The 72,089-nt window shown below is 44.9% G+C and overlaps 1 non-coding gene across 1 annotated transcript; it reads right to left on the minus strand.

The window, feature by feature from the left end:
* Positions 1-33,099: 33,099 nt before the first annotated feature.
* Positions 33,100-33,218, minus strand: LOC145400564 (5S ribosomal RNA). Its single transcript, XR_013897449.1, has one exon. It is a non-coding gene; the product is annotated as a 5S ribosomal RNA (ribosomal RNA).
* Between the last annotated feature and the right edge of the window lie 38,871 nt (positions 33,219-72,089).

The following is a 72,089-nucleotide window of genomic DNA, read 5'->3' on the forward strand; positions in this document are numbered from 1 at the left end:
CACCTTTCTCATAGCCCAGAGGTCAGCAACCCTTAAAGCTACAAGAGCCATTTAGTTTAAAGTTTCAAAAAATGTAGTACTCTTGGAGCCACAATACAAAAAATTCTCAAACTGAAATCTGCAGTATTCTAAACAAAACATTACAGTGATACTGTTTGATCTACTTATAGTATATTGTAGATCTTTTCAAAGTTTCATAAAAATGTAGTACTCTTGGAGCCGCAATACAGAAAATTCTCATAAACCGAAATCTGCAGTATTCTAAATCTAAACAAAACATTACGGTGATATTGTTTGATCTGCTTATAGTATAGATCTTATCAAAGCTGAATGAAAAATCTAATGTTGCCTTGCATGTGTAATATGATGCCTTTGTTCTGAAAGAATAAATGGTTATTTATGAAGCTCCTGGAGCCACAAAAGTGTCCTAAGAGCCTCATGCGGCTTCTGAGCCGCAGGTTGCCGACCTCTGCCATAGCCCTTCTTTAGCATAATTAACAAGTCATTTAGATACGTGTGTTAGAGCAGTTAACAGACTATACAGTAGACTATGCAAGAAAGATTAGGGAACAGTTGATACGTTATGACCTAAGTTTTATCCAGTGTGGGTGAAGGCATTGGTAAAGTATACAGTATATCTACATAGGTGCAGTCATAGAAATTTACTGTCCATTGCATTGGGCATGTGGAGAGAATGGAGGATGACAACTGGATGCACCAGGGGAGAGGTGTGAGTGTTGAGGGTAGAGTTAAGGGGTAAATTGAGATGGTTTGGGGAGGCAGGATGGGGCTGGAGTGTATTGGTGTGATGAGAATGGGGTAGACTGAGATGGTTTGGGAGGAAAGATGAGACTGGAGTGTAGTGGTGTTGTGATTAGGAGGGGTAGAGTGAGATTGTTTGGGCATGTGGAGAGGATGGGGGATGACATTTGGGTGCGGAGGGTGAGAGGTGTGAGCATGGAGGGTAAAGTTGAGAGGCAGACTGAAAGACCTGGGATGAAGTCAGTGTCCTCAGGGATAAAGGGCTGTATTTCCAGTCTATATAAATGATACGATAGCTGTATTTCCAGAGTCTATATAAACGATACGATAGCTGTGTTTCCAGAGTCTATATAAACGATACGATAGCTGTATTTCCAGAGTCTATATAAACGATACGATAGCTGTATTTCCAGAGTCTATATAAACGATACAATAGCTGTATTTCCAGATTCTATATAAACGATACGATAGCTGTATTTCCAGAGTCTATATAAACGATACGATAGCTCTTTCTGCCTGTGTCTTTCTCCTTCTGCCTGTGTCTTTCTCCTTCTGCTTGTGTCTTTCTCCTCCTGCCTGTGTTTTTCTCCTCCTGCCTGTGTCTTTCTCCTTCTGCCTGCATCTTTCTCTTTCTGCCTGTGTCTTTCTCCTCCTGCCTGCGTCTTTCTTCTCCTGCCTGCATCTTTCTCCTTCTGCCTGTTTCTTTCTCCTCCTGCCTGCGTCTTTCTCCTCTTGCCTGTGACTTTCTCCTTCTGCCTGTGACTTCTTTTCCTTTTACCAGTGACTGTATCTCCTTTCTCTCCCCTTCCTGTCCTCTCTCTACTGGTCCACCTTTTCTTGATAGTTCCATAATTCTTTTGGCCCTACATTTCCCCCCAACTATCAGGCTAGACATTAGGTATTATGCCATGGATAGTTTAAGGCCCTGCCATTAACACTGCCCCATCCTTCCTTCCTCCCTATCCTCCCCTTCCTCCCTATCCTCCCCTTCCTCCCTATCCTTCCTTCCTTCCTATCCTGCCTTCCTCCCTATCGTGCCTTCCTCCTTGTGCATTAACACCAAACTGTTTCATCACCAAGCGTCTTCATGGCCAAAGCTGCTCCCATGCCAGTCTTGGTGCCATGTAGCCAGTGTGACTTGGTGCTGGTTCCCTGGTGCTGGTTCATTGGTGCTTCCTACTGTGACATGCTCTTAAATGCAGTGGCCAGGCATCGTGCACTGAATTTTTCCCTTACTTTGTTCATTTCTTGTTTGGGAAGATTTTTTTGAACTGTAGTAGCTTCCTCATGTAATGCAGACTTTGAAATAGTCTCCAGAATTACTTCAGTAGATATGGATAAATAGATATAGATGGATAAAGCACTCAGGGAGTATGGTGAATTATCTTTAGGTGTATTAGCAGTGGTTACAGTTTCTGCCATTTTTCTAAATCTGGCCATCGTCTAAGTCGTTCAGTGGGTTAAGGTGGTGGTGTCTGATGCTTTGAATGTGTCAGGTGGTTGTGCTGCTGTGTTTACTGTAGGTGCCTGGTGGTGTAGTGGGTTAAGGTGGTCCAGCCAGATGTGCTTTGGAATATTAATAGGTCTGTTCACCTGTGGCAAAGCTAACAGGTCTAGAAGTGTTACTTTTTTTTTCTCTCTCCAAGGAAATTGTAAATATCTGCTCTTGGAGAGCTTTGAGTGATTGAGTGATGAAATACAAAGCTGCTCAGCCTGAACTTTTGTTGGTTTATCATGTCAGCCATTGCCTAAGCTGACTATTGGGTGCATTTCAGGTTGACTTTAAGGAAGCATTGTAGTGGCTTATGAAATACAAAGTTGCTCAGCTTGAAATTTTGATTTGATTTGATAGGTCAGCTGTTGCATCAGCTGATTATTAAACAGTTGTCAGTTTTGGCCATAAGGAGGCATTTTAATACAAGTTTCACATTCTGAGTTTGAAAGAGAAACTTAAATATTGACTGCAGTCTGTGCAGATAGGCTCTTGTTGTTTAGGTACAGAATTTAAACTTGTGATCTTGAGTTTAGGTAATCCAGTTGGCTGGTGTTTGAAGGTTAGGTGTGTGTGTGTGTGTTTGTGTGTGTGTGTGTGATTAGGTCAGTGGGTGTAGGTGTAGAGTAGGTTAGTGGGTGTTGTAGGTTAGGTCAGTGGGTGTGGGTGTAGATAAAAGCACAGCTAATGTGTTGTTGTATTTGCAGGAAACAGATGGCGTCCAACAAGATCTATGAAGATATCAAGATGGCAAGATGAAGACAGCTGGGTAGAGGAATATGCTGTATGTGTGAAGAAGATTGGTAATGTGTTAAAACTGCATCTCAATCATTTTGCTTTAATTTGGCCTTAAAATACCTTGCTAGTCACGAAGAAGTGCTGTGGAAAGGTTTCAACGACCTAAAATTACCATCTTTGAATCGTGTTTAGCTATACTGTATTAGATCAAAATTAGTGATCTTAGTCATGCAGTCCAGTGGAAAGATTGTAGAGCCAGTGATTGTGTCTTTGCTACTGAACTAAGTTATGTCAGCTGTCAAAGGATATGTCTTGGCCAAGTTTAAGTGAAAGAACTGTAGTTGTGTGTGCAGAAAGTCCTCGTTTATGCTAGTCATGAAAAAGTGCTGTTTTCATGTACATTAAATGCAAGTAATTGTCATTGTGTTCCCTGGCTGGTTTATATGGTAGTGCTGAAGTGATGTATTTTGTGGCCAGGCTTATCTGAACAGGAACATGTTGGTCTGCTGGCTTAATTGGCCCTTATCCTGTAGTCCACCATTTTCCTTTATGGGATGGTAGAGAGGTATTAGACTAGTAACCAAGGAGACTCGTGTACTCCACCATCCTTGGAGGATATGGGAGGGCATTGGGGCATGTTTTGTTTGATGGCATTGTGACTTGAAGTATGTTGTTGATCAACCCCAGTCTGCCTGGCCAAGCAGACCCATCAACCACAGGCAAGCAACAGCCTTGCCACCTCATTTAGTGAACCAGTGTTCCCCTGTGGCAGACAGAGCCCTGCAACGGCAAGGTGCGTTGAATAGTGTGGAGGTTTGGTTCCTGGACGGATGCTGCATTTGCATAATCCAGTTAACGTTAGCACCATAGCAGGCCCCACATCACCCCATTATTTGGTGATATGGTTACCACCCAACATTGTAAATGGTTTCCTGGGCTGCAGGAAACCATTAGGCCTGTCACCTGGTGTAAAACCACATGAAGTGGAAAGAAGAGAAAAAGTGACAGGAAGGAAAGGGAGAAGTAGGGAGTGAGGACAAACAGAATGATAAAGTTGAAGGAAGAATAGGTAGTACTACAGTGCAACCTCAAAAATTTGCAAACCTCTAAAGTTCAATTGCCATAATTTATGAAAAATGTCATTTTTATTTCCCAAACTTAGCTCAGAAATAACCAGAGACTAGTAAAAAAAAAACAAATTCCTAACTACACCCATCTGGTACTGATGACCTCAGCATAAAGTGTGTGGTCACCCATAATAATAATAATTTCCTTTCCTCCTCTTGGGTAAGCTCTTTGTTATTTGAGTCAGTTTTATCATATCCAAATTTGACCATAATTGTGGCTTCAAACAGGTGTCCTGGCTTTACCAATTAGTGCAGTGCTGGGAACAAAAATGATGCAGTATAAGAATGCAGCCACAAGTACTTAGTGTGTGTGTTGTGAAATGATTGGTGATGGAAACTACCATGTATGACAAATTTGACAGTTCTCAGTGCTGTACCAACTGAAACTAGAGTAAATAACTCATTGCAGGTGTTGTCAAAGATAGCGGTGGTGTTAAACCTGACAGTGTATGACATTACAAAGCAGTGTGATAAGGTTTTTAAGTTTTGGAGTGGAATTATGGTAAATATTCCTTTATCACACAACACCATGCAACACCACTTGTCAGACGTCAACTGATTTTATGCACTTTTGACTGAAGCATGATTATTGGTAGGCAGCAGTCTTAGTGTAATTCTAATAGATCATTTGCATCACAGTTAAACCACTGTGCAATCTATTTTTGAGTAGATATAAACCACCACCATCTTCCATTTTTTTTTCACACACACACGCAATGTACTTATGTATTTCATCACTGAGATTGCAGTATTTCTGCAAGATTATAGTAATGCAGACTGGCAGTAATTGTACATATCATAAAATGTCATAAAATAAACTGTGTAATCAGTGCACAATATGTGAAGTGTAGCATCACGTACGGGTTGGTTATATGGTTACCACCCAGCATTGTAAATGGTTTTCTGGCTTACAGGAAACCATTAGGCATGTTACTCAATGTAAAGCCACCTGAAAAGGAAGGAGTAATAAAAATTGACAGGAAAGATGTTAGAAATAGGGAGAGAGGAGGACAGAAACAAAAATAATGGAGATAGTGGGCAGTGCTACATCAAGGAGTGGATGGTGGTTGCTGAAAGATGTAAATATTCATGTTCAGTACTGTAGTTTTTACGTAAATAAATGAATGCATAATTACTGTCCCTTACAACTTACTGATTGATGTTAAATATGAATACAACTGCAAAGTGTTTTAGAACAAGGGGACATACACAAGATGAGGAAAGGAAATGTGAAAGAAACACTTCATGGTTTGTAGCGATTATTGTACTGATCCTTGAGTTAAGAGATGAGATAAATGGTAGTGTTAACAATGGAAAATAGGATGCCTGAAGCCAACTAGTTAGCCCAGACAACAAAGCTTGTGTCAAAAGCATGTCTAAACCATGAGAATTAAGACAGCCACAGAAATGCTTTATTAAAAGTTCAAATTTTTCAAAAGTATCAAAAGGACACAAGAACTTCGAATTTAAGAGGTTGCACTGTATATCAAGTGAATGGATGATCACAGTCACCTACCACCTGCAGGACTAGTAACCAAGGAGACACATGAAAGCAAGGCTCCTGTACCTGTAAGGTGTATTGCTATAGCACATTGATATGACTAGTAGCCATAACCAAGGAGACTGCCACCTCATGAAGGCAACGTTCTCCATTGTCTGTTAAATTTGTTATAGCATGTTATCAAACCTGACAGATCCCTGTTCCCTTTTGTCTCAGTTGATGGCAGTGTGTACTGTGATTGGAGGGTTGATACAACTAGTAACCAAGGGTGATGGTATCTAGGGCTGGTGGTGGTACTGTCAAAGCTGAGGGAGTGTGGCCATATGTGGATTACCACTAGGGTGTGGGAAGGAATTACAACTTGTTCAGTGTTGGTGAGAGGCTGTGTATGTGGTGTTAGAGGTAGACTGTGAAAAATGCTGACATGGTGTGTGGGGGGGAGCATATGGAGATTTCAGGCATGAAAGGATTAGTCTTGCTGTTGAGTGTGTAGAGGATTTTTTTTAATCTTTATTTTGAGGACATGCTATGTGCTGGAGGTGGAGCTGGTGTCGGCTGTGTGGCTAGGATAAGGAGTGGCTGGAGGAAGTTCAGGGAGCTGTTGCCTCCTGACATTGAGAGGGCTCTCCCTCAGTGCTAAGGGATCTTTGTATGTGGCACGTGAGACCTTGGCAGTGAAGGATGAGGATGTTCATAGGCTTAAATATACAGTAATGACAATGATTAGATTTGTTTGTAGTGCATCCTTGAATGACAGGCCTTGGGAAGGGTGTTAGGACTGCAGTTGAAGAGTTGAGAATAAGAATGGGACTTGAATGTATTGATGTAGTGATGAGGAGGGGTAGGTTGAGATGGTATGGACATATGGAGAGGATGGAGGGTGAGAGCTGTGATTATTTAGGGTCGAGTTGTGAGAGGCAGACTAAAAAAAAGACCTGGGATGAAGTCAGAGTGAGACCTCAGGGATACGGGACTGGACAGGGAGACTGCCAGAGATCAAGTAGTATGGAGAGATGCCATTAGGTGACCAAGGCTAACTTATGCAGGCATGTTGAAGCCTTTGTAAGCGATAGGAAAATAAACGAAGTAACCAAGGAGACTGTCATACCTCATAGTTAAGGACCATCAAACAATGCAACCCCTCTCCTGCCCCTCTCCATTTTTTTTTTTTTAAATCAGTGCAACCCCTCTATCTATCTATCTATTTTTTCAAACAGTGCAATCCCTATCCTTCCCCAGTGTCTTTTTTTTTTTTTTTTTTTGTAAAGCTTAGTCAGGGTGCAGTATTTTCCATTACTAGTTGTATGGTGGGAATACTGTTAGTTTAGGCCATACCTGTGGCTAAACGAGGACATCTGTATATGCACTGTACAGTATTTGTGGATGTGGGAGCATCTCTTGGGCAGTCAGTCAGACCATATGATTTCTCAGCAGAACTTCACTCGTGTAGATTTTAATATATTGCGGCCCTTCATGATCCCACATCCATTACTTATATATTTATATGTGCTGACCATATTTTCTTTATTCCAATAAATGCATCTTTAATGTAAATGCTTCTTTAATATAAATGTTTCAATATTTTGTCTAGTGGAGTAGAGTTTATCGCCTTTTAAGACTAATGAAAAACAGCTGGATTTTGACAAGACAGTCTTATAATTTCCAATATTTGAGAGGCAGTAAAATTAATTGTGCTTTTTAAATCTAACGTCAGTTGCTTTGCCAATGAGTGAAATATTGCTGCAATTTTTAATCCAAATACTAAACACATAACCAAAGAACTGCAGCTAAAAAATAAATCAATGCATGCTCCTGGTGCAGGCCAAAAATTATTTGAAACATCTCGACATATTGCATCAATGGCACATAGTGATGCAGCTTGCCAATTTTTATTCCATCTGACTACAACTGTTGCATGTTTATCTCATTTGTACTGCTGTGTCAATGGTCACTGCCCCTCCAAAACGTCTGCTTGATTCCCTCCACCACCCTGGCGGGTGCGTAGCACCTGTCTAGCAGCAAACTCTTATCCCTTTTCTGTCCAGCTATCAAATGCAGGAGTTAACGTTCATGTACGCAATAGGTCAACTCTGGAACTGCTTTTCATTCTTCCTACTGCCTATGACCCTCCAGTCTTTTTAATGCTGTGTCCAGGCATCTCAAGATGAACAATCTTGAATTTGGCCCTTAACTTAGTTTTTTGTTGGAGGGAACAGTCGTTCAGGTTTTCTAGCATTTGGTTCCTTCTTCCTTGCATAAAATATTGATTTAAATTGTTGTGGGAACAACATTGCCTAAAAATTACCTGCTGTAGTGTTCATCTGTCATGTTGGACTAAAAGACCTGTTGCCTGGGTATGAATGGCTTGGTAGGCCAGGAACAGCATTACTGATTTTATACATACAGTACTTTATTAGTTGCCTACTTGCACCAGACCATGAGCAATAGATTTAAACTTCAGCCAGTCTTGGTTAAGATGTGTCTGTTTATGACCAAGAAATTCACAAGGGTTATGTAAACTGTAGCAGCCAGTTCATAAGTAACCTTGTAATTTTTTAGAAGTGCTATTCCAAGGTTTTTTAAGGGAACGAAGTCTTAAAAGGCGAGAAATATTACTTCATTACTTTTAAAAATATCAGGTGGCCATATAGATCTGTTATTGGTAGGTAGGTTATGGCAACATTCCACAAGTTTAGTAAGAAATCATATGTCATTTGGTTGTCTACGCTTCATAAATTAGAATTGGGAGACTGAGGGATGGAGTGGAGTGGGAGAGAATTAACTAGGAGTGTATGTGAGTGAGGTAGGAGGGGTGAGCAAGGATGAGATGGAGGGCTGGAGTGAGAGACTAAGGGCCATTTCACACTATATGGTTCGTCTTCGTAGGGTTACGGTTCATTTGCTATGTCACTGTTCACACTATATGTCCATGATCTCGTCAGTCTGCATGCAGCTGTGGCTCCGACAAGAAGCCTCGGAAATTAGTGTAAAGCAGCTTGCTACAACATTCATTTTTGCACAGCTACTTAGGTGACAATGCCACTGATGTTACAACCATGAATGTCACGAACAATGCAAGCTCTTTAGTAGACATAACTAGACAGGGAGGAAATGCTCCACAAGGTGCATTCATTGTAAAAGAAATTTAAAAGATTCTTGAAGTCCCACTGGTTCTCTTCCATGGGCGTAAAGAGGGTTGAGAGAGAACCTACCAATGGTTATGAACAGGATGTTGGGAGAACCTGTGAATGGTAATGGATGGGGTGTTAAGAGATACCCTATGAATGGTAATGAATAGGATGAAGGATAAAATGCTATTTGTCACAGTTATAATAAAAGTGAAATATTTAAATATCTTACCCAATTTTTCCAATCCCTCTCCTATTAATTTCCATATTTTTTCTTTCACATGGTTATCGTTGTATTTTCTGTTGCCCATGTCATATAGTTCCTCGTAGCCTCTGACCATTTCTAATAACTTCTCGTCACTCATGACTGCTAATAGTACTGTTCACAGCCAAAAGCAGTGACAGGCTAAAGTTGTCCTCTGTCGTCTGTAAACACACCGTGACTGATACATATAGATGGTCACACTGATCAGTGGAGGTACGGAGCATTTCCATACGTATATGTTTTGTTCGTTAAGAGATTTCTTCCAAACGTAGGCAATCCGTACGAGTGAAAGCCACACGAAAGATGAACAATAAACGGAAAATATAGTGTGAACAGCCCCATTGATTTCGATAAAATAATTAACGTACGAAAGCCGTACGGAGACTAACCGTGTAGTGTGAATCGGCCCTAATGTGTGAGGTGGAGGGGGGGGGGGAGATGGAAACTGAGGGATTGAGTAGAGGATGTTGTAAATTGAAATGGGATGGAGAGGGAAACTAACTAGGAGTGTATGTGAGTAAGGTGGATGTGAAGTAAGAGGGAGGGGGAGACTGAGGATGAGATGGAGGGATGAGTGGAGGTATATAGGAGAGGAGGGTGTAAGTTGGGGGTGGAGTATGAGAGTGAGGTGGAAGGATTGAATAGAGGTATGAGAGGGAGGTGTAAGTGGGGGGAGGGATGGAGAGTGAGACTAAGTAGGGGTTTGTGTGAGTGAGGTGGAGGTGGAGAAAGTGGCAGAGGGAGACTGAGGATGAGATGGAGGGATGGAGTGGAGAGGTGCATGAGAGAGGAGGGTGTAAGTTGGGGGGGTGTAGGAAGTTTAATTCTGAGTGTATGTGAGTGAGGTGGAGACTGAGGATGAGATGGAGGGATGGAGTGGAGAGATATATGAGAGGGGGTGTAAGCTGGGGGAATGGAGAGTAGGAAACATAATCAGGAGAGTGTATGTGAGTGAGGTGGGGGGAGCTGAGGATGAGATAGAGATGGAGAGGTGTGTGAGAGGAGGGTGTAAGTTGGGGTGTGAAAGACTAACTAGGTGAGTGTATGTGAACAAAATGGAGGGATAGGGGAGGGGGTGTAAGTTGATGGAATGGAGAGTAGGAAACTTCATCAGGAAGGTGTATGTAAGTGAGGTGGGGGGAGAGGCAGGGGGTGTAATCTGGGGGGAGGGCAGGTAGATGGCAGTGGACAGGGAGGAGATATGTACCCTCACAGGATCAAGGTGTCTGGCTATAGGTAGATATAGCATGTCCACACTTTCACATTGTTATAGTAATATGGCCATTATATATTTTTACAGTTTATTTGTTTGCTTGAGATTATACTCTGAACTTTAGCTTGGCCTAAAATTTTAAATCTTTCCAGCCTGAATTATGAGTTGTAACTTTCTTAAAACAGGATAGTAGGCACAGTGTGAAAAGGATTATGAGTAATAGCATTGCCTTTCTGTGCCTCGAGTTACTCTTATGTGACACAGCTGGAAAAGACTGAAAAATTGGGCCAAGTTAGTGAAGAGTAAATATTGTTCAGTGGAATGTGATTTTGTTGATATTTAACATGCATCACAACCAGTCCATGTTGGTATTTTTGAACCTCTTCAGTACTGTTACATCTTTTCTCAGTGTATTGTTGCTGTGTCCCAGATGATTTTATTCTTGCTGCTGCCAGACGATTTTACTCAGCTTAGGAAGGGGCTCTCATACTGAAGGGAGGCTATGTCCCCTCCAGTATGAGATCGCACTCCAAGCTGAATAAAATCGTGTGGCATCAGCAGGAATAAAATGTCCTCATACTGAAGGGGTTAATTGCCTCATGTCTTTGGTATACTGTATGCCATGTTGACTAATGGTGCATTGCTTCCTGTTTAACATGCATTAGCAAACACAACGTTGCGTGGTGCACACCGTGTTTAGCAATGCATGTTAAGTAGCCCTTTTGATCACTCTGTTGTATGCCATGTGTTCTTGTATAGCTCTGCCTGGCATTAGCTGGGCAGAGCAATACAAGACATGGCATCTACACAGTGATTTGAAGGGCACGGTCTTGGAAGCATCTTGGGGTAGGGCGCAGAACCTATCTCGATAAATCGGCCACGAAAATACGGACTGGCAACCCTCCCTTGGGGTTCCCAGTCCTTATTTCTCTGGCCGATTTATCGAGATAGGTTTTTTTTCTTCACTTAAATGTATCTTAGTGGAAATAAAACCAATCTTCACTTAAATGTATCTTATTATATATACATATACCTTTTTTGTATATTACTTATATATGTATAGTACTTATATATGTATAGTACTTATTATATATGTATAGTACTTATTATATGTATAGTACTTTGAAAAATATCAGAAAGAGAATACCAATAGACATGAATAGTATGAAGGAGACATCACTTCGTACTAGTCATGTCTACTGGTATTCTTTTTCTGATATTTTTCAAAGTACTATACATATATAAGTAACTTATAACATATTCAAAATTTTGCACTTTGAAAAAATTAGGAACTTAAAAGGACAATATACAAAGACATTAAAAAATAAAAGAAACATATTAAAAACAAACAAAACAAGACACATGGAGCAGGACATAGGAAGGACAGCAGGACATAGCACAGAAGACAGGGAAGGACACAGCACAGATGACAGGGCAAGAACAGCAGGACATGACACAGATGATGGAAGGACATAGCACAGAATACTGGGCAGGGCAAAGCAGGACAGAGCATAGATGATGGAAAGACACAACAGGGCAGGACATAGCACAAATGACAAGGCAGGTCATAGCAAGGCAAGAGATGGAAGGGCAGGACACACACAGGAAAAAATAGCAGATATGGAAGGGCAGGGCACACCAAGAGTGCAGATGACAGTGCATGGGTGTAGGGCAGGACAGGGGTGGCAAGGCAAGGCAAGGCAGGGGAGGGAATAGCAAGGGTGTAGGGGAGGGCATGGCTGCATATTGCAAGGGTGTAGGGGAGGGCATGGCTGCATATTGCAAGGGTGTAGGGGAGGGCATGGCTGTACAGTGTATTGCATGGGTGTAGGGGAGGGAAGGAAAGTGCAAGGATGCAGGGCAGGTAAGTGATGGTTGATGGCAGGACAGGGGTGGAAGGACAGGACATGGTTGACAGAACAGGGATGGAAGGACAGGACAAGGATGACAGGAATAGGAAGGTACACCTGGTAGGGCATAGCAAGGGACACCTGGTAGGGCATAGCAAGGGTGGGGGTGGTGGGGTGGGTTGCAGGGTGGTAAGGTTAGGAAGAGGAAGAAAGAGGGGAGGAAGAGGAAAGAAGAAAAGGGAGAGAAGAACGAGGAGAAGAGGAGGCCTAATACAATAAGAGGGGGAAGAGGAGGAGAGGAAGCCTAATACAAAAAGGGGAGGAGGAGGAAGGAAGAAAAGAATGAGGAGGAGGAGGAGGAGGAGGAAGGAAGGAAGGAAGAAAAGAATGAGGAGGAGGAGGAAGGAAGAAAAGGAAGGAGAAGAATGAGGAGGGGAAGAGGCAGGAAGAAGAGGAAAAGAACAAGGAGGAGGAGAAGAGGAAGCCTAATACAATACGGGGAGGAAGAGGAAGGAAGGGAAGAACAACGAGAAGGAGAAGAGGAAGCCTAATACAATACTTAACTATATGAAGTACTAAAACACACAGAGAATAAACACTCAACTTTGTTTTCCTTTGTAATATTAATGCCAGCAAGGGGTATCATTAGTTTATGCTTCAAAAACTGCTTGTGGGTCAAATAATAATAATAATAATAATAAATATAATAATTTAATGGCAAACCCCTATCAGTAATTCCTCATTTAAGATACTTTCACTAAGCACAGTCTCTCTCTTAATGTCACTCAAAAATACACTTTTCACAAACTTCTTAATTAATCTCAAAGGTGTGCTGTGAAAGATCAATGTTAATTCATCTAAAAATATAATTTTTTTAAATTTAACACAAATAAATCTTGCTAGTTAGTTCTGTCTTGCATATGATCCTTAAATGCTGGAGAAAAAGTCCCTCTTGCTGGGACCCGACCCTAACTTCACGCAATCAGCAATTTACGGGAATATATATCAATTATTAAATGAGGAATTACTTACTGCTGGCATTATACACAAACAAAACTCACAATTTACACACAGTCTGTTTTTAACTGTGTGGAAGATGTGTCACTAGATCTCAGATGATGTGTTTATATATACAGTATTTCAAAGCTATGCATATGTATACTGAGGTGTACATGATGGGCCTGTAGAAACAGTTCAGTATTTTTATATCATTTGTATCGTACCATTCATGAAGGCTCCAACATGCATTCATTGGCCATAGTCACCTAATGGTGGCTGTCTATGCTGCTCAATCTCTGGCAGCCACCCTATGACCTTGTCTCGTATTTTTTTTTCCAGTCTGCCTCACAACCCTACCCCCGAAATTCACACTTCTCACCTTACGCACCCAATTGTTATAAAATTGCGGTGCAGGGCAGACACCTCCAGGTGGTGGCACTGATGTAACCAGGCCGTGTCCAGTGAAAAGGGCTAGATGCTCACTCACTGACCATTTAAGCCCCTGGAATCCTGACTACCTCACATATTTCTCCCTATATAAGTGCTTCAAAATTATCAACCCCAGGACTTTCCTATTCCAGACCAACACCACTACAATACCAGTTGGTGTTCTCAGTGCCAAAAATCCCTCGTGGCTAAACACACAGACACAGGACAACAAGGGGACTCTCAATGCAGAAAAACACGAACACATAAACCACCACCACAACCCAACAAGACCTCCACACAGAGTTATAAGGCTGCCTCCTCCCCCCAACCTCACTATGTACCTCTTCATAATAACTAATCCCATGAAACAGTGAAATTTTTAGTACTGAGACAGGAATGAGTCTCCTTGATTACTAGTTCAACTGACCCTCCAGTCTGGCCCCACTTTGTCAGAGGAACATAAAAGCATTACGGCCATTCAAACCACCAAGGAAGTTGTACTAGACCTATTACTTGACCCCTGACCCAAATTAGAAAGTTACCTAAATCCAAATAAAATGTGCAGCCATTTTTATTTTTCCTCCTTTTTTTTCTTATTTCCTTTTTTTTCTGTTAATAATTTATCCTGTACATACTGCCTACCTAGCCACTACAGCCATTCAAAGCCTATAACACTGCACGCCAGCACTAAATTTCACAAGATATAGTCAATATTTTTTTTCTCGCCCCTAAAACAGCCCCCATTCAGAAGGAACTGTGCTGTGAAAATACATGGAATTTCACAGTACAGGTCATCGGCTCCGACCACCTGCACTTGTCGCAGTCCACCAATGGCTGTGGCCGTCAACCTCTTATTTTTTTTTTTCCAGTACTTTATTATTTCAGAGTGTACACAGCTTTTTTTTATAAATAAATATATATATATACAGTACTTTATTTTTATTATTTCCCACTGTACCTAGCTACCTATACACACAAGGCCACTACAGACATCCACAAATCTGCAGCCAAACAGGACCCTTCAAAAACCATCACCAGACACCCACCCTTCACAAACAACCCTACCCAGGGAAACACGAATACAACTACTCTCTCTCACCCTCTCTTTACTCTAACTTGGTCTAAAAATGCCTTGTGCTCTCTCTCATGGATCTATCTATCGATCTATTGCCAGACGCCTTAATCCCGTGCAGGATGGCCACAAACGTATCGCCTCTCTCATGGATGCTGGGTTGTAAGCATAGTATATAAACACTAAAATACGATGCTGGTTATGAAGAAATTCTATGGAAGGCATGTAATAAAAACTTGCATTACAAAAAGTACTTTAAAAAAATCTATAAGCCAAGAAACTGTTTACAATGCTGGGTGATAACCATATAATCAAACCATATGTGCTCCCTAAGTGTCAACAAGTGGGTTGGTGAAGGGTTAGTGCCCCTCCCCATAAATAAAAGTCAAATGGCCCCCCCCTTACGGGATTATGGTAGCTGGCAGTAGGCAGACAGATAGATAGATATTCTCATCCTATACCCAACACTAAAATTCACAAGGATACACATTTTTTCCTACCCCCTTAAAACGGCCCCCATTCCAAAGGAACTGTGTTGTGAAAAGCATATGGAATTTCACAGTACAGGTCACTGGCTCCGACCATCTGCAATACCGGTGGCCTAAGTGCAGTCCAGTAGCCCAAGTGCAGACCGCCAAGTGGCTGTGGCCGTCATCCACTTTTTTTTCTTTCTTTCTTTTTAAACTTTATTTCTACTATTTCAGACGGTACATAGCTACTACCTAGATATACAACAGAAACCTTCAAAAACCATCACCAGACACCCACCCTTCAGACTCAACCATACCCAGAGAAACACAACTCTAACTTGGTCTAAAAATGGCTTATGCTCTCTCATGAATGCTGAGTTGTAAGAATACAGTCAACAGGCATTAAAATATGATGCCTGTCACAATGAAAAGCTATGGAGTGAATGCAGACCTAATGTTTGGTTTCTGCCAGTGGGACACGTTAAAAAAAAACTACAAAAACATAAAAATTTGTGCCAAGTTAGAGTGAAATGAGTATACCCAGACTTCAACACAATCATCATCTTTCTCTACTTCAATGCCAACACAATACACAACTCACACACAATGCACTATGCCCACAGTGTAATGCTTCCCGCCACACCACACCACACTCACATTTACCACAGTGTAAGGCCTCCCCCCCCTCACCACAACACACTACTACAAACACTCACCACATGTACCACAGTGTAGGCCTCCTGCCACACACCACACGACACTACCACAACGACAATCCTTCAACATATACCTTTGGGGCTGCCAGGGTTTCTGTAGTCAGTCAAGTGGGATTACAAGCCAAGATTTACTAATACAGAGCAAATATTCTTCAAAACAGCATAATTTGGATATAATAGGTTTATCATCCACTGACAAAGGAATTCAATTTATCATGAGAATTAATTTGCTGGAAGGGAAGGTTATGACAGCCAATACAGGTGATAGGAGGGTCAGAGGCATGTAATGATTTTAGCACTACAACAACAGGGTCTCTCTATCTCTCATGACAGAAATATTTGAGGTGAGAGCAAAGAACAAAGAATTGACAACCATTAAGGGCGCCAACTATCAGTACCATGCCTAGTGAAGTGGGCTAATCATCATCATCATCATCATCATCTTCGTAACCAATTATTTTTCAATCATCGTAACCATTTTCTTTTTCTTTTTCAAGCAGTCACTCCTAACCTGTTTATTTATTTTTTTTACACATGGATAAAATGCATAGGACCCATAAAGCAAAGAGGAAACCCAAGAGAGAGTGAAACTAACTGCAAGCCCAATGAAATGGCTCCTACACTCATTCACTTACCATTCAAATCCTAGTATCTTACACACACACACACACACACACACACACACACACACACACACACACACACACAAAACCATGGGGACATCACACATCCTTGCTCTCTCTGATCATAAACCACGACAACTCAACCCAACAGACATCAACACCATCACAAACACCCAAACGATACACAGACCAAGAAAACGCAACAATGAAGGAGAAATATCAACAGCATAGCCTAAGAATCAGCATAACGACAGCAATTCTAAAAACGTATCAACCATTGGCTGTGATACTGGAGACCTTGCAACTTTATACAACATCGTCTGCCATCATCCAATCCTATGTCACCCCATAAGGAGCGTAGGAAGCCAGGCTAGGCATACTGCACAAAATTATCTGCTCAACACATAATACTGCTGATTTCTGAGATGCCCTGGGTTGAAAGACGATAGAGACCTGACAGGCAAATTGGTTCTTGCTCATGCTTAGGAAAATATGGCCAATGACTGTGTGATAGGAAGAGATATATCAAAATAATTTAGTCTATGGGCACCCTAGGATCTCTCCCTACCTATCTATCAATCTATCTATAGCCTGACGCCCTAATCCACATAGTTATAAAATTTCAAACTCGTGGCACGTTTTCCACCATACCGATAAGAGTGTAACATATTCCAATTCAACATATAACTATAGTCAGTTTATTTCCATCTGACAAAACAAGGCAACTTTTATCACTTCAGTAATAAATTAATGTATAAAATTCAGTATGCTTTAGTGATGGGGTATGGATGAGTGTCCTTGGTTACTAGTCAAATTAACTCTCCAGTCTGACTACACTTGGCCATAAAGCTAACGGTTATCTCTGTCAGGTGAAGCAAACTGACTATAGAATAAATCAACAGAAATAAAGACACCAAAAAAACACACCCACATCAATATATAAAACATGGTCAGCCACAGGAAAAAAAATATAAAAAACATAAACCGTATTAACGATAAATGTTCGTATATATGCAGGGAAAAATCTCGTTAATCTCTCACCTAAATGAAGGGAATCAACTGCTGTGTTTAATGAGGGGAATAAACTCAGAATGATTGTTATTCTTGGATATAAATGAAGGGAAACGACTCAAGTTGCTCATCAACCTTTGACATAAATGGTCGTTAACTAAGGATGCTTGTTAGTTTTAAAATCTCAGTGCTATTTAGGACAATACATTTTTCTTTTTAATGCAGAGAAGCAGAAACTGAAGAGTGCAAGAAATAATACACAAAAGACAGCCAAATGCAAGATATCTTACATCTGAAATTCCTGCACACATTGCATTTACAAGACTGGAGGTCACAGGCAGAGGGAAATAGAGATTGAGAAAAATAAATTCAAGTTGACCTGTTGCCAATTACAATCAACCAAAGAAGGACAAGAGTACATATTTTTTTCAGCATATTTCTTCCTGTGCCTGACTGTGCAGTACATCACAACGACATGGTAATAATAACAATAATAATGCAAATATAACAAGAAAATGGGCATAACAATTGGCGTACAAATACAACAGCCAACATCAACAGTTCAGGAGGGATAATATATACAAAACACCCATTTTTATTGCTGGGTAAACAAGCATTATGGCTTTTTGGCAGAGTCCTTTTATTTGCCACAGTTATTTACGATCTTTTGGGCTGATAATACCTGCTCTTGTGGTGGTCCCTGGCTCATTTTAATTACTAAGAATCAGAGTCAATGCTGGAGAACTTAAATACTCGAATTTAATCAAAGAAAAGAGGCAATAGGAGCTCCAAAATTCTTACAACCAAGATTATCCTCTAATATTCTTCAAACGTGTGTGTGCATCTTTCAGGAGTTTACTCTGGAAAATGACACGCATATATCCTTAGCAAAGTTTCAGAGCTCATTTAGCCACATCTCATTCCAGAAGGTAGATGATCAGCACACACAGATAAGCTACAACTAACTGACACTGTTTTACTTAGGCAGCAAATACTGTACTGGCAAAAATGCTGAAATTGATGCTATGTTGGTTCAGAGAAGTGGTTTGATTACAGCACTACTACACAGGCATATCCAAACACCTGCCACTGTCCTACTTAGCCAGGAATACAGGACCACAGCAACAGCAGCCCACAATTTAATAAACCAAAATACAGGGCTGCCCATATATATCTGGTGTTGTCGGCTCAGTCTGCGGGTATGGGGGAAGCACGTATTTTGACAACTTAAGTATGCTCCGTTTAACTGGGTATTAAATTACCATCATTCCTTTGTAAATGCTAGTTGAAACATGACTAATACGGTGCTAGTCATGAAGAAGTGCTATGGAAAGGATGTTGGGCCACAGTGCTATCTTATTCTGCCAGTGACGTGAGGGAAATAAATCTGCATAAGGACAAAAATCTTGTCTCTGTGTCATGTTTGTGTCATACCTTGTGCCATGCTTTTGTGTGTCATGTCTGTGTGTGTCGTGTTTCTGCATGTCATGTCTCAGTGGCTGTTCAATTTGTATATGGATGAAGCTATAAGAGAGGTAATAGGAAGGAATGTGAATATATTGGTATCTAGTGAGGGAGGGTAAGATGTGGAAACTTCCTGAGCTGTTGCTTGCTGATGATACTGTATTGTGATGAATGTGAACTGCAAGGCTTGGTGCATGAGTCTGAGGATGTAAGAAACAGAATCCTAAAGAGAATATACGTATGGGTAAAGTTATGGTCTTGAGGGAAATCACAGCATACAGAGTGAGACTGGATGGTGAGGAAATAGATAATGAAGGTGCATCCAAGTACTTTAGAGTGATGAGTGAGGATGGAAGGATGTGCTTGAATGGGTACAGCAGGGTAGAAAGGTTGCTGGATCACTGAAAGCTGTGATAAGACGTTGAGAAATGAGGCTTAGATCCTGTTGGAAGGGCACAAGAGTGACAGCAGTGAAAATGACCTGAGGAATGTGTGGAGTTTTATGGACAGACAGATATACAAATGAGCAAGTGGAAAAGTGCTGTGGTGCTATTAGGAGAAATACTTATGAGATAGTTTGGCCATGTAGAGGATGGGGAATGAGAGAATGACTAGAAGGTATGTGTATGATGTGAAGAGGAGGAGAGACCATGGCAGAGACGGAAGACTGGAGTGGAGAGATACAAGGGAGGGAGGTGTGAGTTGGAGAGAGGGCAGTCAAATAGCAGATAACAGAATGACATGGAGTTAATTTGTTTGTGGCTTCCCCTTATGCGATTGAGATGTCTGGCAATAGATAAAAGTCAGTGGAGGGTAAAAATCTCTTCTTACCAAAATGAGTGAACTTTAAGCAATTACTGAAGAAAATGCAAGAGGAGATATTAAATTACCTGATAAAAAAATGCAACCAATGGATGCAAAAACAAGCAATCACTATCAAGTAAGAAAGGGTTATGGGAAACAGAAAATGATGCAGGGTAGTGATGGTAAAGCTGACTGAGCCTCCACCATATCAATCATCAAATAATCAATATAATAATCATCATTCATTATTATTCCAATCATCACTGCAATCGTCATCATCATCATCATCCCAGCCTCTTCTTCCCACCTAAGGATGGGGTAAGGTATGGTTCAAAAAGCAACAACAAAACACATGGGATCAGACATGTTATATATGAACCACCCTGTATTTTTTAGCATCTGTGGCACATAACCAGGACTTAACTGCATCTGTTTGTGATGTACAGGCATGTGCAAAAGTATGCCAACAATGCTCTGCCAGCACTAACTTGTATTTCATATTTACCACTCTTCCCCATATGACTAGAGGGGTAACATTCCTTCTGTTGCCTGTTTTCCTGATGCCTGGAACAGACACCTTCATATGGCAATGAATGTCAGATTAAAATAACAGCCTTCAGTTCCTTTACTATCCCCATACAGAATGGTGGACTAGGAAAGAATAGTAACGTTGATGTGCAGTCCTCACCACATAAAATATTTCAAACAACACCTTCCATTCCTACAGCTGGCAGAGAAGTGTCTACATACTTTGCTCATGCTCAGGACAGGATTTATGCAAAACATTTCATAGCCAATGGTTGTGTACGGCTGGCCAGTTGTCTATAACCTTAGTCGCTTTACTCGAATCTGGCGAAGATGTCTTCTTTCAGAGCTGACGGTAGCAGGTAAAGAAACTGGTTGTTTGATACGATTACTAATCAAAGTGGACATCTCGTGACTATCATGAGTGACAAGCCAAGTGGCTTCTGGCTACCCAGGATATAAGTTACTACACTTGGTGGTAATATACAACTAAACAGTCACATGGTGGTGTAAAGAGTTACAGCGCTCCAGCTGGATGTGGCAATATCCGGTATTAAATTAGTCAGTAGCTAGTCCCAGGTCTCTTCACAAAATGGGGAAACAAAAAATGGGTGAATGACTGGGTGGCTGTGAATGTGAGGTCCAGCACCTGATAGATGTGAACAAAGTGTGCAACGTCTGGCTTGCAATATCCACTTAAGAACGTATGCCCAATCCTTGAGGCATTGCCTAGGCCGTAAAAAATAAACAAAAAAACTGGCCATCAAACACAACCCCCTCATAGAGCATTCCGCCCCCTTACTGCACGGCCACAATGTGGTTATTGCAAGCAAGGCCTGAGCGCATGTTTACCTATATAATCATCCACCTGTGTGCCACTTATCCTTCCAACATATGCAATGATGGACTCCTCACTGTCCGACAGCCCCCATTACCCACATCAAAACGAATATATGTCATGGCACACAATGGTGGGTTGTGTGTGCTGTAAAAGTATTGACCCAACCCCTCAGGCATCCCCAATCCCCCAAAACCCCACTAGTAGCAAAGGGACTTGGCGCCACGCTATACGACAGTATTATGGCAACTAATTCGGCGCACAACTTTTAAAGTTTATCTTTACGATGCAGACTTTTTGTTCATTTACTGCCGGCGCAAAACTTTAATCTCCTCAGTCTGACTTGGCGCTAATTTTTTTTAAAAGCATACCGGTACTCAGCGTTCCAACTTCCACACAAGGTTCGTAAACAATGAGTCACGCCAGAAGTGCAGGGTCGATTCGTGTGGGTGATTTAAACGGACAACATAGCGACAATATACACAAGTATCAAACAACTGGCCAAACCGCAGGCTATAAAAAAATCTGTCCACTGTGCATCAATTACAATACAAACATCAACATAATAATCAAGCAATAATCATATGTGTAATTCAATTGGGTGTCTTCTAGGTGGCTCAGGAGGCTTGCTAAGAAATCACGTTAGGAAATCACCCCAGCCACAAAGAAGACAAGCCACTTTGACTGAACTAACACCAGACACTGTTCAACTGAGAGAAACACTATTAGCAAAGGCATCAAAAATAACATGAGGAACCTTTCCATCACAAAATTCTTGCAGTATACCGGGTATCTACCCAGCTAAAACTTACTGCAATATATCTACTATCTATGTGTATCTGTGTAATGTTTACCTATCTGTGTACTTTATCTATCAGCTTGAAATATTGCTGAGCTGAGGCAACACCTTAGCAAGGAGACATGCTAATCATGAAGTGTAGGGGAGAGGTTTCAAAACTATCTGCTACTGGTAAACCTGGGGAATTTACTTACTGTACTCTTGTTACTCTACCCAGGCATAAAATAAGCATCTTAGCAATAGTTTATCAAGCAGAATGCTAGTCATGAAGAAGTGCAGTGGGATGGATGTAGACATGTAGTACTGTGTTATTCTACCACAGAGATATATGAGAAAAGCAGGTGAATGGACAAATCCCAGGCCACGTTACGGTGCCAGAAGTATGATAATTGAGCATAGACGAACATAAATAAGTTAAAAATCCATTCAATCAGCCATCATCCAATCCCACGTCGCGTCGCCCCACAGAGGAGCGCAGGAACCAGGGGCTGGGCAAGTTGGTCCTGACATTTAAGATGAAAATAAGTTAAAAAATAAAGCTCATTATTATCCTTAGACCCCCAATGCATCGCTCTCAGTTGAATAAAACCATCTGGTGTTAGCTGGAATAAAGACAGTTGTTCTCCCACTTACGAACAAGAGCTAGGAAGAATTGCTGTTGAGATTAAACACTTACCGGCTTGAGATTTCATTCGGCTGTGTGGTTGCCAGCCTGATAGTGCCAGGGATTGACTCCTGGCACTGCATCATCCTAGCTTATCATCAATCATTGTCGTCGTTGATTGGCCAGTAAAATCAGCACCTAGACTAAGTTAACTGGCCTTCTATACCGATACCCTAGTGGTGGAATGATCTAGTTATGGAGCCTAGCATTAACTATTCTATCATCAATCATCGTCGTCGTCATCAATAGGCAAGTAAAATCAGTACCTAGACAAAGTTAACTGGTCTTGTATACCCTAGTGGTGGAATGATCTAGTTATGTAGCCCAGCACTGCCACTGATCATAATTAAAATCATCATTAGGCATTATCATCATCATTCCTGACTCCTCTTCCCACCCAACGATGAGGTCGGGAGTTCTCTATTAAAATATCATAAGTAAGGGAGCAACTGTTATACTCTGTCCATCTCAACTTGGCTTAAAAGTGATCTGGAAAGGATGCAGAGCCACAGTATTGCTAGCCTTGTCTTACTCTGCTTCTGGCCGATGAAATTAGGCTGCCAAGGACAAAACTCTCTGCCAAGTCAAGGTGGACCATCCAAAAATTTTCTAACTCACATTTCAGACAGGTGGTTGTAGCTGTAGTTGTAGTAGAAGGAACTGAGATGTAGAAAGGTTTTCAGGATCAACGGCACTGGGAACCTCTATATCTATCACAGGTATTTCAAGAGTTTTGAGGCCACTGAGTACCGTATTTTTCAACATTCACCACACAATCTTGTATCACTCTATGAGCAGCGAAGGAGCCCAGGGCTGGGCAAGTTGGTCCCAACATTCAAGATGAGAGTGACCAACCACACTCATCCCTGAGTGGCATTACGTTAACGATAAACTCCAACCACCCTTGGGTATAGACACTGCATGATGAGAAAAATTGAGCCAGCACCGCCGGCTCCAGCAGGCAGCACCACCAGGATCAACGCCAGCACGGCAGCACCAACTCAGCAATTGCAGGAACAGCAGCCTGAGTAACACAGACGGACCCTGAAAATAAGGCAGGGTTTTAGGAGATAATCTCAAGTGTGTTCAAATTTAATCCGTTTGTCTGTGGAGGAGTTCAATATGGATCTTAATTAACCCCTAGTGTATTGGTGCTGGATGGGGGGGGAGGGCTGCCTGACATTTACACTTCTCAATGCCACACCTATCCCGCAAGAGGAGAATTATGGACTACAGAAGGGTAACTCAGCCTGCAGTCCACTGGGATAATGTTCTGCTGTGCCTGGGGTTGAACTACTACTAGTACACAAGACCTAAGATGAACAAATCCATTTTACATCATCTGTCTGGCTCAATTCCTTGGTTATAGTCCCTCAAGTACTTCCTTATTCCCAGCAGAACAAGAAATTCCGACGGCTCTGCATTATTTACCGAACTCTCCATGACTGGCTTTATTCCCGTGTTAAGCTTTTGTTACAACTCAGCACTGAATAAGGACAGATGGCAGTTTAGACAGATAGATAGTGGGAAACTGGGTAGTAGATAGATTCCTTCACAGTGATGGCCGTCTCCTAATATAAATGAAAGAGTCTGGTGGTAGCAAGTATATTATAACAAGAGCAGAAGACCCATACTACAGGTCCCTTTGGCAAAATTCAAAAAAGTCACAATAGGACGCTTACCTGAGAGTGGAGGCAGATGGTTGGTATTACCGTGACTGGGCAGCTGGTTGGTATTAATTTGGCAGCTGGTTGTGGCTTTCTTCTCCCCTTTCTCCGTCTCTGTTGGCAGTTTCCACAGCTCGGTCAATTAACACACCTGAAAAAATAGTACACATTAGTCCTTTCTTTCCAAACCTTGATTAACAAAAGTATCTGGTTAGCAGCAAGAACAATATAACCTGGGAACAGTAAGGTTTAATTACATGGCAGTAAGAATTTGCGAAGTCTGTAGTAATAATAATAATAAATAATAATAATAGTAATAATAACAGTAACAATAATAATCGTTTCATTTTTAAAGGCTCCAACATGCTTGCATGAGTCGCCTTGGTCACCTAATGGCGGCTCTCCATGCTGCACGATCTATTGCAGCCTCCCTGTTCAGTCCCTTAACCCTGAGGTCACACTTAATGACCTCGTCCCATGTCTTTCTCGGTCTACCCCTCATAACCCCACCCCCAATATTAACACTTCTCACCATCCTCACCCAATTATCATCCCCCATCCTCTCCACATGCCCAAACCATCTCAATTTACCTCTGCTCATCACAACACCAATACATTCCAGTCCCATCCTACCTCTCAACTCTTCCATCGTAAACCCAGCCCCCCCAGACCTTGCACACAGGGACGCACTACACATCCACCTAATCACTGCCATTTCTGTACGTCTAAGCCTGCGAATATCCTCCTCCTTTACTGCTCATGTCTCACTACCATACAGCATGACACTCCTAACACATGCTGCATACAAAGACCTCTTAGCACATAGGAAGAGTCCTCTCAATGTCATGAGAGGCAAGAGCTCCCTGAACTTCTTCCAACCACTTCTCACCCCAGCCACAGAGCTAGTTCCAGCCCCACCTCCAGCACACAACATGTTTCCCAAATAACAAAACTCTTCCACACATTCAAGAGATTCACCAGCAAGATCAATCCCTTCACGCCTGACAATCTCCATCTGCTCTCCCCGACACGCCGTACACATAAAATCTGCAGTATCACACAGTATACCTCTGACAGCACTACATCTCTTGCACCCCCATTTATCACAAACACCGCACAAGATGGAATTACTTCCCACGCCCTCGTGTCAAACTGCACATGGCCATTCTCCCTCATCTTTGACAGTACCGCCACCAACCCTAGATATCATCACTTTTGTTTTATCTGCAGTTACCCTTAAGCCCTTGTGCCCCATACCATCCCTCCACTTTCTAAATCTTTCCTCCGCTTCCCTTTCATTCTCTGCAATCAACACCAAATCATCAGCATGCAACATCTCCCACGGGAATCCGCTTTTGAAGTCATGTTAGAGGGCTTCAAGTACCATGATAAACAACATAGGACTCAAAACTGACCCCTAATGCACACCAACGTTCACGGAAAACTCATCACTCAAATCTCCATTCACTCTTACCTGGGTGCTACCTGGGTGCGAGCACCCACATACATAGGCATAACCACCCTAACCAGCCACTCCTCCTAGTCACGCCTTCTCATTGCCCACTTCACCACCTCTCTAGGGACTCTGTCAAAGGCCTTTTCCAATTCAACAAAAACAAAATACAGATCCCTTTTCTTACCAATATATTTTTCCTGAAGCTGTTAACAATGAATATGGCATCAGTGGTCCCCCTACCTGGCATAAATCCAAAATGCATCTCATCAACATTCACTCTCTCTCTAATCATACCTTCTAAGACTCTCTCCATTACCTTCATTATCTGATCTAAAAGCTTTATACCTCTATAATTTCCTATTTCCAGGGCATCACCCTTCCCTTTATACACATTTACAATTACACTCTTCAACCAATCATCTGGGACAACACCATCCATCCATCATCCAATCCCACATTGCCCCATGCAGAGCGTAGGAGCCCGGGGCTAGGCAGTTGGTCTCGACATTTAAGATGAGAGTGACAAGCCTCACTTATCCCTGAGTGGCATTCACTCATAAATAATCATATTTGTCAGGTCAGTGACTAACCTCACCCCTATATCTCCTGAGGCCTTCAACATTTCGGCAGTCAACCCAGACACACTTGCTGCCTTCCCCACCTTCATCCTGCCTATTGCCTCACTCACAGTAGCAGCATCAATCAAAGGCCAAGGGCCAGACACTGGATCTGCTGGCTCCAAACCTTCCCTGTCCCAGTCAACATGTATGCAACATGTGCTACGAGTGTAATGCTGTATGGTAGTGAGACTTGTGCAGCAAAGGAAGAGGATATTCAAAGGCTTAAATGTACAGAAATGGCAATGATTAGGTGGATGTGCAGTGCATCCCTGAGTGCAAGGCCTGGGGGAGCTAGGTTTACGACAGAAGAGTTGAGAGGTGGGATGGGACTGGAGTGTATTGGTGTTGTGATGAGGAGAGGTAGATTGAGGTGGTTTGGGCATGTGGAGAGGATGGGGGATGATAACTGGGTGCAGAAAGTGAGAAGAGTTAATTTTAGGGGTGGGGTTGAAAGGGGTACAGCAAAAAGGACCTGGGACAAGGTCATTAAGTGTGACCTCAGGGTTAAGGGACTGAACAGGGAGGCTGCCAGAGATTGAGCAGCATGGAGAGCCACCATCAGGTGACCAAGGCTGACACATGCACGTTGGAGCCTTCAAAAACGAAACTAGTCACACCAGGTACTGACCAGAATTTTCAGCCATGTACCTGCACAAACAGTTTGGTTTCTAAGGGTGCTGTTTACCCCTCCAAAAATATAAGTTTTTTTGCTTTCATTTTATAATCCTGACAGTCTGTTTATATGTGACAGGATGGTGCAGAGACCAAGGATGAGGTGGAGGGATGGAGTTGAGTGATATACGAGGGAGGGGGGAGTGAGTTGAGGGGAGGGCAGTAAAATGGTGGGTGACAGAGCAACTTGGAGGCGTTTTGTCTGTGGCCACCCTTTGCGGGATTAGGGCGTCAGGCTATAGACAGATAGATAGATGGTGCAGCACAGATGATTTGCCACACAGCACACCCAAGGCAATAACCCTACATGGAGTTTACTGATGACTGACACTGTGTAGGCAGAGCTGATGGAGAATATGAGATAGTAGAAGGTCAAAAGGAATAGGGAAGTGAGCTTAGAAAGACAAAGAGAGAGAGAAAAAGACAAGTAGATAGATAAACAGATAGAGATAGAAGAAAATGGGAGAAACTTTATTACAGTACAATGATCCCTACTCTATCATATGGAAGTGAAGCTTAGCCTTACCTTATGACACCCTATGGAGATCTCAGCCACTAAGCCTCAGTTACGCAGTGCCGTGGCATCAATATATTCTTGCAAATACCCTAGCCTGTCGCAGCATGCGGCAAGAGGTGGTGTGTCTCCCATCTTTCGCAGGAAGGCGTCTGATTTCGGCTTGAAGGCTTGTACGGTGCAGGTTAACACGTTTGTGAAATATCCTTTGACGTGGCAGGATCTTCCCCTCTTGCTACGGAACTTTTATTCAAGCTTGGGTAGTACCAGACTCCTCCACAGGGTTAACATGCTGGTCTCATCCCTGGTGAAAGGACACGGGTCAAAGGTGAGAGCAGTGGAAGAGTGGCAAAGAGTGAAAAAATGTTATCTGAGAGGAGCATGTGGAGTGAAAAAGAGGTATATGAGCAGTGGCGTCACCAGGGGTCAGATTTTGGGGGGGCTGTAGCCCTGGTGTAGGTAGAAGGGGGGGGGCAGCGAAGCGAGCCTATGCAGCTGGGGCGTAGAGGGGGGGCGCTGTAAGCCCCCCCGGAAAATTTTTCGGAAATTGAGCAGTTTTAGGGGAATTTTTGAGGCCTGTAGATGAAGAAAAAGTAAAACAAGGTCTCACAGGCTATTAATAAGAAACTTATAGGACACATGAATATTGATGGGCCTAATACTAGGTATCAGTAAACCTTATGATATAATGTGTACCGTACAAGGTAACTGTATAAAGCTTTTTTGCAGATAAGTTTTTCATAAACTGCTAGTATTATGTGGTATCATAACGGTTTCTTAGACTTACCATATTAAATTTGATAATTCAAAGAAGCTCAATGTATACAGATATAATTGCCAAGATTTATCTTCCATTACCGGTACTATGATAGGAAAACAAAGCCATTCACTTTCCCACTCTGTACGTTTAGGACAATATATTTGCAACACTGAGAAATAGCCTAGGCCTAGCCAATTTAAAAATAAATCAATTAAAAAAATCCTGGCCTAAGCTTCATAAAATGACTACTGAAAAAGTTTGATATAGGGCTACTTACACGTCTGAATGGGTTCAGCTTTGGGGTTATCTGGGGTTGCTTCTGGCACCTCATTCCCAATAACAGCCACTTTTTCTTGGCACTCATCTGAGTCATCTTTGGAGATGCGGGTGCAAAAGAATTTCCTTATGTCACCCTGCCCCTGAGGATTTTTAATGACCTTTTCATCACTTGAGTGGCTGCTGGCTGATATCCGCAAATGTATTATTGTAGAATAGCCTATAAAAGGGAAATGACATTCAGTTCTGACAGTCGAGTGTCGACTGAACCAACCAAGTACTGCCGACTCTCTGTATAGAGTATAGGCTAGATCTCATACTTGTAAAAACAAAAATGAACTGGTAAAGTGAGGTGGCTAGCAATATACCGGAACGTAGTTACGTCTATACAGCCACTGAAACCAATACATTCAAATAAAGCCGAAAATAACACAGGATTTAGCCACAGTTCACAGACACTTCTCAATGTAAACAAACATTCCGAGTTCCAATACTCTGAACATTCGAATTTGTGAAAAATTGCATAGATCAGATATTTTAGACTGCATAATCCAATTTTAAAGCTCCGTGATTAATATATACCATATTATATATTGTAAATATATAATAAGCTTGATAACTTTAATACAATCTTGCATTCTTTGTGCAATAAATATATTTCAAAGAAAACCAAGCTTGGAAAAAGTATATGGATATGGGAAACTAATATATTATAACTATTATGATTTGAGTCATAGGTTTACGTAAATTGTGAATAACTTATCACATTATATAGCTATAAATAATATTGTATTAAACTAATATGGATGCCCGAATAAAAGTGGATTGGCGGTAGGGGGTTGGGGGAAAGCTAGGTGGGCCAATGCCGAGCTGCAAGCATACTATGTAAGCTGGTGATTTTTTATTATTAATATTTTGGGGAGCTGCAATTTTGGGGGGGCTGAGTCCTTGATTTGGGGGGGCTATGCCCCCCCTGGTGACGCCACTGGTCGTAAGTAAAACCAGCCAATCAGCTTGAAGTATTTGTGGGTGACGCAAGTACGCCCGAGATTTGAAAGTCAGTCACAGTCATGGCCTCCGGTGCTGAAGAACGTGTTGTCGATTTCAAAGCTTGTATCGGGTGTAAGACGGACTACTGGCAGATTATCAAGGACTATTACAGTAATAACGAAACATCTATTGAACTACTAAGAAAACACGGGGTTTTGCCAAGTGCAGTGCAGTGTAAAGAGTGTGATTTGCCCTGCAAATATCGGGAAGACAGACATCAGTGGTACTGTGCCCGGTGGGAAAAAAAAAAAGTAGGAAGAGTAAGGGGAAGGTGCAGTGCAAATTCACCGTTTCTGATCTCTAGGTAAGCTTTCCCCTAGGATAGGTTAGGTTAGGTTAAGTTAATGTAATGGGGGGTCTGGGGGACGAAGCCCCCTAGTTAGGAAACACGGCCAGGGCTGGGGGGTCTGGGGCAAAGCCCCCCAATTAGGAAACACGGACTCAAGAAGCTGAAAATTATGTTTTTCCGAAGGATTTTAGTGTTTTTCGTTTGATTTGGATACCAGTTCCAGTCGGAAATCACTCGATTTTCCGTGTTTCCCCCACCCAAAACCACGCTTTCCCACAGGTCCCCCATTATTCTTTCTCAGGAGTTTCAGAATGCAATGTTTTAGTGTTATGTGATTCTGGTGGTCATTTTCAGTGAAAATTACTCGTTTTCGTCGTATTCCCCCAATAACCTTGGTACAGTAGGGGGGGGGGGTTACGCAAAACGAGTGATTTGCGACAGAAATGACTATCAGATTCACATGAGAAACACTATAAAACATTGCATTCTGAAACTCCTGAGAAAATATGACAGGGTGGGGCTAAAGTAAAAATTTACCAAAATTATTTACAATTAAGATTTATAAGTTTGGTTATTATGCATTTGGAATTTTTTATTTGATTGTGAGTTATGGCAGTTATCGAATTGGACGATTTGCAGTATTTTGTATAGCATGTATTAACTGCAAAGCTTATGAATGTGTGGTCATTGTATTTTATTTTATATCTGCAAGTAAAAGTGATGTTATTATGTCTTTGTTTAAGAGTTTTGGCCTGCTCAATAATTTTATACGTTCGGTTTACTATCTGAGGAAATATGATCAAATTTAGAGAAATTTATACAGCTTTCCAAGGAAATTCTGCGAACAGGTTAGCGCGCGTAAGTGTGAGACCAGCCAGACTCCTGTGTATTTGTTTTGGTTTTGTAGTGTACGGGGGTGAATATTTTCAGATTCTGGAGACTTATACGTGGTGTGTGTACTTGTCTCGTAACGAATAACAATGCCACACTTTTGCTGCATTGTCGGCTGTGGAAATAAGTCCAATAAACACCCCAGTCTCTCCTTTTATGGTATACCGAAGATCCCAAGTCGGGGAGAAGCACGAAAGAAATTAACTGCAGAAAGGAGAAAATTATGGTTAGCAAGGATTGCTCGTGCCAAGACCTCAAACCCTGACATCTGGAAGGTCTGCAGGAAGCACTTTATAACAGGTAATTAAATCTTTATACATAGTATGATCCATCAGTGAAGAAAGTAACACGGACGTCAAAGTTTTCCTTGTCTGCTTTGCCACAGGCCCTGATAATACAGTCCAGTATTATTATCTCTGTGCAAGATAGTGTCATTTATGTAAGGTTATTATTTCATGAACTTGGACAAGATATTACTGCAAGTATTATTATGTAATTATGTTCACTGTAGCACCAACGTATACCTTCAGGTAAAGAAAGAATACAAATGCTTTACCCAGAGTGTAAATGGTAGGGCATGTTTATTTATAATGATTTTTGTACCGGTTCAGGTGCTCCTGCTGACTTATATGAGGTGGTGTGGTATAATGTGTAATCAATAAGGTGGGAATTTGGGAGAAAAAACTTGTGGGGGAAGTGAGAATTGAAATGGAGTGTCGGGGTGGTACGTTAGAAATGCACTTTTGGCTGACTGTGAGCTGATGACATGGGTGCATCTAGTGAGAGGGAATTGTGTTAAAAAGTGATAAATAGGGATAAAAAGAGGATATGAATAGGTGGATGTAAGAAGACAGGTGAGAAAGTGAGGTGGTTGGATGGGTGCCATGTGAGAACTCCAGGTTTGGGTCTATCAAGAAAAGTAAAGTTGTGATGGGGTGAAGCGAAGGCATCTGTAGACTGAAGTAGGTGGATTGGGGTGGAATGGTGGAAGGTACACTCAATAAAGTGGAAGTTTTGGAGAGAAAGCTTGTGGGAATAATGGGTGCCTATAGTGAGAGAGGAATGTGTTAAAAAATGATGAATGGGGGTAAAAGGAGGAACTGAATGGGTGAATGCAGTAGGATAAGTGAAATAGTGGGAGCTATGTGTGGATATTCGGGTTCGGGTTTCCTATTAAACTGGAGTGTTGGTGGGGGAAAGTACAGACACCTGTAAGTTAAAGGAGGTGGGTATTGGGGTAGAGTGGACATGTGAAAAGTGATAACAGGGATGAAAAAGAGGAAATAAGTGGGTGGTAGGTGTAAAAAGTGAGATGGCAGGTGGATGCTGTGTAAGGTAATTTGGTTTGGATTTGCAAGAACTAAAATTGTGTTTGGAAGAAGTGGAAGCATCTATGAATTAATGTGGGTGGATAGGAGGGTAGTGGGGTAAAAGGTTTAGTCAATAAGGTGGAAGTTTAGAGGAGAGAACTTGTGGAAGTAGTGGATATTGAGCTGGGAAGTAGGGTGGTGAGTTGGAAATGCATTTTTTGGCTGGCTGTGAGCTGGAGTAATGGGTGCATGTAGAGGTAGGGAAATGTGCTAAAAGGTGATGAATGGGAATAAAAGGGAGAAATGAATGGGTGGATAAGGTAATTGGAAAAGTGAGGTGGCTGGCTTGGTGTTAGGTGTGGTGATTTTGGGTTCGGGTATTTCAAGATCTGGATTTATGGTGGGTTGAAAGTGCTGTAGGATTAATGAATAGGTGTGTAGTGCAGAAAAAAGTGTACCAGGAAAGGAAAAGAATGGCAGATGAAGAGAAGGTTATGTTGGGGTTACAGGGGATTGTGTGTGTGTTGTGGGAGTGGTGAGCTTGAAAAAGCATTTTTTATTTTTTAGACCTGTGGCAGGGTGTTGGCTGCTTGTAGTGGTGGGAGAATAGGTAGAATGGGTAGTAATAAAGGTAAGAAAGATTAGAAAAGGTGGAAGAGTGCAGTAGGATGAGTATTTGGCTGAAATGGGGTAGAATGGGTACTGTCGATTCATGGGTTCGGGTTATTGGCAGGAAACTAAAGTTGTTGTGGTGGGTGACAGAAGCATTTGTAAATATTGTTGAATGAATGGAGGGGTGGGACAGGTGGTGGTGCACCCAAAAAGGTGATAGTTGAGGGGAAGGATGTGTAACTGTTGTGGAGAATTGGATCTTGTGTTCAGAAATGCCAACTACTGTAAGATAAGAATCATGAATAGAAAAACAAATACTGAACTACTGTCTAATAACTATAGAAACCACATAAAAATACTGTTTGTGTTTTTCATTTCATTCATTCATTGCCAGACGCCATGTATCCCAAACGGGGTGGCCAAGGGCTTAGAGTTAATTGTTTTACAGGGAGGGGCACTAATCCTCCACCAACCCCACTTGACACGTAGGGATGCCAACAGCATCTGGTGTTCCCAGGCGGTCACCCACCCAAGTACTAACCAGACCCAACATTGCTTAACTTCGCTGATCGGATGGGAAGCGGTGTACTCAACGTGGTATGGCCGTTTGAATAATATCTAAACAAAAATAATCTTCACCTTGACCAGCTTTGCAGTTACAGTGTGCTGTTACTACCACACCATCATGTGTAGCAACAATCCATGAATGCATTGCTGTAGCACCAACAGATTGTGAATGTAGAACCTGAAATAATCATCATGTATTAAAAAAGAAGTAATTATGTTGTGGGCATTAACCATTCTCACTATGATGACACTCTCCTATCATATACTGTGTTTATAAAGGACAGGTAGGGCCCTCATGACTGAAGCACTATTCTACTGGTTACATCATTTAAGTAAATCCAACATATCCTGGCTCCCAAGAATATGAACACCAGATGTTTATGTTACTACCAGTAACAGAGAGAGAGAGAGAGGTAAAAGAGAACTATCATCGATACTGGAGTGGAATGTACAGAATGAGGTGTGGTACTTACTCTGCCTCTGACAATCACAGGTTGGCCTGGTCTGGATTCTGCTACACCAACGTCTTTCACCCAGCCACTGGTGAAATATTTGTGGGCCTGCAGGCTTTTCTGGCACTTCATAGTTTGGAAGCTGTAGTCTGGGTTGGGGGAAGCCACCAGATAATTGCAGAGGTTGGAGTACGTTATTGGTGGATACTGTTCCACATCTGAGCGTATTTTTGCATTATTCAGAGCATATGGATCCAGTTTTAGAGAAGCAGACTTTAATTTTTCTTCGTAAGTTGCTTTGTCCTCTGAACTAAGTGAATAATAATACTTGGAATACTCCATTGTCCAAAGAAAAAACAGATACTGTACTGCACTCAGGTCTCACGGTAGGGTACTGCTCTCAGGTCTCACGTGTTGGAGCGACTGGATTTGTTTACATTCATGACGTCATAAAAACGTCACCAAGTCACGTGATCGAAAATACCCTATTAATCCTTTACATTCAGTGACGTCATGAATATTCTTGCTCCCATCAAGGCCTGTACACAAGGTTCCTTCTCATCTTTGAATGGGAGACTAGATGCAGTGAAAGGAAACGAAGATTCTCTACATCGCGAGGCATCTTTGTTTTCCAAGTTGTCTGCAATACTACCTGTGGAACCTGAACTTGATAATGAAGACAAGGAAACTAATGGAACATGAGAAATGGAGATGTGGACTTAGGAAGCGCTGAGGAAGAGGGTGTACTGTATTCTGCTGAGGGATGAGCGATGGTTACAAGACAGGTGGCGTCAATACCCCTCTCACCTTCCTGTCCTCGTCTGACCTGGTGTGTGTGGGCCTGGTAGCCTACCACCACACGATTTATCACATACCGGAGACATATTCAACATTCCAAGTGGCTGTGGGGATTTCGCAGGAATTTTCTTCAGCGATTCATTCAATACATTGCACATCAAAATCCTCTTTTATGTCACTGATGCAAACTGTGTCGCTATTAAAACCATATAAATGTGAAGGTGTACTGTGCAAAGTAAATCGCTTAGGAAGAGATGTTACGAAGCTTCCTGTGTCACTTAGAATACGACCCGCACTTTTAACGAACTAAAAAAGAAGAAGAAGAGGGGGGTACGATGAATTTCCGAATGAACACTATAGATTCTGTCATCTCGTTCTTGACTACTATAATGTAATTTTTATGTCTATCCGTCCATCCATCCATCCATTCATTCAGTCATACACCCATCCATCCAACCATCCATCCATCCATCCATCCAACCATCCATCCACCCATCCATCCTTCCATCCATCCATCCATCCATCCAACCATCCATCCATCCATCCATCCATCCATCCATCCATCCATTCACCCAACAAGTCATCCATCTACCCATCCATCCATCCACCCATCCATCTATCCACCCATCAAGTCATCCACTCATTCATCTATCCATCTGCATGTGGCTGTTGGTCCATTTCATAACTCCTTGAATGTACAGCGGACAATTTCACTGGTTACCTCCAACTTATTCACCTATATTTGTCTGTCTGTTTGTCCACACGATATCCCCAAAAGTTCTCACTTAATTTCAGTGAAATTTTGTGAAAGGGTGGGCCATGGGCCACATGGAGAGACAGGCTGACGAATGAGGATATAAAGGAGTGTTGTGGTGTGGATGTGGATGTGATAGGAAGCGTTATGAGGAACACACTGAGGTGGTTTGGCCATGTGGAGAGGATGGAGGGTGAAAGACTGATGAAGAGAGTGTATGTGAGTGAGATAGAGGGGGGGAAGAGGGAGGGGGAGGCCGAGGATGAGATGGAGGGATGGGGTGGAGAGGTATATGAGAGAGGGAAGTGTGAGTTGGGAGCAGGGCAGTGAAATGTCGGGAGACAGGGCGACTTGGAGGCGATTTGTTTGTGGCCACCCCAAACGGGATTGAGGCGTCTGGCAATAGATAGATAGATAGATAGTTGTGCTCCTCAACTTCTTCAAGAATTTCTCCACTTATTCTGATGACGCTCTTTAGTGTTTGTGGATTAAACATTAATTTTACTCCGGTTCATCTTCAGTCCTACTTTCAGACTTTCTCTGTTCAGGTCATTTAACATTTCTTGCAATGCCTCCGCTATTTCTGAGATTAGGACAATGTCATCTGCAAATCTTAAATGGTTTAGCTTTCCTCCATTTATGTTCACTCCTTTGTTTTCCCAGTCTAGCTTTCTGAAAATACTTTCTAGGCATGCTGTAAATAATTTTGGTGAAATTGTACCTCTCTGACGCATGCCCTTCTCAATCTTAATTTTTTCCGAGTCCTTATGTAATTTAACTGTAGCAGTTCCCTCTTGATATATGTTTTCGAGCAGTTTTACAATGTTCTCATTCACTCCTTGTTCTCGCAATGAATTTATAATCGCTATGTGCTCCACTGAATCCAAAGCCTTTTCGTAATCAACAAAACCTATGCATAGTGGTTTATTATATTCTGTAGTTTTCTCAATTATCTGATTCATTGTGTGTAGATGATCAGTGGTCGAATACCCGCTTCGGAATCCTGCCTGTTCACGAGGTTGGTTTTCCTCCAAAATTGTTGTTATTCTGTTCGTAAGGACTTTAGTGAAGAGTTTGTAAATGACTGATAATAAGCTAATGGGTCGATAGTTACTAAGATCTTTTGAGTCACCTTTTTTGTAGAGTAAAATAACTATTGCATTACACCATGTTTTGGGAATTGTCTTCTGTTTTATACAGTGGGTAAATAAGTGAACAATGCTCACTTATATATATATATATATATATATATATATATATATATATATATATATATATATATATATATATATATATATATATATCCGCCAGTCATCCAATCCTATGGTGCCCCAAGAGAAGCGTAGGACCCCGGGGCTAGGCAAGTTGGTCCTGACACTTAAGATGAGAGTGACCAGCCTCACTCGTCCCTGAGTGGCATTACATGAGGAATAACCCCAGCCATCCCTTGGATATAAACCTGCACAGGCTCTATCCGACTGGAGCGCCATAATTACCCACTAAACCACCAGGCGCCATAATTTGGTTATATGGTTACAACCCAGCATAGTAAATGGTTTCCTGGTGTACAGGAGACCATTTGGCATGTCACTCAGTGTAGGGTCACCCATAGTCAGAAGGAAGAGGAAAGAATGAAGGAAAGAAAGACAGAATAGGGAGAGTAAGTCACCCGTAGACAGAAGGAAGAAGAAAGAATGAAGGAAAGAAAGACAGAAGTGGAAAGAAGGAAGAAAGAGAAGAAAGGGCAGACACCCAAAGCAGCACTACATCACTACATCGTGTGAGTGGATGGTGAGCGCCCCCACCTACTACATAATATATGGGAATTACTGGATCAAAGTAATGAAGGCTGATGAAGTGACAAAGTCCATGGCGCAGCAAGATTTGACCCAGTATTGTTGCTGATAAATATAAAAAATACCCAAGAAGAATTCCCCACGAAAAGATTCACATAACCATTTTGGGGCAACAATAATAGCCTGGATTTTTGTTTTGTTTTTTTTGTTAACCCTTAAACGGGGCCTGACGACTTTCGAATTTTTCTCTTGTTAACCCCGATTATTGTATCCGCCGTAGAGTTGCCTGGCTCCACTGGTGGTCGTGTAAGCTGGAGTGGAGTGGTGGCGTTTATGCTGGACACAGACGTATTCATCAACCAAGGAACTTTGATACAGGCGTGAGTGTAGTCAGTTTCTCGGACAACAACCTAGACTGTTTTGCAAGTCTGCTATGATCACGTCTGTTTTATGACAGTCACTGTTGTAGGTCATTCATTAATTATTTCACAGTTTAATCAGATCACTTCATACATTCCAACCTGTTCTTGGCACGACTGATGGATGATACAGTAGTTCAATGCATTTCCTGTTCCGCAGTAACGCAACGCAATGTTACAATCTAGTGATGTAACCTATTACATCATAGCCATAATCATGTACAAACTGTGTATGAATACAACATCGTTGATGTGCTCGCACTTCACGGCTAAATTCAATCGCCATTCTCGACTTACCCAGAAACTTCAGTAGGCTAAACGGAAGTTGGTCAAGTTTCAAGTAGCAGATTTTAACTTGTGGTTAAACTTTAGCCTCCAGTTAAACAAGTTTGTTCACCGGCCAGGCCTTCGAGCAACCCAGTAGCGTGACAGTGACTATACACCTACAGTGATAATACACCGTGACCATGATGGAACACAAGAATCAGTGTTTGAGATGCGCACAAAGGCGCTGTTGTAGAACTAGGACAGTACAAGCCACATTTTCGATTCTACTCTCTGACCAGTTATGTCACGGCAACTGCAAAGAATCTGTGGTAATCAAACAGTTCCTCGATGTTCACACAGCATGATGTCACGAGAAAGCGAACGTAAAAGTACTTTTGTATGCCCCGTTACCACAGTTAAGAATCCCACGCCAACACGTGACATACAGGTATCTTATCCTTGCCCCAGAAATATCCACTGTTCTTGGTAGTGACGCTGACCTTTAACACTATAGAGTAAATTTAACTTAGGTGAGTGACGTAAGCCCCGTCCTCCCTTCCCCCACCCCGCCCCGCCGTCCAGTACCCCGGCTACGGGAGGAGCGGGGATGGATGCCGAGGGCGGGACGGTTGCATGGCGGGTGGCAGGGAGAGGGTCGATAGCTGGTAACAGTGTGCAAATAGTGTCCTACCCGGCCACCAGACGGTGATGGTGGCTGCAGGCAACGCTGGCCAAGCCAAGGTTTAGGTCAGGGGGAGACAGGCAGGCCAGCAGGGCAGTCGGTGCGTCCCAGCGGCCTGCATTGCGTTGACCTCAACCTTGCTCTTCTCCCCGCACGGCCAAGGTTACCCGCAGCCTTTTAACTTTACCGTGGCGTCTGAGCGGTGACTGTCCTCCTGACCCCGCCTACCCCTGCCTCGCCGCTCCAGCCCAGGACCGCCTTGCAGCTGGAGGGTCACACCAAGTCGTGTGCTGCTGCTGACTGGGCGTGAAGGCGTGCTGGTGTGTGCGTGCCAGTGAAGAGAGAAGTGTGTGTGTGTGTGTCTGTGTGTCTGTGTGTATGTGAGTGAGTGTGTGTGCGGTGCGGGGTGCGGGCCTGCCTGCCGGGCTCAGGGTGGTATTGGTAGTCGGTGACGGTGTACCTCAGTGCTCGTCATGGCGGGAGCGGAGGAGGATGTACCTCCGACTCTCTCTGGTGCCTCGTTGCGGTCACTACGGCCGCCCGTGCGGTCTGCTGCGCGGGGCAAGTGTGGTGGCGGTCAGGCGGGTGGTGAAGGGAAGGGTAGGGGCGTGTGGGGAGGGCGGGGGCGCTCCCTGTCTGCTGGGAGTCCTTTAGCCAAGACAGGAGTGTCGTGCAGCAGCAGCAGCAGCAGCCAGCCCGCCCCCTGCCTCAGTGCTCCCCCTGCAGCCGTCAAGCCCACGGCGCCCGCCAAGCCTGTGATCAGTGCCCCGCTGCGCCCCACGCCCGTGCCTCTCACGCCCAGCCCCGCCCCGCCCCCACACTCCCCACCCACCCGGCGCGACCCGTCAGTGCAGTGCCCGGCGAAAAATATGAGAGCCCGTGTGTTGACCAGTGACCCAGTGGGCAGTGTGGTGGTGGGTGAGGTGACCGGCCACGTGCTGCGATCCGCTGCCAAGGGCGACGACGACGACGACGACGAGGACGATACCGAGGAAGTAGACGGGGAGGAGGAAGAGGAAGACGAGGGAGGAGCCGGGAAGACGGGCAAGCGACGCGCCGCAAGATATGACTCTGCCGACTCCTCTGACAGGTGAGCAGATCTCGCTTAGTTTACATCACACCCAACACCTGTCCCGTCACTCCCCACACCTCGTAACAGTTCAGCTGAGGTGATGTGTTTTACCTGTTGTACCTTAATATCCACTTGTCTGTTACTGAGGCAAAATACGACGATATCTGAAGCACATGTACAAAAAAGAAAAAATTACAGCCTTGGAGGCAAAATAAATCGCAATGAAAGAAATGCTGCGAAGTCCCCTATGCCCACAAGAATACCCCAGCCTACCCCCTCTGCCTCACCTGTCTGTTAGTGCTTAGGGCGCATTAACCTCTTGAATACCTGGATTTCGCTCAGGTGAACAAAACAATATGGTGTTGGACAAATGACTGGAGTGCATTGAGAGCAGCCAGTGTTCATAGCCTCGTATTAGTGTACACCATATTGACACTGACGAGGAAAAAAGAATGCTTCACCAAACAGTACTTACCCTCAAACCACGACAAAAAGAAGGGCCATATTTTCTTTCATTAATGCCAACTACGTGGATATTAGAGAGAGAGAGAGAGAGAGAGAGAGAGAGAAACGCACGATACTACCGGTGTTAAATGTGCACAATAAAGTATGCAAGAAGCAGTAGGCAGCCTCCCAAGCCCACAAAGATACCCCGCCATTCATCACAACTCAGTAAATCAGTGTCGTGCCTTCCCCTGCATTCCCCTCGCGTGGTGCAAAGGGGCGCCTTCATGTGGTGGCACGGGTTACACAAACGTCCCTCAGTTCCCTCCCTGCCCCCTAAAAGAACGATGGTGGACTGCAAGAGATGGGTAGCTTCAGCCTGTAGTCTACTGGGTTTACAACTAATATTAATACCACCACCACCACCACTGCCACCACAACTACTACTACTACTGCTACTACTACAACATTCCTCTGTGTCTCACTCTTCCTAACTCATTCTCCTACTCTATGCCCCTGTTTTTTGACCGACTGTGTGTCTTTAGATATGGTTGGATTAGTTCAGTGATTTATTCCTTGCTTGACGCCGCGTGGACAGGCATATTTTATCCCTACTCAATAACAACTCCAGCCACGGACCGTCAGCCTTCCTCACATACTGTTCAATGGTGTCTCCAGCTTGTTCTCGGTCTTCCTCTCCTCCTCCTTCCAACCACCTCACTCTGCATATTAATGACGTTTTACTGTATACTTTTGTTCATGGTCTGTCCTCTTTTGTCTGTCTTTCCTTTCTTTATCTGTCTATCTATCTATCTATGTATCTATCTACCTTTCTTTCCTTATCTTTCTTTTCTTTCTTCTTTCTTCTTCTTCTTCTTCTTCTTCTTCTTCTCTGTTGCACACACATTCATGCACACCACCACTCCTAGTGTACATGTGTTGTATGTATGTGGAACTGTGTATGTGGGAAGTGCACATGTAGCTCTTCGTCATCTGCCAGTTGCCCCACTATCATGAGAAACCGCATCAATACGAAGTGGTTTGTATTTAAGTCTTGCTCCCACCAGACGATTTAATTCAGCTTAGAAAGGGACCTGTAGACAAGAAGGGGTTATTGAAGTCCATGTCTAACCCTTCCAGCTCGAACAGCCTCTCCTAAACTGAGTAAAATCGTCTGGGAGCAGGAAGAGTGAGTTAAAATAATCCGTCATTCAAGCAGTCAGTCACGTCATCAGTTTATATCCATAGTTATTCGCACGTCACCACACGGCTTGTACTTGCACCCGTATATCTCCTTTACCCTCCCACTCGCCTGCGTAATTTATCGGTGTTGTTGTATTCAGTCATACCCACATATCTGACGCTTTTCCATATTTATGTTCGTTCCGTCGTCCATTCATACACCTGCACCGCGTTCTGGGTCTACCTCTCCCTCTTCCACTCACCTTAGATGATATTTGTCGTGAGTGGCTTTATTCCGTTGCACGTCATCGTTAGCTGTTTATTCCATACGTGACTCTACAGTGTCCTCTTGCATGTTACTGTTACAAACCACATCCACGGTAAACAATATTAGTAACATACTGCAGAATATTAAGGTATAATAAACAAAATAAATCGCTAAGGAAGTGATGTTAATTCCGGCATCGCGACATCACCAAAAAAGCAAATGTTAGACCTGTTCCCTTACTTACCGGCATTTCATAAACGTTCGCCCTGCTCTGTACCCCACCTTCACTAGCACGGGCGTTTTAATATTCCAACATCATTCAGCAACTGACCTGTGTTCCTCTCTCTCATCGACAAGGAGAGTATGTTTTCACCCCTGTTTGTTTTGTTAGTTTGTTTGTCCGTTAGCAGGATTGCTCAAAACTAGACGAGAGATTTGGACTAAAGTTGGTGGGTAGATAGCCCGTGCCCCAGGGAACAATCGATCAACTTTTGGGACCGAGCCGATCGTATTACAGATTCTGGATCTGGAAAACACTTTTTGCGAAACCCTAATCAGTGATGAGAAAACCTAACCCTTTATGAAGAGTGGTTTGGAAATTACGTTGCCCTTGTCGGAGAGATGCGCTCCACCGAGTGCCCCGCTAGTTACCCGTGTTTCCTCGCCTTCGTCCAGCAACTCCCTCTACCATGATGAATTTTTACTGTACCGTTGTAACATCTCATCACCACCCAAAAACTGATCTATATCCATTTCATCTGCATTTCATCTTACCAGCATCTCATCTCATCTGCGTTTCATCTTATCTGCATTTCATCTCATCTGCATTTCACCGCATAACCTGTTCTTGGTCTGCCTCTGCTTCCTCTGCCAGGGATACCTCGTATTAGGGTGCTTTAATATTCCATTATGCTCCAGTAACTAACATTGCTATCTATGTTTCCTCGTTCAGTCGTGCCCCTGGCCTACCGGTATCTCGCCTGCCAATTTCCTCATCCTGCTCACGATTTATGGTTACAGCAGAATTCCAAAATCGCGCAGTAGCTACCAGCCGAACTTACCTTCATCCATATTTATCCTTTTCACCTTGCAGCTTATTCTTGGTCTTCCACATCCAATCCCCCTGGATGATTTATGAGCGTACACCTAATATCTCGCGAAAGGTGATGTTCCAACGCCAGTAAACGAGTACGGACTGGCTTACTTCCTTCTTAACAACCTATCGTGTAACCTCGTTCTCGGTCTACCTGTCCCTTCTCTGCCGGCAACCCCACTCTTGTTGATTTATAGGTGTAGTAGTTTCCACCATCGCCAAACATCTTACCGTGGCTGATCAATAATCCACTAGTATTTGCATTTCATCACAGCCTTGCCCTTCGTCATATTTTTTTCTTTTTTCTGTCCATCTCTCTTTCTTCTTCCATCCGTCCTGCTTTCTCGATATAGGTTCTAAGCTAATATTTCATTGAGAGATAACTGATATGCCGTACAGTACATCCATAATTATTTGCATATAATTTCACAACCCTGTTCGTAATCTACCTCTCCTGTCATCCACACCACTTGTTTGATTTATTGATATCGTAAAATGACTATAGTTTATCCCCTAACCTCCTACCCTTCAATCCACCCTGCTTTTGGTCTAGGCTGTTTTTCCGTCCTCAAACCACCCACACTCGTATCATGAATTATTGCTCTCGTAAAAATCCACCATCACCAGATAAATGATATATGCGCGTATGATCCTATAAATTCTCCCCCTTCCCTCATCCCACCTTATTCTGGGTCTACCTCTCCTCCGCCCAACTACCCCAAGCACCTGATGAATTATTGGTGTACTGTACTTGCAACATCACCAAACACCTGATCTACACCCATTTTACACCCATTTTATACCCATTTCATCGTGCAACTTTGTCCTTTCTCTACCTCGTTTTTCGTACACCCAACACAATTTCTTCAGTTACTGGTACCGTAAAAATTCCATCGTGGCCACATAATTTATCTATATCCATAACTGTTTGTATTTTAGCCTATAAGCTTCCCTCAGCCCCACCTGGTTCTTGTTCTGCCTCTCCGTCTTCCATCCAGCTCACTTTCTTGATTTATTCCCGTCGTTCAGATCTTTTTAGCATCGTCAAACAAATGATCTCCATCCTTAAATATTTGTATAGTATCCTCTCTCTCTCTCTCTCTCTCTCTCTCTCTCTCTCTCTCTCTCTCTCTCTCATCATTTTTCTTCCTTTTCACTGTACATGTAAAAAATAACCCTTCCACTTCATCCTATTCTTAGTCTAGGGCGTCTCTCCTTCTGCCAGTTTCATCACGGCAGAGAATATAACCTTGTCCTCTCTCCCTTACTCTTGGACTGTCTCTCCACTTTACTCTTGGTCTGCCTCTCCACCTCAGTCTTGGTCTTTCTCTCCGCCTTACTCTTTGTCTGCCTCTCCTCTTACTCTTGTTCTGTCTCTCCACCTCACTCTCGGTCTGTCTCACTGCCTTACATTTGATCTGTCTCTCTGCCTTACTCTTGGCTTGCCTTTCCACCTCACTCTTGGTCTGCCTCTCCTTCGTCTACCAATTCCCATGTGTCGGTGAAAAGTGTGAGTGATGATTATGGTGCGAGTGACGACCCCCAGAGGAGCGGTCATGGCGGCCCCGACACCCGAGTGACATGAGGTGTTGATGTGGGTAATTAGTCTTTAGCGTGAGGCGGTGTTGATTACTGAGTGGCAGGAGGAGGAGGAGGAGGAGGAAGAAGAGGAGAAGGAGGAGGAGGATGTAAGAGAGGAGAACGAAGGAAAAGAGTACGGCGTCAAAGAAGGACATACGTAAACAGTAAGGTAGAAACAATGATAGGAAAATGAAGATCGGAAAAGGAATAAAGGAAGAGAAAGCAGAGGAGTAGTGAATGAAGAAAGGAGGAAGGTGGAGTAAGGAAGAAGAAGTGGAAGACTGAGAAAGGAATAAGAAAGTGGAGCACGAAATGATGAAAGATAAGGAAGAAAATAGAGGATGGGGAAGAGCTGTATAGAGCAGAGTGACATGAAGTAATGATGTTAATGATTTGTGTTTCTCGTGGGGGAGGAGGATTAAAGAGTGACAGGTCGGGAAGGGAGGGGGGAGTGAAGGAGAAGAGTGGATAAAGATGCAAGGGAAGAGGAGGAGGAGGAGGAGAAGGGATTAAGAAGAGTAGGAGGAAAGAAGGAGGAAGAAGTGGAGAAGAAAGAGAAGGAGGGAGAGGAGAAAAAAGTAGAAGAGGATAAGATAATGTAGAATGAAAAGGAAAGCAGAAAAGGAACATGAAAAGATGCGAATAAGGAAGCAGAGAAGTAGGAGGAGGACTGGTAGAGAAAGAAGTAAAGGAGGAGGAAGAGGAGTACAAAAGAAGAAGAGCATAAGGGTGGAAGGAATGAAGAGACGATAAGAGGAGGGGGAGAGGATGTGGATGGATGAGGAATGAGGTAAGAGGAGGAAGAGGTGTGTGAAGGGGAGTGACATGAGGTGACGATGTTAATAATTAGTGATTCCTGTGAGACAAGGGTGATTAAGGAGTGGCAAGGGGGAGGGGGAGGAGGAGGAAAGGTAGGAGGGGGAGGGGGAAGAGTAGAGATGGAGGAATGGTAGAAGGAGGAGAAGGAAAAGTAAAGAGAGAGATTTAGAAGGAGGAGGAGGAGGAAGAAAAGTAGACAGGGAGGGAGAAGAGTGGGAAAGAAACTATAAGGAAGAAGGTGAAGAGGAGGGGAAGGAGGAAGAAGAAGAGAGAATTAAGTAAAAAGAAAACAGAGAATACTCAATAAACATGAGAAACAGGATAGCATGTGAAGTGAGAGAAAAGTAGACGAGGAGGAGGAGGAGGAGGAAGGGAGCTAAGGAAGAGAAGGAAGTGAGAAAGGAATTTAAGGAGGAAGAACATGGAAGGTGGTGGAGGAAGAGTAGGCAGGTAGGCAGAAGGAGAGGCAAGGTGATAAGAAAGGGAGGTGAGGGACAAGGAAGAGAGGAGGGAAGGGAGAAAGTAGAAGCAGAAGAGGAGGAGGAGGAGGAGGAGGAGGAGGAAGACAAGGAGTAAGAGTGAAGCAGCCACGTCAAGTAAGGCTCGGGGGGGGGGAGCAGCTTAGGGTGTGGGAGGGAGGGGAGGCTTGCAAATAAGGGGACGGTGGTAGGGTGACGCTGGGATGGTGGTAGGGCGAGGGAGGGCAGAATGGTAGAGTGAGGAAGGCAGGCAAGGGAAGGCGGTAGGGTGAGGGAGGCAATATGGTAGTGTGAGGGAAGGAGAGAGCAATGTAAATAGAGGAAGGAAGGTAGGATGAGGGAGAGAGAGAGTAGTGAAAGTAGAGAAAGGGAGGTAAGGGTGAGGAAGGGCAGAATGGTAGGCTAAGGTACAGGGCGATAGGGTGAGGAAGGGAGAGTGGTGGGAGAAGAGGGAGGGTGGTATAGTGTGAGGGAGGGACGATGGTAGGATGATGGGGGGCAAAGTGGTGAGAGAAGAGGGAGGGTAGTAGAGTGAGGAATGAAAGAATGCGGAGGGTGGAGGGAAGACCAATAGGGTGAAGGGAGGAGAGTGTTAAGAGAGGGAAAGTGGCAGGGTGAGACCAGACAGTGCTAAAAGGCAAGGGAAAGTGGCTGGGGAAAGTTGGGAAAATATTTGGAGAGGATGTGTAAAAATCTGACAGCAGACTGGGTAAAAGTGCACTGATGAAAAACTGGAAAGGCAGAGGAAGTGATGTGGAGGCAGCGAGAAAGGATGGAGGAGTTTGAGAGTGAGAGGAACGGAGATTGGGAGGTTGAGGGCCGTGGTGTGTGTGTGTGTGTGTGGTGGAGGTATGTGTGTGGTTGTGGTGGCAGGGTAGAATGGTACGTGTAATGTATGTGGTAGTGGTGGTGGTGGTGGTGGTGGTGGTGGTATGTCTGTGTGTGTGGTGGGGGGTAGTGTCTTATGTTTTGTGTATGTGGTGGTCATGGAGGTGGAATGTGGAGGGTGGGGGAATGGAGTAGTACCGGTGTGTGTGTGTGTGTGTGTGTGTGTGTGTGTGTGTGTGTGTGTGTGTGTGTGTGTGTGTGTGTGTGTGTGTGTGTGTGTGTGTGTGTGTGTGTGTGTGTGTGTGTGTGTGGTGGGGCAGGGCAGGGGTGGGGGGATGATACAGTAAATTTGGTGAATGAGGCAGGGATGTGTGGGGGGTGAGAGGGGGGAGAGGCAGGTATGGTATGCGTGCGGGGAGGGGTGAGGGGGTGAGGCAGGGGTGTGGGGGGTGAGATGGAGTGGCAGGGGGGGGGGTAGGAAGAGAGCCAGAGGCAGAGGGTGTGGAGAGAGGACAGTGTAGCCTGATAATACGGGTACCGTGTGTGTGTGTGTGTGTGTGTGCGTGTGTGTTATAGCCTCTCTCTCTCTCTCTCTCTCTCTCTCTCTCTTTCTTTCTCTCTCTGGGTGTTTGTGTTTGTTATTCTCTCTCTCTCTCTGTCTCTCTCTCTCTCTCATTGTGTGTGTGTGTGTGTGTGTGTTTATTCTCTCTCTCTCTCTCTCTCTCTCATTGTGTGTGTGTGTGTGTGTGTGTTTATGTATGTGTTGTATGTGTGTATGTGTATGTATGTGTGCGTGTGTGTGTGTATGTGTGTGTGTGTGTGGTGTGTGCGTGTGTGTATGTGTGTGTGTGTGTGTGTGTGTGTATGTATGTGTTGTGTGTGTGTATGAGTGTGTGTATGTGTATGTGATGTGTGTGTGTGTGTGTATGAGTGTGTGTATGTGTATGTGATGTGTGTGTGTGTGTGTGTGTGTGTGTGTGTGTGTGTGTGTGTGTGTGTGTGTGTGTGTGTGTGTGTGTGTGTGTGGTGGGCGGAGTGGTGTGTGGTTCAGCGGGATAACTTGACCGGGAAGAGAAGAGGGGTAAGGGAGGAGAGGGGGAGGGAGAGTCTTTCCCCTCCCCCCTCTGCCTCCCCCCCTTCTCCCTCCCTGCCTCTTACTCTCTCCATCCGCACTCTCTCAATGTGTGCCTCCTCTCTCTCTCTCTCTCTCTCTCTCTCACACACACACACACACACACACACAAACACACACACACACACACACAGTACTACCCCTTCTTTCTACTACGGTGACCAGGTATACGTTTTTGCATTAAGGCCGGAGCACCACTTAGAAAACGTAATGTCTATGTCTCTCTCTCTCTCTCTCTCTCTCTCTCTCTCATCGGCTGACGTGGGAGTGTTGGTTGTGTCTTGGGAGTTACGCTAATTATACGGAGGAGCCGCGTCTGGTAACTGAGGTTGTTGGTATTCAGGGGCAGGCTGTGTCGGGGGGTGAGGGGGCAGGGGAGTCTGGTAAGGAGGTATGGGGTGTGGTAGGAAGGAAGGAGTGTGGCAGGGAACTGTGGTAGGAATGAGTAGTGACGCAGGGAGGTGTGGTAAGGAGCAAGGAAGTGTGATCGGTTGCGGGAGATGTGGTGGGGAGCAGGGTAGTGTGGTGGCGAAGGCAGGGAGCAGGTCACTGTGGCAGGGTGTCGGAGAAGGAGATGTGGTGGGGAGCAGGAGGTGTGGTAAGGAGGCAGGGAGGAGGGAGGTGTGGTAGGGAGGTAAGGGATAGGTAGATGTGGCAGGGTGCAAGGAGGTGTGGCAGGGTGCAAGGAGGTGTGGCAGGGAACGCACGGTAAAGGGAGTAGTGGTGGGAAGCAGGGATGTTTGGTAGGAAGGCAGGGAACGAGGCGATGTGATGGGGAGCACGGCTGTGTGATAGGGAAGGCAAGGTGAAGGGAGGGTGGACGGAAGGAAGGTAAAAGGCTAAGGGCGAGGAGGTGGATGGGAGGTATATGGTTTAGGACAGGGGGAGTGGACTCGGTAGCCGGGTCTGTTTAGTACTGGTGTCATATTAGGAGGACAAGTTGACGTCAGCTCGAGCCCCTCACACTGTCACTGAGTTTGCGAGGCCAGTGCTTACAATCTAATGACAGTCTGCAGCAAACCTACACCACACCAGTGTCTGCTACTCACTACCTTCCTGTTTCATCGTCTGTGCTTTGTAACTGTCCTGAGCTACACCATACCACCGTCTACTTCCAAGTGTTTACTGTCTCACCGTCTGTGCATTGTAGCAGGCCTACCCTCGTCCTAACCACCCTTTGGCTGTACATTGTGTGGATAGTGGAGGCAGGAAGATGTTTGGGGAAAGGCTGCAGGGAAGGGTGGGAGGCAGTAAGGGAGGGAGGCAGGTAGGATATATGGTTAAGGACATCCAAATGGAAGGGTGTGTAGTGAGAAGGAGTAGAGGGAGGGAGGCAGGGAGGTTTGGGGAGGAAGGGGAGAGGCAGGGAGGTGTGGGGAGAATGTGGAAAGGAGGTAACTATAAGGTTAGGACAGGGAGGAAGCAGGAGATGGATGGGAGAGTGGAAAGGAGACCGAGAGGCTGAATGGTTAAGGATAGAAAGTGGATGGTAATGTAGAGAGGGAGAGTCGAGCAGGAAGATGGGGAGGGATGTGGAAGAGAGAAAGGATAGATTAAGTACAAAAAAGGGAGAGAAAGCAGCGAAGAGACAGGTGAGGGTAGGAAGGTGTGTAGTATTAGGAAGACATGCAAACAGGACCAAGTTCCAAATTGCTAGGAGAATAAAGACAGGACGAAAAGGAGACAGAATGGGTTGGAAGGAGAACAGATAGACAGGACGAACTGGGAGAAAGACATGCAGTCAGGACGAATTGGTAGGGAGACAGACAGAAGGAAATGGTAAAGAGACAGGCAGACAGGACGAAAATAGACAGACAAAACGAGTTGACAGGCAGACAGGGCGAGTTGGTATGAAGCTAGACAGAGAGGATGAGTTGGTAAGACAGGCAGACAAGGAGAGTCGGTAGGAAGAGAGGCAGAGAAGTTGGGCTGGTAGGAAGACAGGCAGACAGGACAAGCTGATAGGAAGACAGGCAGACAGGGCGAGTTGGTAGTAAGACAGGCAGGACGAACTGTGGACATGATACCCTGCTGAGATAAGTCCAGGAAAGGAGTGCAGAGTATAATGGTAAACCAATTCCAGCAGGCTTATTCTGATCATTTCGAGGTGGTTTGCATGAGAGTACGTTGGGTTGATTGTGGCAGCTGTTTGGTTTGTGAGTATAATTATGATGAGGGTAGAAAAGCAAGAAGGCGAGACAGGGAGGCAGTGTGAGGATAGACAGGGAGGTGACACGTGAGGCAGGTGAGGAGACAGAAGGTAAAAGGAGAATGCAGTGTGAGCATAGAGGGAAAGATGACATGGAGACAGTGTGACCATAGAGAGAAGAAGGTAAGGAAAGGAGACAGTGTGAGGAGAGGCAGACTGGTGCGAGGTAAGGCAGTAGTTGGATATTATGCGATGAGGTAGTGTGAGAATGGGCAGGGAGGAAACAAAATGAGAATGTGCAGGCAGGCAGAAGGTGCGGCAAAGAGGAAGTATGTGTAGCTAGGCAGGAAAGAATGCAGTGTAAGGATAGGCAGCAAGGCAGAGTGTGGGGCATGGAGACAGTGTGAGATGTAGAAGGCGATGCAGTGTGAGGCTATGCAGGTAGGTATAAGGTGAGGCATGGAGGAGGCAGTGGAAGGATAGGCAGGGGTGGGGGGGAGGGGTGTGTCGTGCCTGCTGCCCAGCTGAGCCTGCCGCCCACGGCCTCCCTCGCTGCCCAGGAGTGAACGACCCTGTCTCACCCGCCCTGTCCCCTGCCTCACCCTCCCTCACACGTCTCCTGCCTCTCCCTCTCCTCCCCCTCTCACTCCTCCTCACCTCACCTGCCTTACCTGTCTCCTTCCTGCCTCACCCCTTCTCATCACGTGCCTCACCTCGGTTCACTTCACCTTCCTCATCTTTTCCTCCCTATGTCATTTTGCTTCACATCATCTGCCTCATCATTCCTCCCCTGCCTCATCATTCCTCCCCTGCCTCATCATTCCTTACCTGCCTCATCATTCCTTACCTGCCTCATCATTCCTCACCAGCCTCATCATTCCTCACATAATCTGCTCCATCATTCCTCACCAGCCTCATCATTCCTCACATAATCTGCCTCATCATTCCTTACCTGCCTCATCATTCCTCACATAATCTGCTTAATCATTCCTCACGTGCCTCATCATTCTTCATATAATCTGCCTAATCATTCCTCACCTGCCTCATCTTTCCGTACCTGCCTCATCATTCCTCACCTCACCTGAGTCATCATTCCTCACCTGTCTCATCAATCCTCACCTGCCTCATCATTCCTCACCTGCCTCATCAATCCTCACCTGCCTCACCCTTCCTCACCTGCCTCACCCTTCCTCACCTGCCTTATCATTCCTCACCTGCCTCTCATTCCTCACCTCACCTGCCTTATCATTCCTCACCTCACCTGCCTTATCATTCCTCACCTGCCTCATCATTCCTCACCTGCCTCATCATTCCTCACCTGCCTTATCATTCCTTACCTGCCTTATCATTCCTCACCTGCCTCATCATTCCTCACCTGCCTCATCATTCCTCACCTGCCTCATCATTCCTCACCTGCCTCATCATTCCTCACCTGCCTCATCATTCCTCACCTGCCTCATCATTCCTCACCTGCCTTATCATTCCTCACCTACCTCATCATTCCTCACCTGCCTCATCATTCCTCACCTGCCTCATCATTCCCCGCTTCATCTACCACACTCTTTATTCTCTGGCTTTCCCTTCCTCATACCATTCTGTACACAAGCCTTCTTCCTCTTCTCCCCTGCCTCACTCTGCCTGTCTGCTCTCTGTCTGGCCTGCCGCTCCTCCCCTGCTTTTACACACGGATAATTCTGGCGGTAATGTGTCGGCGGGAAAAAAGACGCCAGAGCACGGAAGAAACGCAGCAAAAAGGTTAACACTGAGAACTGGACGGAGAGTGAACTGAGCACGTAGGGAAGGGGGAGGAGGGGCAGGCGGAGACAGGGGGAGAAGGGGGGGAAAGGGATGGGAGGCTGGGGAGGGATGGAAACGGAAAGGTGGGGAGACGACGGACGGGGGAGACGGACGAAGACAGGGCGAGGGGGAGAGGGAGCAGAAAGGGAGGAGGATATGGGGACAGGGGGAGAGGAGGGAGGGAAGACAGGAAGATCTAGAGAAACAGTGAACCAGGCGGGTAAGATAGAGGTGGGGGAGAGGGGAGAGGGCTGGAAAGAGAGTGAACTGACCACGTAAGGCAGGGGTGGTAGGAGGGGAGGGGACGGGGAGAGCACGTAAGGAAGGAACGGGGGAAGGGGGGATTCTGGGGCGAGCTGGATAGAGAGTGAACCATGCGTGTAAGACAGGACGGAGGCCGGGGGAGAGGGGGAGATGAGGGAATTGTGGGGAGGGGAGGGGAGGGGGTAAGAAACTGGAGTGGCAATGAGGAAGGAAAGCAAGAGCAATGAAAGAGGTCACTGGCAAGAATGAGGGAAGAAACGTGGAGGAAGGAAGAAAGACGCCGAAACTACAAAAGCACAAGGATGGTAGGGAAGGGAGTTAGCAGCGGTAAAGGAAATATACGGAGAACAGGGAAGGGGATCAGAAGCAGGTTTGAAGGAAGTATAGGAAGGTGGGGAAGGAGGGTTTGGAGCATATACAGGAAGATAAGAATGGAGAATAAAGGGTAGGGGAAGGAAGGGGAATGTGTAAGGAGGAAATGAAAGTGACTTAGAGGCGATTCAAGAAATCTGATACTGTAGAGAGAGAATGAAAGTGAGTTAAAGAAAGACGTGAACTGGAGGAACAGCGGTAAAGGGAAATAACGGGAATACACAGAGAGAATGACAGTGAATTGGAGGCGGTGAGGGAATTATATAGAGACGAGGAACGAGGGTTAGAAATGGAGTAAAGGAATGTAAAACAGGAGAATCAGAGCTCAGGCGAGGCAGGGAGAGTACGAGTATATAGAGGGTATCAAAGTGAGTGGGAGGCGGTACAGGAATTATGTGGAGAGAAGGAAAGGAGGTTTGAAGCATATTAAGGAAGATATACGCAGGAGAAAAGCCCAGTGTAGGTAAGGAAATGCGAGAGGTTAGAATCGGTGACAGAATTATGGATAGGAAGAAGAGGTGGACAGAGTCGATGTTGTTGTTTTGGCTGTAACCCCAGGACAATCTCGAGACGAACGTAGTGGACCAAGGGAAACCAGTCACTCCAACCAGTCGCTCTCAGATTTCTTTTGCTGAGGTAGTGCTGGATGACTGTTATGAAGGACTGGTGTGAGGTATGTGTATTAGAGGGTGTGGAATGCATTACAGGGATGGGATAGTGGATTGTCTGTCTGGCTAGGTGTTCTCGTGTGTGTCTGGGTAGGGTAGGCTCTGAGGGGCGGGTGTCTGGTGGTGGTGGTTGGCAAAGGATGGTCTGGTTGAAGGTTGTGGATGGTTGTGGTGGCTGTGTGTTTATGTGTGTTTGGGAAGTGTAGTGCTGGGTGGAGGAAGAGGGATGTTACAAGGCAGTGTGTGTGTGTGTGTGTGGAACTAGGTATTACAGCACAATGTTACAAGAATGTGATGGGACAGGAAAAAGAGAATGGAAGCGCTAAGAGAAGATATAGATAGAGAAATATGGAAAACACAAGGAAAATGAGATAAAAGCAAGAAATAGGACGGATGGGGAGGAAGTGAGTGAGTGAGGGGAGATAAAGAAGCAACGGGGAGGAAGAAAATGAGTTGGGGGAGGTAGTAAATGCATGTATAGTATACTGTAGTGTTAGAAAGGGTTAGGAATAATATTGGAAAGTTTGAGAGAGAGAGTGTGTGTGTGTGTGTGTGTCTTAGTAATTAGATGCGAGTACTACACCCCCGCTATCAAAACTATACATTAAGTGGCGATACATTTCCCAGTAAAAACCGCCACTCAATCGCCCCACACCGCCACCACCACCGCCACTCCCCGCGTTTCGTATCGTTTCGTAACACCAAACGTTTCGCTCCTCCCGCCGCCCCAGTGAACGCTCCCACTACGTTACGTTCGCCAGCAGGGGCCGTGTGCCAGTTGTCCTAGGAGGCTCCCTGTCATCTCTCTCCTACTAACTTATTTTATACCCAGGACGCGACAACGCATCAATATCACTTTTTTTCTCTTTTTTTTCGTATTCTGTCTAGGCGATTTTATTAATGGATTGATATGATAGTAACAAAAATAAACATTGAAAACCTGTCATACGAGATGGGTTGATATCGCCTCGTGCGTTATGTGTGAAAGTTGTCGCGATTTTGAAGAGACATGAGCAACACTGTACGAGAGATTACAGACCCCTTCAACTCGGGCCTTCCTGCCTATACCCTGAATGCAGTCGCGTGGTGGTGGTTGTGGTGGGTGCATAAAAGACTTACCTTGCTGAACTGGTTGATGGAGAGCGTATGTAGTCCCTTCAGAACAAGCGACCCTCCTTGAATTTGAATAAACAGTGTGGTGGTCCAGTCATTAACTATTTCAGTCCCTTGATATATTTTTCCCATTCCAAAGCAAGTTGTAGGTGGTCTGGATAGGACCTATTTTCAGAAGAAGGAAGAGGACTTAATTTCAGGAGGAGGAGGAGGAAGAAGAGGAGGAGGAGGACAGCAAACGGTTGTAGGGCTAACTATGCTATTGTTGCGGAAATTGTTTTAAGGTAGCCTATGATATTATTTGTTTTTGCTGTGAGCCTGCAGAGTGTGCTGCTGTGGAGTTGGTGTGCTGTTTTGCCGTGGTAGCTAAAATATATTCTTGATATCTCCTGACAGTCTTATTCAACTATGTTACTAGGATGTACTTTTCAGAATGCAAGGGTTAGCTATGGCCGTCATTAACCCCTTCACTAAAAAGGGTTCTCCCTAAGGTTAATGAAATCATGTGGAGGTACAGAGAATGAAAAAGAAAACCCATCATCGGGTTGAAGACGCTGACTAATCCTGTATAATTATATTGCCTCACCGGAGCCGTGTGATGAGAAATAGGGAGGTGAGTAAGGGAAGAAGTCACTGTATGATAGTATTGCGATCCCTACCCTGACGTATGGAAGCGAGGCGTGGACCTTGCTAGAGGGGAACAAGTCAAGGGTGAGAGCAGTGGAAATGAGTTACTTGAGAGGAGCATGTGGAGTGATACGGAGGGACAGGTTGACAAATGAAGAAGTGAAGGAACGTTGTGAGGTAGATGTGGATGTGGTTGAGAAGATTAGGAGAAATGCACTGAGGTGGTTTGGACATGTGGAGAGAATGGAGAATGAAAGACTGACTAAGAGGGTGTATGTAGGTGAAGTGGAGGGAGGGAGAGGGAGGGGAAGACCGAGGATGAGGTGGAGGGATGGAGCTGAAGGGTAAATTAGGGAGGAGGGAGTGAGTTGGAGGGAGGGCAGTCAAATGGTGGGTGACAGAGCGCCTTGGAGGCGTTCTGTCTGCGACCACCCTTTGCGGGATTGAGATTTGGGGCGTCGGGCTATAGATAGATAGGAACCGTGTTTGTTCAGTGCTAGACTGGAAGGTGACCATTGACAAGCCCCTGAGTTGCATTATGTGAGCAATAAAACCCAACCATCCCTGACTGTAACAAAAGCAGATCAGAAAGGATATCACTGCACTGAAGGACTTAAGGTAATAAATTTTAAAGTTTTCCTCCTTGTTGCAGGCGGATTTTTTTCTTTTTCATCCCTCCCGCAACCTTCACATCGCCACGGGAGCACTGAACGTGTCCAGGCACCAATTTGTTCACCACATTAACATCCAACAGTGACAGGGTGCAAGGGGGGGAGCAGCCATTTAAATCAGCACCATGCAGGGTAGCACCGGGACTCGAACCAGTCCTTTATGGGATCACACTCCTACCAGTTTTCTTACTCGGGCACCACCTCCATCGGGGTTAAGGTGTAGTACGGAAAATAAGTCACTGAGGAAACTGTGTCATGTATAGAATCGAAAATAAATCACTAAGGAAAATGTGTTCCCGGAGAGTCTCCCCTGCCCCGAAAAATACGAGTCCAATTCCCAACACTTTCACTTCATGTCCTTAACTCCTGAGAACAGTGCATTTATCCTGGTCACACGCCGGTCAAGTGGCAGTGGACATAAAGACGAGGTAATACGTAGTGTTGGCGCCTGAACACCTCCCGATAGCACACACACACGCAACCCCCCGACACCCACACCCACCAAATTGACACCACTCGGGAAGTTACGTGAAAGAAATGCCGTGTGGAAGAATGGGGAGGAGAGGGAGGGGAGGTGTGTGTGTGTGTGTGTGTGTGTGTGTGTGTGTGTGTGTGTGTGTGTGTGTGTGTGTGTGTGTGTGTGTAGGGAGTCAGAAAGAAAATGTGTGGTGAGTGACGAGGGGTGAGCGGGATGGGCTGGGATGGTGGTGGGTCAGGGCGGGATAATACGACCTGTGAAGATGAGGCTTCATAGCAACAGCAACAACAACACGAAATTAAGCACGCACTACGCTCTTGAGTTTGGGATTACATTTACGAATTTTATTTAACCCCGTGACTCTGATTCTGATTTATGTTTTTTTTAGTTTATTCTTACTACTCAGGAACAATTTATTTAGTTTCGGAGAGACTTTTGGAATTACAGTGGTTGGATCCAGCCTTCACTGACCCCTTTACGGCAACAGGCCCTGCCAGTGTTGTATAGATGATTGGAATGGTTGTATAAATGACATAAACACACGTCCCGGGAGTGAAGAGGTTACGCTGTGTATAAGCTTTTTCTTATCCCTTTACCTTCATTCACAGAGCCGCCAATCACCTCACAACCAGACTGTGGTGAATATTGAAGTGGAAATGTACGATGAACAGCGTGATTATCGATAATGCTAACCCTCTTTTGTTTATCGCGTGAATAAAGTCCTTATTGACGTGATTCTTGGTTGACTCTTGTTGCAGCCAGGCGATTTTGTTTAGCCTGGGGAGAGAGAGAGAGAGAGATCACGTTCCGCCAGGCAACTGATCGCAAGCGTGTTTCTGAGCATGGTTCGAAGTCAAGAGGGATCACGGGCTTGAAAAGGATAATTTTTTGAATGCCATCGCCCGTGCAGTCGTGAATAAACACATGAATGGATGAATAAATGAGCGAGAGAAGTAGGTGAATAATAAATGAATGGGTGAATCAATGAGCAAGAGAACTAAGTGAATAATGAATGAATGAGCGAGAGAACTAAGTGGTAAGGGCTCAGAGTTAGGTGTAAATCCACTTGCTGGGTGTACGACAGCGGTGCGGATAAACCGGAGCCCCTGTAGTACTATTTGCACGACACTGAGTTAGGTGTGTGTGTGTGTGTGTGTGTGTGTGTGTGTGTGTGTGTGTGTGTGTGTGTGTGTGTGTGTGAGAGAGAGAGAGAGAGAGAGTCAAACTGTAAGGAAAAAGCCGAATAATTAAGTTTTAGACACGAAGAAACGATAAAGTTAAAGACCCAATAAAATGATGAACACAGACACGATCAAGTAATAAGAACGCTTGACAGTGCCATAAATACGGAAATGAGCCGATGAAGTTATAGATACATGAAGAACCGATAAAGTTATAGGCACGAAGAAGAACCGATAAAGTTATAGGCACGAAGAGGAACCGATAAAGTTAGTTGTAGACACGAAGAAGAACCGATACAGTTATAGACACGGGGAAGAGCCGTAAAAATACTATGCGCAGAGTACCCGGTAAAGTTATGAATACGAGAAGGACCGAAAAAGTTACATGGATAAAGGTGCTGTTACGGAGACGACGCAGTAAAGTTGTGGGACCCGATGGAATTACGAGAGGAACCGACATAGTTACGAAAAGAACGGATGAAGTTACGAGAGGAGCCGACACAGTCATGAAAAGATCCGACAGAGTTAAAAGAAGTGCCGACAAAGGTATGATAAAAACCGACAAAGATATGAACAGAGCCGACAGTTACAGAAAGAGCCGACAAAGTTATAAAGAAGAATCGACAGTTATAAAAAGAGAAACCTACAGAGTTATAAAAAAAGAAATGGCAGTTTTGAAAGGATCCGACAGAGTTACAGCCGTGGCGAATGTTTGAGAGTAGAATGTAAACAGGAATATGAAGATTGTGATGATAAGGCCGCCAAACCTGTTCAGATCCACGGCATGCAAACAAATGAAGCGAGCGTTGCCCCTTTATCAGCTGTGTGAGGTGATATAAAAGCGCCGCCAGACACAGTTGTAATAAGGTACTCTGTTTTTGAATACGAATCTTGAATGAATGGATGAATTTTGTACGGAGAAGTGTTTTGAGAAGCGTTTGGCACCCCACTCACTTTTTTTTTCTTTCTTTTTTTTTTGGTCGATGGAATGAAATTTGTGTGCTCTTGTAAAGAAAACTCTATACTGTAATTTGTGTAGGTTTTGCTGCTGATCTAAAGCAAAATACGATTTGTGTGGTTCATTTCACAGGGCATACTGTCACTGTCTGAGAGTTTTGCTTTTTTTTTGTTTATATATATATCTCTCTTTGCTTCTGGAACCTGCTTCACCCGATATCCTATGTGGGAATTAGGGCTGAGATGATGATGATGATGATGATGATGATGGCAGGAATGGCATCAACACCAACGCTGTATAGTCGCAGCTACTGTACAGTCGGGACAAAAGTTCGCCTACCTATCCATTGCTTCCATTGTACACTTGGGGGCAAATTTCTGACGCATCCTATCAAAGAGCATCATCATCTATGGACAGAGAAGCATAACAAGTCTCTATCAGTTTTGGAATATTAGCAAGCGGAGGAAAGTGAGAAGTACAAGAGGGCGGTATTAGGTGAACTTTTGTCACTGGCTGTACGTGTTGGGCTAGAGGTACAGTCTGCAAAAGAGATTTCGTTACCCTTAGACTCGAGAAAACCGTGTCTGAGAGATGCTTCGTCATATATAACATATAAACTATATTTTTGTGTGTCTGGCACTTCAGGGAATAAAAACTTCAAAATCATATATTGTTTTTATCTTACTGCTGCGTGTGGCCTCTCTCAGGAAACCATAATCGTCAGAAGCCTGCCAGAATAAATCACCCACATTCCATCATCGTTGTGAGAATGCTGCCGTGCACAGATACCGCTTAAGCCGTTACGGTTTATGCTGAATGATATCGTCTGGTGTTTGCAAAAATATATTGTCTGTGTCTGAACATCGCAATCTGTGGGTTAGTAAGCGTAACAAGTCAAAATCTGTCGTGACTGAGGTCAAATATACAAGTTACATACAGTCTCGCAAAACTCTTCGTCCTATTTTAAGAATGTCAAGTACAGTCAGTTACTTTTTTTTTCTTTTTTTAATTTAACAGCAGACAGCGTCACCGAAAACAAGCCTCACACGCTTCACGTTCAGTGTGAAGCAGCGTAAACATACTGGAGTGACTAAGGCGCTTGAATGCTTCCTGAACGTCCATACTGAGTCACAGTCGGCAGCTTCGGTTGATGATGGTGGTGCCTGTGGTGAGCTGTTGGCTGGGAGGGTTCACGATCTCTCTCGTGCTCTCTCGCTCAACGCTCAGCTCCTTCCTCCTTTTCCGCGTCTACCCCCTTCTTGGCAGTTTAAGACAGTCAGTACTTTTTTTACCGCCTCATATTTCACGTAAAACACGACCCGCCAAGGTTAGTGTTACATCCAGGTCTCCAGTTATACATTTGGGTGAATTTGGCCAAGGCGGAAACACACTGTGCCTTATAGTCTTGGTTGGGGTAGTTCAAGAGCTCGCTATCCCCTCCCTCTTCTCGTTTCATGTCCACTTAGAGCTTTAGTCTTGCTTCCACCACCTCTCCCTTCCCTCCCCGTCCTTCGTGCTCGCTTATCAGTCTTGCCGGGGATAGTTCCAGATCTCACTAACGTGCCCCCTCCCCCTTCTCTTGTTTTACCGTGTCCACATTTCCGTTACTTCTCCTGTGTCCGCCCATTTCTACCCATGTCTTATTCCGTTAGCTCTTTTCCTCTTCGATATCCTCCCGTGTCCCCCGTGTCTCTTAGTATTCCTAGCGTGTCCTTCCAGTGCAGTGATCCCGTGTCCCATTTTCGAATCGCTCAAGTGTCTACCATGTCTCTCATCACACGCACACACACACACACACACACACGCACACACGCACGCACGCACGCACGCACGCACGCACACACACACACACACACACACACACACACACACACACACACACACACACACACACACACACACACACACACACACACACACACACACACACACACGATGCTTCCAACCACAATCACTCTCACAATCCCTCCTCCCTCTTCCACTGCCCACGTCACATTCACCCCCACTTCCTCAGTCTTACCACCCCCACCATGCTTCCCCTCCCCTTCCCTCCCACATTCCCACACTGTTCCTCACTCATACCTTTCCCACATCACAACTCTGCTTTCGTCCTCCCACAGTAAATACTCCCCCCCACCCCCTCTCACGATTACCACCTCCCACAGTGTTTTCTTCCCACACCTGCACTTGTTCTTGACACCTACTTGCCCTCCCAAGCTCCTTCCCTACTCCCTGCATTCTGCTCTACCCCTTCTCAACACACACACACACACACACACACACACACACACACACACACACTGATCATTACTATCCTTACCACCACCACCATCCCCACACAACACATTACCATCCCCCCACCACTACCACCCACATCAAACCCCTCCTCCATCACCACCCACATTACCATCTCCCACTAACTTTCCTCTCCCCACCACACACTGCCCTCTCTTCCCCCACCTTCCACACTAGCTACCTTCTTCCACATTACCCCTCTCCCTCCACCTCCACACATATCACCACTCTTGCTCTCATTTTCCTCTTCCCTGTTGTCATTTGCTTGCCATGATCTTTTCCGCTATGACACGCACCTACGCACCTTCATCTAAAGCTCCCTCACTTTGCTGTCACCTTCCGAAGCTCCTTGGCTGAGCTTAACTCGCAGGCTCCTGTCACTCATTCTTAGTTGGGAGGAGTGGAATACAGTGCTAGAGTTGTTACGGTCTTGAGAGTGTTAATGGCAGAATCCTATGACGTGCTTAGTTGAATAAAGACGTCTGGCCTTAGCTGGAATAGAATGCTTGAGTTGTTCGGACCATGAGAGGGTTATCTGTGCTGTCTGTTATGCTTCATCTACCCTGCATCGTGTGCTGCTAGGTTCCTTCACCCTGCCATTTTCCTTTGTCATGTTGATTTCCGTCTCTTGTCATCTATGCCATGCTCCTTCGCCGGTGTGTGTGCGGTTCAACTCTGCTTCCCTGTCATCATCGTCGTCGTCATCATGTGAGCTTCTTGCATCCCAGTCGTCATCTCCACCATGATCAGCACCAGGATGTGAGGCAACACATAGATAGTGTCTCTTTCTATGTTCCCCTTCATTTCTCTGCCCTTCTCCAATACAGCGCAATACGCTTTACTTAAATTTGCCTTTGGGGCACTTTATGCTTCTTTGTTCTGTGTTATTTTATTTTTCCATGGTCCTCCACTCTGATTTCCTCTTTGATGCCCAACATTCATTTATGATTACGATGTATTCTTGTTTTCCTCCACCATTGCATGCCTCTCTTGTTTCTACACCACTAATCTAGGCCTACAGAACACGCTACTTATCTATCATCCTGCGTGATAGGCCTATGTTCGTCTTATATGCAACCGTGTATGATTTTCTTTATGCACCTCTACATGTACACCAAGCCATATTCCACCAGTGAATGCGCCTCCTTGCCTCACCAGTAAATCCTCCTCTGTGCTCCACCACTGTATGCGCCACTGATGAATGTTTGTCTATGCTCCACAAGTGAATGTTCTGCGCAACACCACTGAATGCTGATCTATTCTCTACCACTGAATAGTCATCCAGGCTCCACCTGGAAATGCTATTGTGTGTTCCATGACAGTTTCCTCTATGTCTCTCACTAAATGTTTTCTGTGCACTACCACTGAATATCCTGTGCTCCATCGCTAGGTTCTGCTCTACACTCCAACACTACTCCTTTGTTCTCCACCACTAAATGCTCTACGCTCCACCACTAAATGCTCTATGCTCCACCACTATATTCCCCTCTGTGCTTCGTTCATTTTTCATCCGTGCTATGCCACTGAATGCTCCTCATGATATGCCACTGAATGATCATGATTCGTCACTGAATGCTCCTCTATGCTCCAGTGCAGGCTTGTCTCTGCTTCACGACCATGTGCTCCACAGTTGGTCACCAATGTATTTTTCTGTATGCTCCACCATTGAATGCTCTTTTATGCCCCACTAGTAAATGTTCCACTATGCTCCATCACTGAATGTTCCCCTATGCTCCACCATTGAATGCTTTCCTTTACTACACTGAATGCTCCTTTATGCTTCACCAGTTTTTCTTCTTTTTTTTCTAATGTAAGGAAGAAAGAACCAAAGGCCCTGAGCCTGCAAACTGTTCCTTCCAAGAAAAAAACAAATACAATGCAAAAGAGAGCCAAATTCAAGATCCGATCATTTCGAGATGCCTGGACACTGCTTTTGAAAGACTGGAGATCATAGGAAGTAGGAAATACAGACAGAGGGAAACAGTTCCAGAGCTGACCTGTTGCATAAATGAAGGACTGGGAGTAACGGTTAACTCTTGCATTAGAGAGTTGGACAGAAATGGGATGAGAGTTTATTGCTAGACGGGTGCTACGCACCCGTCGTAGAGATGGAGGGATGCAAGCAGACAGTTCAGAGGAGCAGTGACCATTGAAGTAGCGATAGAAAAGAGATAAAGATGCTACAGTGCGACGAAGAGACAGAGGTTGAAGGGAATCAGTAAGAGGAGGAGAGTTAAGGAGACGAAAAGCCTTTGACTTCACCCCATTGAGAAGAGCTGTATGTGGGGAGCCTCCCCACACATGAGAGTTGTACTCTACACAGGGGCGAATAAAACCCGTGTATAAAGTCAACAACTGTGCAGGGGTAAAGAAGGTACGGAGTCGGCTTAGCACACCTAATCTCTTGGAAGCAGATTTTACAAGAGATGCAATATGCTCCACTATGCACCACCACTGGATGCTCCTCTATGCTCCACCACTGGATGCTCCTCTATGCCCCACCACTGGATGCTCCTCTGTTCTACCACTGAATGCTCCTCTATGCTTCACCACTGAACGTTTCTCTACGCTGCACTGAATGCTCCACTATGCTTCACTGAATGTTCGTTTACGTTTCACAAAAATTTCACTATGCTCCACTGAAGCCATCTCTATGCTCCACCACAGAATGCTCCTTGATGCTCCTGTATGTTCCACCACAGAATGCTCCTGTATGCTCCACCACAGAATGCTCCTGTATGCTCCACCACAGAATGCTCCTGTATGCTCCACCACAGAATGCTCCTGTATGCTCCTGTATGTTCCACCACAGAATGCTCCTTGATGCTCCACCACAGAATGCTCCTTGATGCTCCTGTATGTTCCACCACAGAATGCTCCTTGATGCTCCTGTATGCTCCACCACTAATGCTTTTTTTATGCACCACTGAATGCTCCTCTATGCTTCACAGAATGTTCCTCAGTGTTCCTCTGTGCTTCACCACTGAATGCACCTTTATGCTCCACCACTGAATTCTCCTGTGCTCTACTAAACGCTCCTCTATGCTCCATCACTAAAAGTTCCTTTATTCTCCACTGAATGCTCCTCTATGCTCCACCACAGAATGGTTGTTTATATTCCTCTATGCTCCACCACTGAATGCTCCTTTATGTTCCACCGAATGCTCCTCTATGCTCCACAGAATGCTCCTCTATGCTCCACCACCGAATGCTCCTTTATGTTCCACCGAATGCTCCTCTATGCTCCACCGAATGCTCCTTTATGCTCCACTGAATGCTCCTCTATGCTCCACCACAGAATGCTTCTTTATGTTCCACCGAATGCTCCTCTATGCTCCACCACAGAATGCTCCTTTATGCTCCACTGAATGCTCCTCTATGCTCCACCACTGAATGCTCCTTTATGCTCCACTGAATGCTCCTCTATGCTCCACTGAATGCTCCTCTATGCTCCACTGAATGCTCCTTCATGCTCCTTGTGATTTATTGCAGGCCAGTCTTCCCCTCAGGCAATCTCAGTTTCCCTCCACTTATCAGTATCTTTTTTTTCTCCTTTTTTTCCATCAGTCTCTCTCTCTCTCTCTCTCTCTCTCTCTCTCTCTCTCTCTCTCTCTCTCTCGTCACATCCTATTGTCCTCACTGCCTTGCTTTTCTCCAACCATCATTTCTTTCCTTCTCGCTTCCTGTCTCTCCCCTCCTTTCCTTCCTTCCCTCACCTTGCCTCCTCTTTCCTTCTTCCTCCCTTCCATTGGCTCCCCACTTCCTCCCCTCTTCCTATCCTCTTGCCTCCCCATCATCTCTCCTTCCTCCCTCCCTTCCTTCTTCCTCTCCTTCCTCCCTCCCTTCCTTCTTCCTCTCCTTCCTCCCTCCCTTCCTTCTTCCTCTCCCTCCTCCCTTACTTCCTTCTTCCTCTCCTTCCTTCCTCCCTTCCTTCTTCCTCTCCTTCCTTCCTCCCTTCCTTCTTCCTCCCTTTCCTCCCTCCCTTCCTTCTTCCTCTTCTTCCTTCCTCCCTTCCTTCTTCCTCTCCTTCCTTCCTCCCTTCCTTCTTCCTCTCCTTCCTCCCTCCCTTCCTTCTTTCTCTCCTTCCTCCCTCCCTTCCTTCTTTCTCTCCTTCCTCCCTCCCTTTATCATGTCCTTTTCCTCCTTTCCCTGTTTCCTCCATTGCGTTGTCCCCTTTCGTTCCTCCTCCTCTCATTTTTCCCTCAACCCCCCCCTCCTCTCACGTCCACTTCTTTCCTCCATACTTCTTGTCGCCCTCCTTTACCTCTCCCATTCTTCAGCCCCCCCTCCCTACTTCTCTCTCTCTCTCTCTCTCTCTCTCTCTCTCTTCCTTCCTTCCTCTTCTCTCACTTCCTTCCCCTCCTTACTCCTCTTCTTTTACTCCTTGTCTTCCCTCCATTTCTTACCCTACTTCTACTCTCTGTCAGCCTTCCTCCCCTCCTTCCTCCTTTTCATCCATGCATCATCTCTTCCTCACCAACTTTCTCACTTCGCTTCTTACCTCTTCCTAATATCCCTCCTTTTTTCTCTCTCTCATTCTTTCTTTCCCTCCTCCTGTCTTGCCGTCTCCTTTCTCCCTACTTCCTGCCCTTCCATTCATTCTCCCCTTTACTTCTTTCCTTCTCCCTTTCTCTTCTTTCTTCTCCCCTATTCCCTCCTCCTGTTGCCACCTTCACTGCTTACCAACCTGTTCCCCATCCCCTCATCGGCCTGTCCGCTTCCCTCCCCTCCCCTCACCTTCACATGCCACGCTCCCTCCACCTGCCACTCCCCCTTGCCAAAACAGGTGTGTGTGTGTGTGTGTGTGTGTGTGTGTGTGTGTGTGTGTGTGTGTGTGTGTGTGGCGAGACGTTCAGTGTGAGTGAGGTGAGGTTAGGCGGCCATCATCATCACCCCCTCTTACCCACCACACCCTGCATACCTTCCCCCCCCCCCCGGCCGCGCTTACCAATTGTGCATACAGAGGCCAGCTGTTTATCCCCCCCTCGCCCCCCACCCCTCCCCTCTCCCTCCCTCAGCCCTTTAAACCAGTGCTGCTGCGATGAAAACTGATGGAGCTTTGCGTTTGATCATTTTCCCCTCAAAGCAAAGATACGGCGAACTCACGTAGAAGAATTTACGGTGTTCATCTCTAGGCCTCTTATATAATGAAACAGTACCGAAGATTAACAGGATGATCTCACTTATACGGAATAGGTCATGCCGTGGAAACATTATCACTTAGGCTGCATAAAATCATATAGCATCAGTTTGAATGAAATCTCTAAGACAACTGAAGTGTCAAAAAAAAAAAAAAAACTTATTTCCTCTTACAAAAAGGAGAGACAAGAAACATCTCGCTTTGCTGTTTCAAACTAAGGCTTCAGAAATATAAATGCAAATGTTACGATTATTACCGGCGCCTCGATTTATGGAAATGATATGGAACCACAGGGTAGAAGAGCCGCCTTGGTGTAACAAATAGTGCCGACTACGAATGGAACAGCTGTTAAGATGTGTAAAGATTTAGAGGATAGGGACGCTGACTCCTCCATAAAATTTTAAGGCGAAAATGAAAACTCTGGAAGTCGAATTTACACGCCTTGATCCTTTCTTACGAATAGCCTTGTTGTCCCTTTTTTAATTCTGCTGGGTGTGTTTTTATTTCCAACGACTGGAGGGAGAGGTGGATGGGAAGGACTGTGTGCGGTGCTCTTCTTGGCTCGTAGGAAATAGCCATGAAATACTGCAGCGTAATTAATATCTAAGCCTTGAGTGGGTTCGAATCAGTACCTCAAGTGTGCAGTGCGTCGTGTAATCCGCTGGGCTGAAGCTGATATACACTTGCAGTTATTAATTTCACCACACTGGCTGGAAATCAGGTCAGAGCCCCAGAAGACGTGGCTAGACTAAAAATTACTGGTGAATCAGGTGGGAAGGATTGTAATTTTGCTTCATTAGTTCGGAACCCCGGATATAAATGGATGAATGACCGGAGCAATATATGTAGAGTGGGTGAATTTTGGGTTGCACTCAGACACTGTAAGTACTTTGTTTATATAGATTTACTGTAAAAATTGTGCCTTATTGCCTAGATTGGTGCGAAGGTTTGTTTGGTATTGTAACATTTGACTCTCTCTCTCTCTCTCTCTCTCTCTCTCTCTCATTAATTCACTGCGAAAGCCTGTCAAGAGTTTACACATTTATTCTAACTTCTTTTTTCTGCGTGATCATGAAGTAAAAATCTTTGTGGTTGGAGGACTTACCATGAAAACTTGATTGCATGTTTGTTTGTGTTTTAGTGAGTCATTTCTTTCATCTTCTTGTTTTACGGTCTCTTTTTTCACTTTTAGATCGCGGTTGGGTGTCTGAGAAGTGATGATGATGATGATGATGTAAGGATAAGGAGGAGTAGGAAAGGTGAAGCGGCGAGAAAGGGAAAAATGATGATGATGATGATATAAGGAGAAGGAGGAAGAGGAGAGGTGAAGCGGCGAGAGAGAGAGGGAGAAGAAATGAGAAAACGTTGTCAGAGAAGAGATTAAGTAGCTAGGGGAAAGGAGGGGAGACGGAAGGGGAGGGGGGAGGATGAGCGGAGAGAGGGAGAGGAAGTGCTGAGGGATGGGGGGGGGAAGAGGAGGGGGTAGCAGCTGAGAGTGAAATATGAGGGAGATAAAAAGCAGTTTGGGAGGGGAAAGGGAAGGGAAGTACAGTGGCATAAAAAGGTGGGAAAGAGGCAAGTGGCTGAGGAAGGGAGGGGAAGAGACGACCCTCACCACTTACCAGCAAGGGGGTTTTGTGAATGAGGTGGGTGTGATGGCAGCAGGAATTAATATATGTGTATCCTTTCATATCAGATGTACTGCAGATTACATTACATTACCACGAATAAGATTACCTTTTTAGAGCAGATATCAGGAGGCTTGTGAGTATAGAGCGTGGTATCCGCTGGGTAAAACTGACTACACTAAAGATTCGCCAGTAAGAGTGGGATAAAAAGAGGAAAGAGGAAGGTTGTGGCCTGACTAACACTCCCTTTTATTTTAAGAGACGGCTAGAAAAAACCATAACATCATGACTATTACAAAGGAAAACACAGACTTAGGCAGGTAAATATACAGCCTTGCGGTGGAGGGGTGAAGGGATATAATTTTTAACACCTTCGCGATGCCAGGTGTGTTCCAAGCCGAGTAAACGTATCTAGTGCCCGCCAGAATTCAAACGGTGTTGGTGGGGGATGCCTTCACGCTGTGGCATCGATCTGAGTGGGCGGTGGAGCTGCCCTGGTATGCAAACGTCCTTCATTCCGCTCCCCACCCCCCAAAAGAAAGATGTTGGACTGCAGGAAAAGGGTATATAATCTACAACTACTACTACTGTTACTACTACTATTACTACTACTACTACAACTACTACTTCTTCTTCTACTTCTACGACTAATACTACTGTGAATTCAAGATCTTGCACTAAAGGGGGGAATGGAAATGAATAGGAGGGGGAGATGGGGAGGAAGGGAGGTACGAAGGTGAGGAGGGAATGGAGGCAGGGAGCTGGTAGGAGAGGAGGTAGGCACTTTGAGGAGGAAAGATGGGGTGAGAAGTGGCTGAGGAATGATGACAGGCAGGACGAACGAGAGAGAGAGAGAGAGAGAGAAGGAAAAAGAAGTAGCAGAGGAAATTAAGAGAGAGGGAGAGAAAAGAATATGATAGAAAATGGGAATAGGCGAAACGAATGGGAAACAAAGGAAAACTGAAAAGAACAACAGTTACAGGGGAGGAAAAAAACTGAAAAAAAAAAAAAAAAAGAGAGAGAGAGAGAGAGAACTGAGGAAGAAATTGGAAAGCACAGGGAGGGGGGGAAGCAGAACAAGGAGGAAGAGAGAGAGAAAGAGACGGATAAGATAGGTGAATAGTAATGTTATTGATGAAACTGTACTGAGATGTAGTAATTGTGTGTGTGTGTGTGTGAGAGAGCGAGAGAGAGAGGAGTAGCTACCATGGAAAGCATAAGGTAAAATAGGAACAGGTGAAAGGAAGGTGAGGTAAAATAAAGCCATCCATCCATCCATTATCCAGTACTTCATTGCTTGCCCAGGATCGTAGGGGCACAGGGCTAGGCTACTCAATCCATTTAAGGCGAGAGTGACCAGTTGCTCCTCCCTGAGTGGCAGATCATATAAATCAGCAAGGAACCTCAACTCTCTGGATTAACTCTCATGTTCCTCAACCAATTACATTTCTTTGCCCCATTATACTATCAGGACGCAATTTGTTGCTATATACTTAACATTATCTATCTACCTATCTATCTATAGTCCGACGCCCTATTCCCGCTAAGGGTGGCCGCAGATAAAACGCCTCCAAGTCGCTCTGTCGCCCACCATTTGACTGCCCTTCCCTCAACTCACTCCTCCCTCCCTCATGTACCTCTCAACTCCATCCCTCCACCTCATCCTCGGTCTCCCCCTCCCTCTCCCTCCCTGCACTGCACGTACATACACCCTCTTAGTCAGTCTTTCATTCTCCATTCTCTCCACATGTCCAAACCACCTCAGTGTATTTCTCCTAATTTTCTCATTAACACACACCGTAGTAAATGCTTCCCTGGGTTACAGAAAATGGTTTGTCACTCAGCGTAGACTCACCTGAAGATAGCATTACATCGGATGAGTGGATGGTGGGCGCTCTCTTCTACCAGCAAAACGAAGAACAGAGAATAGGATGTTTGGGGAAGGGAAAGAAGAGGAAGCACAAGAAAAGGGGATGGGGATGAGGAAGGAATTAAGCAGCGCAGAAAGAAAGAAAAAAAAAAACGAATTCGAGGAGTTTACCAGGAAAAAACAAAAAAACAAAGGATGATGAATGGGGTAATTGATGAAAATAGTGTGTATCTAACTGGAAGGGAGGAAGGGTGGGAAAGAAAAGCAAGGAGAGAGAGAGAGAGAGAGAGAGAGAACGAACACATCGAAGGTCAGGGGGGCATAAGGAGAGAAAAGAGGGAAGAATTAAGATAGAAAGGATGGTGAGGGAGGAGGGGAGGGGAGGGGAGGGGAAAAGAGAAGGTAAGGGAGGGGAAGGGCGCAGAGGGGAGAAAAGAGGGGAGGGGAGGGAGGAGATGAAGTAGGGAGAAAAACTGGGACCTGATGAAGAGAAAGTATCGTAAAGAATGAAATAAGAAAAGAGAGAAAAGAAATTTGAGTAAATAAGGAGAAAGTGTAACAGAAAGAGAGAGAGAGAAGTTAAATATGAGGGGTGAGGGACGATGGGGAGGGGAGGGGAGACGAGAATGGAAGCGAGGTGAGGGGAAAAAGAGGGAAGTGATGAAAGGAAAGTGTAGCTTGAAGGGTGGGAGGACGGAGGGAAGAAAGAGAAAATGGAGGTGGTAAAGGGAGGTGAGGAGAGAGAGAGAGAGAGAGAGAGAGGAGAATGGGGCAGAGGGGAGGTAAAGTGAAGGAGGAAGGGAAAAGAAGAAGAGAATTGAAGGGGTTGATGGAAGAGGGAAGGGGAAAGTAGAATGAAATAGAGGAAAGATGGAAGAAAAGGGGAAGGGAAAGTGGAGATGATGTGATGGGAGAAATATGACAATAAAGAAAATGGAGGGAGGAAAAACATGAATGGGGAGAAGCGGAGATGCAGGAGAGGGGAAGGGAGGGGAGTAGCAAAGAGGAGGGGAGAAAGGAAGGATCGATGAGGGGAGAATGAGGCTGGGGAGGTATGTAAGGAAAAATAAAGCAATAAAGAAAGGAGAGAAAGGGAGGAGGGGAAAGAAGAAAATGAGAAAGCATGAGGGGGGACTATAGTATGAGGAAGGGAGAAAGAGCGAGAGAGAGAGGTGAGGGGAGAATTAGGAAGGGGGAATAAGGAAGGCTTCTTGGGTGAGGGGAGAAAGTGAGGGGAACGCAGGGAAGGAAGGAAGGGGAGGCAGTGTGGGGTGAGTGGCAGCGTGGGGTGAGTGGCAGCGTGGGGTGAGTGGCAGTGTGGGGTGAGTGGCAGCGTGGGGTGAGTGGCAGTGTGGGGTGAGTGGCAGTGTGGGGTGAGTGGCATTGAGGGGTGAAAGGTGAGGAGTGTCGGCGGTCAATAGCGTCAAAGACTATCCTATTTCCTCCACACCACACCACACCACACTCCACATCATGCCACACTCACCTCACCACACACACCGCCACTCGGGTTATGGTTGTGGTGGTGTGGTTGTGGCTCTAGTTTGGTGGATTGTGGTTGAAATAGCTTGGGTTGGTTTGGGCTGTTGTGGTTGTGGTAGCGGTCGATTTGAGTTGCTTGGTGGTGGTTGTGGTGATTGTGGCTGTAGTGATTGTGGTAGTGGTGGTTGTGATAGGTAGTGTGGTTGTAATTTTGGGTGATTGTAATTTAAATGGTTTCAGGTGGATCTGTTGTGGTTGTTTGGTGGTGATTGTGGTAGTCTGAGTTTGGTTGTGGTTGACTGTGGTGGTGGTTGCAGTGAAATGGTTGTAACTATCTTGGTTTTGGGTGATTGTGGTTGTTTGATGCCCTCTTGTTTGTTTATTTTCTTCCTGAGCTGGTTGTGGTAGGTTGTTGTGGTTGTGGTGTTGATTGGTTGGGGTAAGTTGTTGTTTGTGGTGGATGGTAGGTTGATTGTGGTTGTGGTGGACCATCTGTGGTTGTGGTTGATCTACTGTGGTTGCTTGGTGGTTGTTAAGGTACCCCAGTGTGGTTGTGGTGGATGGTTGGTTAGGTGGATGGTTGGTTAGGTGGATGGATTGTGGTTGTGGTGCATGGTTGGTTGGTGGTGGGAGTGTGGTTGTGGTGGATGGTTGGTTAGGTGGATGGATTGTGGTTGTGGTGGATGGTTGGTGGTGAGTGGATTGTAGTTGTGGTGGAAGGTTGGTGGTGAGTGGATTGTGGTTGTGGTGGATGGTTGGTTAGGTGGATGGATTGTGGTTGTGGTGGATGGTTGGTTAGGTGGATGGATTGTGGTTGTGGTGGATGGTTGGTCAGGTGGATGGAGTGTGGTTGTGGTGGTTGGTTGGTGGTGGATAGATTGTGGTTGTGGTGGATGGTTGGTTAGGTGGATGAATTGTGGTTGTGGTGGTTGGTTGGTGGTGGATGGATTGTGGTTGTGGTGGATGGTTGGTTAGGTGGATGAATTGTGGTTGTGGTGGATGGTTGGTGGTGGATGGATTGTGGTTGTGGTGGATGGTTGGTTAGGTGGATGAATTGTGGTTGTGGTGGATGGTTGGTTGGTGGTGGATGAATTGTGGTTGTGGTGGATGGTTGGTGGTGGATGGATTGTGGTTGTGGTGGATGGTTGGTTAGGTGGATGGATTGTGGTTGTGGTGGATGGTTGGTTAGGTGGATAGATTGTGGTTGTGGTGGATGGTTGGTGATGTATCAATTGTGGTTGTGGTGGTTGGTTGGTGGTGGATGGATTGTGGTTGTGGTGGATGGTTGGTTAGGTGGATGGATTGTAGTTGTGGTGGATGGTTGGTTGGTGGTGGGCGGAGTGTGGTAGCTCGCTGGGGATTGTGGTTGTGGGTTTGGTTGATCATGACTGAGGTGGTTTAGGTGGTTGATTAGTTGGTGGTGGTTGAGGCTGGTTGTGGTTGATTGTGGTTGAGGTGTGGTGGATGTGGTAATTGCATGCGGGTATTTTTAGGCAGATTGTTAATGGTGAATGATGGAGTTGACAGTAATGGTGATGATGATGATGGTGATGATGATGACGACGATGATGATGATGATGATGAAAATGATGATGATGGTGATAATGATTGATGATGATGGTGATGGTGATGCATTTGACGTTAAGAATGATACTAGGATTCTTTCACCTTATCACGCCCCTGATTTTCGTGGCATAGAAAGAGTGCTAAGGCTTCACATCCTTTCCATAGCACTTCTTCGTTACTAGCACCATTTTCTCGCGTTAGCCTGTTGTTATAAGTCAGCACTGGAGATGGAGGGGTGGCAGTTTTAGGCCAAGGTGGAGTGAAAAGAGTATAGCGATGATGATGATGATGAACCACGATAACAAGCATTTCGACATGATAACAGCCCTATGAGAGAGAGAGAGAGAGAGACAGACAGACAGACAGAGCGATGGTAGTGGTGGTGATTGAGATGAATTCACATAAAGAGTTCGAGAAATTGAATGTAAATAATAAGTGGATGAAGTGGCCCTTATTGCCAAGTGGAGTGGTGTAAGTGGAGGTGTAAGTGGTGTTAGAGGTGGTGTAGGTGGAATTAGAGGTGGTTTTAGTGGATCATATGGTGGTGTAGGCAGCGCTGAAGATGGTGTAAGTGGATCAAGGGCTCCTCC

This window comes from Coenobita brevimanus, chromosome 52 (assembly GCF_032717465.1).
Source record: "Coenobita brevimanus isolate Jiangsu-jjx chromosome 52, ASM3271746v2, whole genome shotgun sequence".
Classification (NCBI taxonomy): Eukaryota; Metazoa; Arthropoda; class Malacostraca; order Decapoda; family Coenobitidae; genus Coenobita; species Coenobita brevimanus.